This window comes from Lycium ferocissimum, chromosome 11, assembly GCF_029784015.1.
Source record: "Lycium ferocissimum isolate CSIRO_LF1 chromosome 11, AGI_CSIRO_Lferr_CH_V1, whole genome shotgun sequence".
NCBI lineage: Eukaryota > Viridiplantae > Streptophyta > Magnoliopsida > Solanales > Solanaceae > Lycium > Lycium ferocissimum.
The window spans coordinates 55,015,506-55,087,594 of record NC_081352.1 but is presented as its reverse complement, the minus strand read 5'-3'; the positions used below and the strand labels follow the sequence as shown (position 1 = coordinate 55,087,594).

Sequence of the window (72,089 nt, the reverse complement as noted above, 5' to 3'; positions counted from 1 at the left end):
TCATAAGACATCACTCTCCCCTACCCCTCGTAGTCGGGCTCGGACGGGGGTCGGCACCCGTCCGTGGGGCCCGCGGCCTTTCTATGCTACCTTTATGGATTTTTCGGAAAATTTAATATTTTCTTCACTATGATTATTTATTTATCTGTCGAGTTGGAAATAAGGGTTTTATGCCCATGATTTTGATACGTAACCACGGTTTTACGAAGTTCGGTTTGAAATGTCCCGAGCGAGATTCGGGAGAAAACTTGATTTGACTATGATTTTGGATTTTCAAAAAAAAAGGGTTCGTTTTGATCATTCGGTTGAGTCCGTGATGGTGTACGATATGTGTGTGGTTACTTACGATGCGCTCGTGCGTTCGTGTTACCTCTTTCACCGGATCCGGGCCGGTATATGATCGTGCGCACTATGATATACTCTGGTGTTATCTTGTGTTACGGTTCCCGAGACCTCGCCATAGGGCCGGGTTCCGTTTATGGAGTTATCTTTGTGATATGGCCTATGATGTGTTGTGATGATGTGTTGTGTTCGGGGATTCGGAGATTTGAAACTTCTGGTGTTATGCTGTGTTGTGGCGCCAGATAGAGGGTGGCGACCACGTTCTGTCCGCCGGGTCCTATGGACCGCATTTGATATGTGATGATGTATGATGAGTTTGTTCTCCGATGATGAGTTTGATCACCGATGATGAGGCAGATCCCACATCGGTTATTGTCATTCCATATGACAGATTACGATGCGTTCGGTATGAGTATGCATGATTTGTGTGTCGGATGTAAGTACTTAGATAGTTGGGTTATTACGACTTCACTTTTCGTACTTCCTACTTTAGTTATGACCTCGTTTGATGTATGCTATGCTTTACATGCTCGGTACATATTTAAATCGACCCCTTTCTTCGGGGCTGCGTTTCATGCCACGCGGTACCCACGGATGAGTAGGTGAGGTTAGCGAGAGATGCTCGGCTGGATTGGCGAGCTCCATTTCCTCCGAGTCTTTGCCGAGTCGAGTGCTTTGTATGGTGTTCGAAGTTATGATAGAGACTTTGCGAACGGTGTCGAGTGTATGATATGTCTGTCCTGTTTGTAAGCGGCTATGTAAGCCGGTGTGTTTGTATGCATTATGCTACCGATGTGTTTGGCAAGTGGCTACATAAGCCGAAGTTCGTTATGCCTTATATTACGGTTTTCATACGATTGCGATTTTATTTGGTTTGAAAAAAAAAACGAAAGGCATGTTTGTTTTTCGAAAAATTTTCATTACGTGTGTATGTTATGTTTTGTGGACCCGGTGTGGTCATGAGTGTTACGTTAGTCGGCGGGTTCGCTCGGCCCTAGGTAAGGGTCGGGTGCCCATCATACCCTATCGGAAATTGGGGTGTGACAAAGTGGTATCAGAGCGGTTCGTCCTAGGGGTTGTCTGCAAAGTCGTGTCCAGTAGAGTCTTGTTTATGGTGTGTTGCGCGCCACATTTATAAACGAGGCTACGGGGCATTTAGGATGGTTACTCTTCTTTCACATCTGAGATCGTGCCGTAGAGCCAAGTCATAGGAGATGGGACTCCTTACCCTGATTTGTGATTGCGGTGAAGAATGGCACTGATAGAAGAAAACGATTGGTGATGTTGGAAGTCACAAAGTACGCAGGTAAGTAAAGGTATGAAAGATGTATGTTGGCAAGGATATGGGACTCACGATTGAAATACGAGTTGGAGCCTAAAGGGGGAAAGCAAATAAGAAAGTGTATCAGGTACCGTTTGAGTTGGACACACGAGGTAAGTTTATCATTTTCGTACTGTTGTTGATGTTGGGAGCCCTGTGAGGCTGTGATATGATATGATATGTATATATGTATGTTGGCCCTGTGAGGCATTGTTGGTATTTCCTGCGTGCAGGTTTTGAGGTAGTAAGAAATATAGAGGAAACTCGCCGAAATTTTTCCGTAAATGGAAAGAGAATAAGATGTGTGTTTGTAATACGACTTGAAAGGTCGTGCCGATAGTAAGAGTGAGATTAAGACAAGAGTAAGAAGGAAAAGTTTAACCTGAGATCCTTATGATGTTTTATGAGACTAGTTGAACATTCGAGGACGAATGTTCTAAAGGGGGAAAGGATGTTACACCCCGTACTTCGTACGTCAGAATATTCTAAGTTGGTTGCGACGAGTTATGGACAAGACTTTTAATTTCCGGTTTTGTTGATTTTGTCTCAATGCATAAGTTGCATATTCATCTTTTGTGGATATGAAGTGTTAGGGGTAAGATTGGAATAAGGAAAAAATTAGAGAATGAAAGTTGGAAAAATTTGGGACCAAAAAATGAATTAAGGAAAGTTGGCCATTATTTGAAAAATTGGCCAAAATTCATGAAATTTCCTAGCCATGTGGCCGGCCATGTGGGGAGTGGGCCATGGCCACATGGTTGGCTATTATATGAAAAGAGAAAGATGATCAAGTCATCTTCATCATTCACTTCATCTCCTAGAAAGTTCAAGAGAATGAGAGAAAAAAAGGAGGAGGAGACGGCTAAGATAGGGGCTGGCCGAACCAGCCCCATAAAAATTTGCCATGAAAAATTGTTTTCTCTAAGCTTTCATGCTAATTGGAAGGTCCTTGTTATCGTGGAGTAGTTGATGGAACAAGAGAACCACTCGTTTTGCAAAGAACAAGCCTAGCCGAGAGTTGGAAGCAAGTGGAAGAGGTGAGGTTCTATCCTTTCTTGCATGTTTTATGGGTGATGTGTGCATGTTGTGGTACGTAGAAAAGGATGGAATTCATGAATATATGGATGTTAGTGTGTTGTGTGTGTTGTATGGAGATAGTGAACTAATTGTATATAGCTTGTTTGTATGTTGTTGTGATGTGTAGAAAATGATTGAAACTCATAAGGTGTTGGAGTTGAGGTTGGGCCGTGTATGTGTGGTGTGGGAAGAAAGTGAAGAACAAGTTTTATTTAGTGTGTTTTGGTTGTTGTCGTCATGAATGCAATGATGTAAATGAGAGCTTAATGTGCCAAGTTGGTGTTGTAATTGTTGATGGGCTGATTTAGAACCTTAAGAAATTTTAATGTAGTTTCATGAATTTGTGGAAGATAATGTTGTCAATGTGTGAATTGTTAGTATGGTTTATGAGTTTGGAAGAAAAGAAATGCGTTGTTGATATTTCCTTGGACTTGGAAGGTTTCGGGTTGCCTTATGTTTAGGTTGGGTTGTTTGGAATAATTTTGTGGATTGTTGGAAATGTTTTTGAATTTGTGTTTGAAAGGTTTGAATTGTTATTTGAATATGCGATCGTTGATATTCGTTTGGAAATATGTAGTTAAGTTGGATATAATTGAAATGTTGTCAAAGTATGTGGAAATGACTTGTTAGTGTTAGAATGCGTTTGAAATTACTTACTGATGTTGTAGGAATGGTTGTTGGTATTGTTGTTGAAGATTTGGCCGAGTTAAATTCTCGGGGGCGTCCAAGTTATAGGGGAAGTGCTGCCCAAAATTCTGTAGAAAAAGTAGTAGTTTGGAATTGAATTCTTCGACGCTTATGACTAATGTTCGATGCCTATCGATGTTATTGTAGATTTTGAGCAGCCGAGGTTTGAGTTTGGATTAGCCTAGGAAGCGAAGTAAGGTATGTGAAGCTTACCCTTCCTTTCTTTTTGGCATGTCTTAGACGGAACTAAGGTATGACATGATTTGTGCCTCGGGGAAATTCCATTCGTAAATTTCGAGTATGTTCGTGATTCGTGTTTGCTTTGATGTTGTTGGCATCCTTAGTATGGTTAGGTCATGGTCCGTATGTCTTTGATATGGTTGAGTTTGAAATATTGTGTAAGCGATTCGTATAAGTTCCTTGATGTTCGTATCTTTAACGCGGTTGAGTTATGACCCTTATGTCTTTGGTAGGATTAAACTTTTAAAGAGTTATATTTTCAAAAGAATTTTGTTTTCAAAAGAGACTTGTTCCTAAACGACTTCGAAACTACGAACGTCCGTAACTTTTGCATACGACCTCGAAACGCCCCAAAACATAATATGTAAGTTCATAAGACATCACTCTCCCCTACCCTCGTAGTCGGGCTCGGACGGGGGTCGGCACCCGTCCGTGGGGCCGCGGCCTTTCTATGCTACCTTTATGGATTTTTCGGAAAATTTAATATTTTCTTCACTATGATTATTTATTTATCTGTCGAGTTGGAAATAAGGGTTTTATGCCCATGATTTTGATACGTAACCACGGTTTTCTGAAGTTCGGTTTGAAATGTCCCGAGCGAGATTCGGGAGAAAACTTGATTTGACTATGATTTTGGATTTTCAAAAAAAAAAAGGGTTCGTTTTGATCATTCGGTTGAGTCCGTGATGGTGTACGATATGTGTGTGGTTACTTACGATGTCTGCTCGTGCGTTCGTGTTACCTCTTTCGCCGGATCCGGGTATATGATCGTGCGCACTATGATATACTACGGTGTTATCTTTGTGTTACGGTTCCCGAGACCTCGCCATAGGGCCGGGTTCCGTTTATGGAGTTATCTTTGTGATATGGCCTATGATGTGTTGTGATGATGTGTTGTGTTCGGGGATTCGGAGATTTGAAACCGGTGTTATGCTTGTGTTGTGGCGCGGATAGGGTGGCGACCACGTTACGTCCGCCGGGTCTATGGACCGCATTTGATATGTGATGATGTATGATGAGTTTGTTCTCCGATGATGAGTTTGATCACCGATGATGAGGCGGATCCACATCGGTTATTGTCATTCCATATGACGGATTACGATGCGTTCGGTATGAGTATGCATGATTTGTGTGTCGGATGTAAGTACTTAGATAGTTGGGTTATTACGACTTCACTTTTCGTACTTCCTACTTTAGTTATGACCTCGTTTGATGTATGCTATGCTTTACATGCTCGGTACATATTTCGTGCGACCCCCTTTCTTCGGGGCTGCGTTTTAATGCCACGCGGTACCCACGGATGAGTCGGTGAGGTTAGCGGGGAGATGCTCCCATTGGATTGGTGAGCTCCATTCCCTCGGTCTTGCCGAGTCGAGAGTGCTTTGTATGGTGTTCGAAGTTATGATAGAGACTTTGCGGACGAGTGTCGAGTGTATGATATGTCGGGTACTGTTTGTAAGCGGCTATGTAAGCCGGTGTGTTTGTATGCACTATGCTACGATGTGTTTGCAAGCGGCTATATAAGCCGAAGTTCTGTTATGCCTTACATTATAGTTTTTCATACGATTGCGTATTTTATTTGGTTTGAAAAAAAAAAAAAACGAAAGGCATGTTTGTTTTACGAAAAATTTTCATGTCGTGTGTATGTTATGTTTTGTGGGCCCAGTGTGGTCATGAGTGTTACGTTAGTCAGCGGGTTCGCTCGGCCCTAGGTAAGGGTCGGGTGCCCATCATACCCTATCGGAAATTGGGGTGTGACAATATTGATATTGAACTTGGAATTAAAAAAATAGTAACCAAATTATCACAAATACTGTGTCGTGGCAAGCCACTGCCTTGAAAGCTATTTTTGGCTCGACACCGGTACAAATCGTTCACAGCCGGTTGCTCCTTAAGGTTTCACAGTTCTTCCAAAAACGTGTACTCGTGGCTGGAAGTTGGAGTATTTTGCACAAAATACAATTGCCCAGAAACTAACTTGAGAAGAAGAGAGAGAATCGTATTTTTTTATTGGTTTTGTGTATTTTATGTTCACCAATGTCTCTTCTTATACAGGAGATTTCCAAGAGTTTTACGTATTTAAAGGATAGTTTACAGAAGAGAAGATGAATGAAATTACTAGAATTAATTGACCATTACATCAAATGGTACATAATTCATTTGGATGAATTTATTTCAAGTCCTTGTAACGTGTTTGTAGAGAATTCATGCATTTGGAATGAATAGGTTAATCTCCTTGTAATGTATCTGTATCTTTTGCATTACACAAAATCACAAACGTTAGGAATGATTTCAACAGTCCCCCACTAATGCAAAGATAAAGAGTAAGAACAAATTTTGGGCGAAAGGAAGGAACATGTACTTAAGTGTCAATATCTTTCGATTTGAATTAACACATAGTGCAATGAGGCAACAACTAATATCAACAAAGTGAAGTACTCTTGAACTGAACGGACATAAGTTGAGACCCCCATAACACATACGATATCCTTAATTTTATGCAACCTCCGCGATACTAACAAAGTGCTTTTATGGTCATGCACACACCTTGGGTCTCATGAGTGCTATAGAAAGACGGCTCAAGTCTTTCATAAAAAGTGACCACACCTTTGCATTCACATAGGTGATTCCATCAAGTCTATCTCAACATAGACCACCTTAAGGCTATGGAATCATTAAGAGCAAAATAAGCTCAACCTTATAAACACTACCACATACCACGGGGATAGGAAATATAGTGTCTATTGACGGCCTATATGGGTTTGTTTGACCACAAACGGGTATCCACCATATTACCTCAATCAATGGGCTTTAGTCCCATCCCCCTCAACGTATCAAGGATCATTTTCCTTGCTAAACCTTTGGTTAAAGGATCCGCCAAATTTCTTTTAGACCTTACATATTCCAAGGAAATAATACCATATTTCAGCAAATGTTTAACTGCACCATGTCTGAGGCGAATATGTCTTCTTTTTCCATTGTAAACACTATTCTTGGCAATCCCAATTGCCTCATGTGAGTCACAGTGTAAAGAGACTGGTGTAGCTTGTCTTCCCCACAATGAAACATCTGGCAAAAGGTTTCTCAACTACTCAGCTTCTTGCCCTGCCAACTCGAGAGCAATGAATTCAGATTCCATGGTAGAACGTGCTATACAAGCCTGTTTGGAAGACTTCCATGAAGTAGCACCTGCACCCAAAGTAAACACATAGCCACTTGTAGAGCTAACTTCATCATTGTCAATTACCCAGTTTGCATTACAAAAACCTTCTAAAATAGCAGGAAATTTATTAAGATGCAAACATCAATCCATAGTACCTCTCAAATACCATAGCGAACGATGAAGAGCATTCCAGTGTTCACTACTGGGGTTATGAGTGTATCTAATGAATCTGCTAACAGCATAAGCTATATCGGGCCAAGTATAGTTCATTAGAAACATTACACTCCCAATTATTTTAGCATATTTAGTTTGAGAAATACTAGATTCTTTATTCTTTCTCAAGTGTATGCTAGGATCATAAGGAGTTCTCATTGGCACAACATCAAAACAATCAAACTTTTTCAACAACTTTTCAATATAATGAGACTGACACAAATAAAAGCCATTAATAGTTCTTTTGATTTTAATCCCTAAAATCACATCTGCTTCTCCAAGGTCTTTCATTTCAAACTTAGAAGATAAAAAGTTCTTAGTCTCGTTAACAACATTCACATTAGGGCCAAAGATTAACATGTCATCCACATATTGTCACGCCCCGAAACCCACCCAAGACGTGACCAACATCCGACGTCATGAACAACATCGGAAGAACCTAAGATATGCAATAATAACACTTGAACCCGCCAGGTTCAATATTCACCTTCAACAGTTGATAGAATAAATTCAAACGAAAGCATGATATATGAATTAAGTCAGCGGAAGTCTTTAATAACATCAAACTTAATCAAGCGTGTCACATGCCCAAGAGTTAAACAAAACTTAACATCTACCCACAAGAATGTATACTATGGAGCTTCTAAGATAAAAAGTAACTATCTGACACATCGGGACGCAGTCTGCTAAAACTAGAATAATAAATGAATATGCTAAGGGGTGTCCCACGAACGAACATGTGGGCTCACCAAGTCAGCAGCAACAGCGAGTCCCTCTTAAGCGCCTAAAGTATCAAGAACCTGCTGTTCTCCGTTTCCTAACATACCATCAAAAACAACAATGGTATGCTTAAGTAGTTCATACTCAGTGAGTGCCTCGGGGATAACAAGTAATATGAAAATCAAGTACAATCATGCTTAAAGAAATCAGTTCTGAAAACCATGTGAAATCAATGTAAAAGCAGTTATTCAACTTGTGTATCTCAATAAGAATTATCAAAACTGATTATAAAGCCTCTTGTTAAGTTACAACTTTCAAATATGCATTTCAATTTGATCATGATTGTCAACAACAGTTCCAAGAAAGAATAAGGAATATCACACTTGCCAATACAGGCCCAAGAATCAATCACATCGAAGGGATGACCGTAGAGGTTCCCTAATCACAGCGCACCACACCGGAATATGTGATTCCCGGTGGCTATCCTTCCTCCCGAATAGCTAGGCATTAACCGCACTCCGGGTGGCGAACCCGGCAGTGGCCACTCTTCCTCCCGAATGGCTAGGCATTACCACACTAGGATCCATAGTGACTACCCTTCCTCCCGAGTAGCTACGCCAACACAACAATAAAGTTCATAGCATAGAAGTCGATTCACAATTTATCTCAAGGTAGTCACATCATCAATTAGCATTAAAGCTCATTATGCCATATCGTAAAGATAAATCATTTCAAAGAATGTCTTGAAAACGTTTACACTACCAAGATTTCAATGTCATAATTCAACATAAAAATATTATTATCAATCCATAGCCATCATTATTGATCATCTCTTATAGAGAAAAACATGTATAAACTTGTATATGTACTTAGAACATGATACAAACTAGGTTTAATGTGGGCTTGTCCCCTCACGCACATTAACCTTAATTAAAGCAAGAAGTAAAGTTTCAATTCATGAAAAGTTCACCCTATTCAATAAAGAGCTTTTTAAAAAAAGATATTCATCCAAAACAAGTTTTCAAAAGAGAGACATACCTTAATTACGTTATACGCAGTTCAACAAATTACTTTCCTAGATGAGAATCCCCCAAACCCTAGCTTGAACTCCCTTGAAATAGGAGGTTTTGAGAAGTAATTTTTGTACTTAGGGTTTTTGAACAACTGAAAAGTGATAAAATTAACTGAATCCTTGTTTTTAAAGTTTCTGATGGACGTGGGAGAAATATGACTAAGAAGGACGGGACGTACTTCTAAGTACGGGCCATTCTTTCAGGCCGTACTTCCCCAGAAATTTCCAGAGAGTCAATGTGAAGAGGCGGGAAAAGGACGGGCAGAAAGGACGTCCCGTCCTTTGAAGTACGGGCCGTACTTCTAGGCCGTACCTTCCCTAAAATTCCAGAGAGTTCAAATTTGAAAAATCCAAAGAACGTCAGCAAAGAACGGGCCGTACTTTTGTCGTAAAATCTCCCAGTTACCGTTGAAATGGGATTTTCATCCCAAAACTCCTCGTTTTGGTTTCTAGGTCCCGAATTGTGAACACAACCTAACTTATAAGGTTCAAAACGACTCGTATAATGCTTTCATATTCCATACGGATTTACGGGATGTTACATTATCCCCCCTTAAGATCATTCGTCCTTGAATGAGAATCATAGCCTAGAAAGTATTCACTAAACCACAAGTTGTTTCAAACAAACACAACGATTCATCTTAGAATAATTAAAACGCTAGCTTATACCTGCCATAGAGAACAAATGGGGATATATTTTCTTCATGTCCTCCTCCGCTTCCCATGTAGCTTCCTCAGTATTATGGTTTCACCATAACACGTTAGCCAATGCCAGTCTTTCGTCCTCAACCTTCTAACTTGATGATCTAGAATCTGAACCGATTTTTCTTCGTAAGATAACCCTTCACTAATTTCAATTTCTTCATGGTTTAATACATGGGAAGGATCAGGTTTGTACAATCTTAACATCGAAATGTGAAACACAGGATGCACTATGGCCATATCAGATGGTAACTTCAACCCATAAGCCATCATCCCAACTTTCCTAACAATCTCATAAGGGCCAATGAAACGAGGACTAAGCTTCCCTTTTTTACCAAACTGCATTACTCCTTTCATAGGCAATACTTTCAAGAACACCTTGTCGCTAACAGAAAGCTCTAGCTCACGTCGCCTTATATCCGTATAAGACTTCTGTCTACTCTGAGCTGTCTTAAGTCGTTGTACAATGAGATTAACCTTCTCTATTGCTTCATGAACTGAGTCAGGAGCTAATAATTCTACTTTAGTTGGTTCAAACCAACCAATCAATGACCGACAACGCCTCCCATAAAGAGCCTCATAAGGAGCCATTTGGATACTTGCTTGGTAGCTGTTGTTGTATCGAATTCCACAAGAGGTAAATGTTCATCCTAATTTCCTCCGAAATCTATAGCACAAGCTCGCAGCATATCTTCTAAAGTCTGAATAGTTCTCTCTGCCTGCCTGTTAGTTTGAGGATGGAAAGCAGTGCTCAATTTCACTCTAGTCCCAAAACCTTCCTGAAAGGATGTCAAAAATGAGCAGTGAATTGCGTACCTGTGTCAGATATGATGGATGTCGAAATCCCATGCAATCTAACTATTTCCTTTAGATAGCTTGGCGTACTTCGCCACGGTATATGACGTCTTCACAGGGAGAAAATGGGCAGACTTTGTGAGTCTATCCACTATTACCCAAATCGAATCAAACTTGGCCTTTGTGTGGGGTAAACCCACAAGGAAATCCATATTGATCTCCTCCCACTTCCACTGCGGAATCTCGATATTCTGAGCCAGGCCTCCAGGCCTTTGATGTTCAGCCTTAACCTGTTGACAGTTCAAACACTTAGCCACAAAGTTAGAAATATCAACCTTCATGCTCTTCCACCAATAGTGTTGTTTCAAATCCTTATACATCTTGGTGGATCTCGGATGAACCGAATACTTGGAACTATGAGCTTCCATCATTAATTCTTGTCGAAGACCATCAACATCGAGAACACACAGTCGTCCTTGCAACCACAGAACACTATTGCCAGTCCCAGTAGTAAATGAAGTGTACTCGCCCTTTTCCACTCCAGCTCTCAGCCTTGCCAAAAGTTCATCATCATATTGCTTGGATTTAATCCTTTCCACAATGTCAGACTGTGATGGCGTGATTCCTACTAACTCTACATCTTCAGTTTCATCAAATCTGACCCCAGGACTAGCAAGTCTTCGAATTTCCTTCCCCATGGGCATGTCATGAATGCATAAATAAGCCAACGTGCCCATAGATTTTCTACTCAAAGCTTCAGCAACCACATTAGCCTTACCAGGATGACACAAAATACTCCAACCACCTCCTCTATCTGAGATTCAACTCTCGCTGCTTAAAGATGTATTGCAAGCTTTAATGGTTAGTAAAAACATCGCAATGCTCACCATACAACTAATGACTCCAAATTTTCAAGGCAAATACCACGGCAGCCAACTCTAAGTCATGTGTCGGATAATTCTTCTCATGCTTCTTTAACTGTCACGAAGCATAAGCAATCACCTTACCGTTCTGCATCAGTACACAACCTAAACCAATTCTGGAAGCATCACAATACACTACATATCCATCAGACCCAGAAGGTAAAGTCAAAATAGGAGCCGAAGTCAACCTTGTCTTAAGCTCTTAGAAACTCTTTTCACAAGCTTAGGACCACTGAAACTTAGCAGTCTTCTGTATCAATTTAGTCAATAGAGAGGCTATAGACGAAAAACCTTCCACAAACTTCGTGTAATAATTTGCCAAACCCAAGAAGCTACGAATTTTCGTAGCACTACTTGGTCTAGGCCAATCCTTAATTTTATATCCCGTAATTTGTACGTTGGGATGTTCCGAGTTAATCGTGATAAGTTAAGGACAAGACTATTGTGGAATACGAGGTACCTCCGATTTTGTTTTAAAATACAAGTTGCTTATAATTTTATTGGTATGAAATATTAAGGAAAATTAGGGGCTAGAAGTTGGAAATAAATATTTCATGAAAATGGCCAAATGGCCAAGTGGCCGTGTGGGGGTGGGCTCCCACCCATGGTTTGGCCAATTGCCTCAAGCCATGAGGTGGGGCATGTGTCCACCTAGTATTTGTAGGGGCCACATATATATATATATATATATATATATACAAGTGATGACAAGCAAGACTAATTCATCATTTTACAACTCTAGAAATTTGGAGAAACATGGAGAAAAAAAAGAGAAGCATATTCGGCCATGGCTGGCCGAATTGATGCTCATGAAAATGGATCAAAAAAATATTTTCTTCAAGTATTTCAACTCCTTAGAAGGTGTATAACAACATGGAGTAGTCGTTGGAGCAAGCAAAGTATTCGTTCTTGCAAGGCTCAACCCTAGCCAAGTTGAAGAACTAAGTGGAAAAGGTAAGGATTAATCTTCTTTTTCATATGTTATGGATGGTTTGTGTATGTTGTATTATGTGGAAATGAATAAAAATTCATGAAATCATGTATGTTGAAGTTGGGCCGTGTAGGGGCTGTTTTTGGTAGAACATGGTGAATTGGTTTTACTTGATATTTTGGTTGTTGTGTTGTGGATTCTATGATGCAAATAAAGGTTTAATGATTCAAGTTGAAGTTAAAATCGTTTGTGGGCTGTTTTAGAAGCCAATGTGATCCTAAGGTAGTTTCTTGAATTTATGAGAATGATATTGTGAACGTGTGGATTGTTGGTGTAATTCATGAATTTGGGAGAGAGGAATGTATTATTGTTGTTGTTCTCGGGTTTGGGGAGGTTTCGGGTGAAGTAGTATATTGGTTGAGTTGTTTTGAATATTGTGCGGATTGTTTGAAGTGTTCTTGAATCTTGTTTGAATGGTTTCAGATTGGTACTTGAACGTGTGAGCGTTGATGTTGGCTTGAATGTATGTAGTTGGATTGAATGTAAATGGAATGTCGTCGAATTATGTAGAAAAGAGTTACTAACGCTAGAATACGTTTTGAATTGATTGTTGATGTTGCTAATATGATTGTTGGTATTGTTGTTGATGATTTGGCCGAGTTGAATTCTCGGGATTGTTGAATTTACAGGAGAAATGCTGCCCAAATTTTTGTAGATAAAGTGTTAGTTTGGGGTGGAATCCCTAAGTATCTATAGCTAATGTTTGGTGCCTACTGACGTTGTTGTAGATCTTGAGAAGCCGAGACTTAAGTTCGGATTAGCTTAGGAAGCGGACGAGGTATGTGAAGCTTGCCCTTTCTTTCTTTGGCATGTCTTAGTTGTAAGTAAGCTATGATACGAGCCTCGGGGTAACTCTACTCATAAGATCCGAGCATGTCTACGATTCTTATTCACTTCTTGATGTTAGCGTTCCTAATATAGTCGAGTTATGATCCTTGTGTCTTTTGTATGATTAGAAGTAAATGTTGCATAAAGAGTTTTATTCCTAAAGTTTTCTATAATGTATAATGTCCCTAACTTTCATACATGGGCTCGGATTGCTTTGATATGTTCGTAAAATATTCTATAGCGAATAATGCCCGTAACTTTCATGGGCGGGCTCGGATTGGCTTGAAACACGTCTACGATCTCTAAGACTTTCTTTAACGTAGTCCTAATGGCATTTAGAACGAATTTGACATGGTTGTCGTTTGATACTCGAGCGCTGATTTGTCTACTTATCTATTGAGTCTTAAAAGTTGATTTCTATGCATATGGTTTCTCACTACTCTGCTCGTACCAGCCTCAATATGTCTTTCACTGAGTCCCGGGCCAGGACATGTACTCGTGCACATTTCACTGCATTGTTCACCGAGTCCCTCACTAGAGGGCCGGGACACGCTATATATATATATATATATATATATATATATATATGATATGATGATATGGGGATGGCGGCCAGGATGGCATATGATGACTTTATTCACCGAGTCCCTCACTAGAGGGCCGGGACACGCTATATGTACATGTATATGATGATTTTACTTACCGAGTCCCTCACTAGAGGGCCGGGACACGTTATACATGCATATATACATGATGATTATTTATTTATGTTTTAGAGGCAAGCCTTATGATTTTCCGTACTCCTTATTTCAGCATGATCCTGTTTACTGTATTTCATGCTTTACATACTCAGTACATATTCCGTACTGACCCCCTTTCTTCGGGGGCTGCGTTTCATGCCACGCAGGTGTATACAGACGAGTAGAGGATGCTAGTAGAAGATGTTCCAGCTGGATTGGCGAGCTCCATTTCCTTCCGGAGTGCTGCCGAGTCAGAGTTTCTATGTTATGGCATCTTAATTTATGTTAGAGACTTTGCAGACAGAGTCACGTATAGAACATGTCAGTCTTGTAAGCGGCTCCGTAAGCCGATGTGTCATTATGCATTGTGTTACAAGTTTCATATGTATACAGATTTTCCTTGATTTGAGAAAGACGAAAAACATGTTTTTTTGAAAAGCTTACATTATGCACTCATTTCATGATTTAAGGGCCCAGTATGATTATGAGTATCACGAGAATCAGCGGGTTCGCTCGGCCCTAAGTAAGGGTCGGGTGCCCATCATGCCCTATCGAAAGTGGGGTGTGACACTTAACCGCTGAAAGTTTCTTAGGATCTACTTTAATGCCGTCACCAGTCACCACATGACCTAAGAAAGCCACAGACTCAAGCCAGAATTCACACTTTGAGAATTTCGTATGAAGCTCGTTCTCCTCAAGTGTTGTCAAAGTTATTCTCAAATGATTAGTATGATCCTCACGACTTTTAGAGTACACCAAAATATCATCAATAAACACAATAATGAAACGGTCTCGATACAGCTTAAACACACTATTCATCAAATCCATGAATGCAGCAGGCGCATTCGTCAACCCAAAAGACATGACTAGAAACTCAAAGTGCCCCTAACGAGTACGGAAAGTAGTTTTCAGAATATCCTTCTCCTTTATCTTCAATTGGCGATACCCAGACCTCAGGTTAATCTTTGAAAAGAACTTAGCACCCTGAAATTGGTCAAATAGATCATCTATCCTAGGCAAGGGATACTTATTCTTAATGGTCACCTTATTAAGCTGACGGTAATCCACACACATCTTAAGGAAACCATCTTTCTTTCTAACAAACAAGACTAGAGCACCCCAAGGTGAGGAACTTGGTCTGATGAAACCTTTATCCAACAAGTCCTTTAACTGATCCTTTAATTCTCTTAGCTCTGCTGGAGCTATACAGTAAGGTGGACTAGAAATAGGTTGGGTGTCGGGAATAACATCAATCCCAAAATCAGTAACTCTATCAGGAGGAATACCAGGAAGATCTTCGGGAAATACTTTGGGATAATCACTAACTATGGGAACAAATGCAAATCGGGTACTACGACTTTCGTATCATTAGCAGCAACCAAATGGTAAATGGACGCCTTAGTGATCATCTTATGAGCCTTAAGATGGGAAATAATCTACCAAGCGGCTTAGCACCCCACCCCCCCCCCCCCCCCCCACACACACACACACAATAACAGGCTCATCGGGAAAGGCAAACCGAACTAACTTATGTCGACAATCCACATTAGCATAACATGTGGACAACCAGTCCATCCCCATAATTACATCAAAATCCACTATCTCAAGTTCATACAAACCAGCCACGGTCTCACAACCTTTGATCACAACAACACAATTTCTATACACTATAGAAGCAATAACAGGAACACCAGAAGGCGTATCAACAATAAAGGGTTCCAACAAAGGTTCGGGTTTCATTCCCATATCAAGAGCAAAAGAAGGAGTCACATAGGACAAATTTGAACCTGGATCAATCAATGAGTAAGCATCATGAGAACAGATAGTAAGGATACCTATAACCACAGCGTCAGAAGCCTCAGCTGCCTCCCTATGAGTCAGCCCTTAAAGCCGAGCTGTCCCTCCACCAGAAGTGTTAGCAACTTCCTTTCCTTTGCCATTATTACGAGCATTCTGATTATTATTATTAGCATTATCAGCAGGCGGATTTTTAGCAGATGCAGGAACATGCGAATCGTTCCTTTGGTTAGACATAGCAGCCATCTCGCGTAGCCGCTTTCTGCACTCCCGCTTAAGGTGGCCCCTAATACCACAATGATGACATATATGATCTTCCCATACAGCAGACCGACTACTACCTTGGGAGAATCTACTTGCGTTATTATTCTTTTGACCTTGCCTACTAGAAGGCATACTGGCGTTCGAATATGCGCCAGACTGAGCAGGTGCAAAATACCCTTTACTTTGCCCTCCCTTGTAATTATTATTGCTGAAACCACCCGCCGATCGGGCCTTCTTGTCCTGGTCTCGATCCATCCTCTCCTCATTTTTCCAACTCTCTTGCTGTTCAGCAAATCCAACCAGAGATGAGAAAGTGCAAGTAGGAGACATAGCAACTGCAGCATAAGCAGACTTGATACGTGGTACCAAGCCTTTCACAAAATGAGTGAACTTATGCTTTTCAGTCGGAATCATATATAAAACATATTTTGACAGACGGGTGAACTCCAAACTATACTCACGAACCGACTTGTTACCCTGTTCCAGCTTCTCAAATTTCGTAGCCATAGCAAATCTCTCCTCATCAGACAAAAACCTTTCCATGAACGCCTCTTCGAATTCATCCCACGTAGGAGCTAAAGCAGCCTCACCCCTGTCAGACTCCCACATCTCTAACCATGCGTAAGCAACATCCTTCAACTGATAAGAAGCAAGCCTCACAGCTTTGGAATCATGGGCATCCATTGCCCTCAATGCCTTGAAAGTCTCATCTAGAAAGTGCTGGGGGTCATCCACCTCTCGTGACCCGAAGAACTCTGGTGACTTTAAGTCTAGGAATTGCTTCAGTCTGCCTCTACCATGAGGTTCCACTCCTCCACATTGTTCTTTGAGCCATAACCAACACAGTCAACATTTGAATAGCAGTTTGCATCGTACCAATCTCAGGCACACCCACAACAGGAACAACAGGAGCAGGCGGTGCTTGATTTCCAACATTATTTTCGTTACCACTATTCGCGCCCCCGAGATTTTGGTTAGCTCTCACAGGTTGTCCTCGGTTACTATTTTTGGATAGCGTCAGAGCCATTTCTGCAAGGCACGAATTAACGAGCGAATTAGAATGATCCTAAAAGGACTTCAAGCTCTACAGCACAATCCAGAATCAAGAAGAGTAGGGAACACCTATAAATGTCCTGGGAGTTTCTCGGTCATGCAGGTGATCAGGCTGCACAAGGAAAACTCCACTAGACACATCTTTACAGACATCGCCATTAATCCTAGGACGTCTTAAACCTAGGCTCTGATACCAAGCTTGTCACTCCCCGAAACCCACCCTAGACGTGACCGGGAACCGACGTCATGAACAACATCGGAAGAATCTAAGATCTGCAATGATAACACTTGAACCCGGCAGGTTCAATATTCACCTCCAACATTGATAGAATAAATTCAAACGAAAGCATGATATATGAATTAAGTCAGCGGAAGTCTTTAATAGCATAAACCTTAATCAAGCGTGTCACATGCCCAAGAGTTAAACAAAACTCAACATCTACCCATAAGAATGTATACTATAGAGCTTCTAAGATAAAGAGTAACTATCTGACACATCGGGACGCAGTCTGCTAAAACTAGAATAACAAATGAATATGCTAAGGGGTGTCCCACGAACAAACATGTGGTCTCACCAAGTCAGCAGCAACAACAAGTCCTTCTTAAGCACCTAAAGTATCAAGAACCTGCTTTTCTCTGTTTCCTAACATACCATAAAAAACAACAATGGTATGCCTGAGTAGTTCGTACTCAGTGAGTGCTTCGGGGACAACAAGTAATATAAAAATCAAGTACAATAATGCTTAAAGAAATCAGTTCTGAAAACCATGTGAAATCAATGTAAAAGCAATTATCCAACTTGTGTATCTCAATAAGAATTATCAAAACTGATTATAAAGCCTCTTGTTAAGTTACAACGTTCAAATATGCATTTCAATTTGATCATGATTGTCAAGAATGGTTCCAAGAAAGAATAAGAAATATCACACTTGCCAATACAGGCCCAAAAATCAATCACATCGAAGGGATGACCGTAGAGGTTCCCTAATCACAGCGCACCACACTGGAATATGTGATTCCCGGTGGCTATCCTTCCTCCCGAATAGCTAGGCATTAATCGCACTCCGGGTGGCGAACCAGGCAGTGGCCACTCTTCCTCCCGAATGACTAGGCATTACCACACTAGGATCCATAGTGACTACCCTTCCTCCCGAGTAGCTAGGCCAACACAACAATAAAGTTCATAGCATAGAAGTCGATTCAAAATTTATCTCAAGGTAGTCACATCATCAATTAGCATTAAAGCTCATTATGCCATATCGTAAAGATAAATTATTTCAAAAAATGTCTTGAAAACGTTTACACTTCTTTAACCAAGATTTCAATGTCATAATTCAACATGAAAATATTATTATCAATCCATAGCCATCATTATTGATCATCTCTTATACAGGAAAACGTGTATAAACTTGTATGTGTACTTAGAACATGATACAAACTAGTTTTAATGTGGGCTTGTTCCCTTACGTACATTAACCTTAATTAAAGCAAGAAGTAAAGTTTCAATTCATGAAAAGTTCACCCTTTTATTCAATAAAGAGATTTAAAAAAAAAAGACATTCATCCAAAACCAGTTTTCAAAAGAGAGACATACCTTAATTACGTTATACGCAGTTCAACAAATTACTTTCCTAGAGGAGAATCCCCCAAACCCTAGCTTGAACACCCTTGAAATAGATTATCTTGCTACTCCCTTGAAATAGGAGGTTTTGAGAAGTAATTTTCATACTTAGGGTTTTTGAACAACTGAAAAGTGATAAAATTAACTGAACCCTTGTTTTAAAAGTTTCTGATGGACACGGGAGAAGTACGTCCAAGAAGGACGGGACATACTTCTAAGTACGGGCCATTCTTTCAAGCTGTACTTCCCGTAAATTTTCAGAGAGTCAATGTGAAGAGGCGGGAAAAGGGCGGGCAGAAAGGACATCCCGTCCTTTGAAGTACGGGTCGTACTTCTAGGCCGTACCTTCCTTGAAATTCTAGAGAGTTCAAATTTGAAAAGACCAAAGAACGTCCGCAAAGTATGGGCCGTACTTTGAATTACGAGCCGTACTTTTGTCGTAAAATCTCCCAGTTATGGTTGAAATGGGATTTTCATCCCAATACTCCCCGTTTTGGTTTCTAGGTCCCGAATTGTGAACACAACCTAACTTATAAGGTTCAAAACGACTCGTTTAGCGCTTTCATATTCCATACGGATTTATGAGATGTTACACATATAAACATATAATTACACAATCTGATCCTATCATTTTGGAATAAACACAGGTATCAATTGCATTAATAACAAATACATTATCCATTAATGTGACATTAAACTTTTCATACCACTGTTTAGGTGCCTGCTTTAGCCCATACAAAGACTTCCTCAATTTACATACTTTTTTTTCCTCTCCTGGGACCACTTCCTCTAAATCACCATTTAGAAATGCCGTTTTGACATCCATTTAGTGTACCACTAAACTATGAATAGCGGCTAAAGCAATAAGAGTCCTAATGGTCGCTATTTTAGTTACAGGAGAATAAGTATCAAAGTAATCAACACCTTTCTTTTGGTTAAAACCCCTAACCACAAGTCTAGCCTTATATTTATCAATTGTACCATCAGGTCTCAATTTCTTCTTAAATATCCACTTGCTACTTATAGGTTTACAACCTTTAGGCAAATCATACACGTCCCAAGTGTGATTAGATACTATAGAGTCTAATTCACTTTTAATGGCCTCTTTCCAAAACATAGCATCTATTGACTTCATTGCTTCATCATAAGTCTTAGGGTCTTCTTCTATTAGGTAGATAGACACTAATTCATCATTTACAACATCAATATCAAAATTTTCGGTCAAAATAGCCGTAATAAAATCTGGACCAAAGCTAGTCTCAATCTGCGTCTTTTACTCCTCCTAAGTTCAATTTCATGCTCATTATCAACGATATTAGAAGAAGGAACACCATGAGAATTAACAGACATAGATGTAGAAACATTATTTTTCACATCACTAAGCATATCATTTTAAAAGGAAAAATATGCTCAAAAAATTCTGCATGTCTAGATTCACAAATAGAATAATCATTTAAAGACATAAACCTATACGCAATGCTATTTTGAGAATAACCAATAAAGACAGTGCCAATAGTCTTAGAACCTATATTTACACATTTAAAATCAGGCAGACAAACTTTAGCCAAACACCCCCACACTTTCAGAAATTTCAAGTTAGGGGCGAACCATTTCCACAACTCATAGGGAGTCTTGTCCAACTTCTTATAAGGAACTCTATTAACAATATAACATGCAGACAACACAGCTTCGCCCCATGTTGTCAGATAGACCCGAGCTCAAAAGCATAGAGTTCATCATTTCCTTAAGAGTTCGATTTTTCCGTTCGGCTACACCATTTTGTTGGGGAGTATAAGGAGCACTAATTTTTCTCACAAAAATGCTGTAGAGTATTAGTACTATATTCACGACCCCTATCAGATCTTAATCTCTTGATTTTTCTGTCTAATTGATTCTTGATTTTTCTGTCTAATTGATTTTCTACTTCTGCTTTGAATTTCAAAAACATGCTTTCAGCCTCATCTTTGGACTTAAGAAGATATAACTTATTGTACCTAGAAAAATCATCAACAAAAGTAATGTAATACTTCTTTCCACCTTTACTAATTGTATTCTTGAAATCGGCTAAATCCGAATGTACTAATTCAAGCAATTCTGTTTTTCTACTAGTAAAAGGTTTAAATGGTTTCTTGGCATGTTTTGCTTCTACACACACAGGACATCTAGAAAAATCATCATTTTTTATCACAGGGATTAACTCCATTTTTCTAAGTCTTTTAATAGAAGCAATATTAGCATGACCGAGTCTACCATGCCACACATTAATAGACTCAGCAATATAAGCAGAATTAGAAACACTTGCATTATTGACAATCTCTTGAACAATGTTCAGTACAAATAAACCCCCACTGAGATATCCCTTCCCAACAAAATCTCCTCTATGAGAAACAATTATTTTATCAGCTTTAAAAATAAGTTTAAGGCTTGCTTTGTTGAGAAGTGCTCCGTAAAACTAAGTTTCTACGGAGGGAGGGAACGTACAGAACATTGTTCAAGGCTAATGTTTTTCCAGACGTTAACTTAAGAAGGATTTTTCCTTTACCCATAACTTTAGCAATAGTGGAGTTACCCATGTAGACACATTCACCATCAATGGACTCCTCAAAGTCATGGCACAGTTCCTTGTTGGCACAGAAATGCCTTGAAGCGCTTGTGTCCAGCACCGAGTCAGTCTTGTTAGCCACCAGATTAGCCTCGACGACTACATTATCAATCACTACATTACCCTCAGCAAGATGAGCTTGGATATCACCTTGTCCTCCTTGCTTCGAGTTTTGCCCTTGTCTTAGATGGCATTGGGCAGCTCTATGACCAAGTTTCCCACGGACAAAACAAGGTCCTTTTGATTTTTGGATTTGGCTCTCCGGCTTGTTGAAGTGGTTCTTCTTCTTCACATGTTCCCTTTTCAAGACTTTCTTATGTTTGCCTTTGAACCTGTCTTTCACAATAGTACCAGAAGATTCCACAAGATTAGCTTTAGAAGAATTAAGAGAAAGAGCTTCCATCTTATCTTTCGGACGATTTGCCTCCTCAGTCCTCATGTGACTGATCAGTTCCTGGAGAGTTAATTTTTTTTTCTTATGCTTTAATTGGTTTCTATAATCACTCCATGACGGTGAAAATTTTTCAAGTAGAACGTTGGCCTGAAAAATCTCACACATTTTCATGCCTTCGTTGAGAACATCAGCAATCAAGTTCTCATACTCGTGAACCTGTTCCATGATTGGCTTATTGTCAACCATCTGAAATTTAATCCACTGCCCAACACCATACTTTTTCTTCCCTGCATCGTCAACACCATGCTTCTTTTCCAAACTGTCCCATATTTCCTTGGCAGATTTATAAGTAACAAATAAATCAAATAAAGGATTAGTCATATGGTTCGGCAAATGCCCTCTAACAGTTTTGTTATCTTTTTCAAACTTCTTTTTAGTTGCATCATCAACAACCATAGCAGTGCTAGAACCAGTAGTAGTGTTAGCAACATCAACAACAGTGTTAGAACCAAAAGTAGGAGGTTCGTTAAACAAAACATAATCAACTTCTAATTGTTCAAAGAAAATGAGAAGTTTCTGTGACCAACATTTAAAATTATTTCCGTCCAGACTCTAGCTTTGACAGATCAGGAAGAGTTTTGTTCAAGGAAATAGCCATTTGTTCAATATTCTATGGCGAATTCGCTTTCAAATTGTTAGGAAAAATAGCACAATATTGATATTGAACTTGGAATTAGAAAAATAGTGACCAAATTATCACAAACACTGTGTCATGGCAAGCCACTGCCTTGAAAGCGATTTTCGGCCTAACACCGGTACAAATCGTTCACAGTCGGTCACTCCCCTAGGTTTCACAGTTCTTCCAGAAACGTGTAGTCGTGGCTGGAAGTTGGAGTATTTTGCACAAAATACAATTGCCCGTAAAACTAACTTGAGAGGAAGAGAGGGAAGAGTATTTTTTTTTTATTGGTTTTGTGTATTTTATGTTCACCAATGTCTCTTCTTATACAGGAGATTTCCAAGATTTTTACATTTTCAAATAGGAGAATTTACAGAAGAGAAGATGAATGAAATTAATGGAATTAATTGACCATTACATCAAATGGTACATAATTCATTTGGATGAATTTGTTTCAAGTCCTTGTAACGTGTTTGTAGAGAATTCATGCATTTGGAATGAATAGGTTAATCTCCTTGTAATGTATCTGTATCTTTTGCATTACACAAAATCACAAACGTTAGGAATGATTTCAACACTTCTTTGTTCGTTGGTTGGTTAATTCAAAATACACATGGTCAGAAATAGTTTCGGCAATCATAGAGAACAAACTTGGGTGCTTGAGAAACTGTGTCAATGCCACTCCGTAAATATGATACCAAATATTTTCCTTTCTTTTCTTGTCTTTATATATGTTCACTTACATGCAAAGAGCTGAAGTTACAGTCTAATTTTAGTTCTTTTTCTTAACTTTCTTAACTTTGAGCTTATGGATGTACAAGCGATGTTGTCGTTATGCACCCTGATGAGTACTTGAAAATCACGTCAAATGATGCACTTATAATTAAGCAGTGTTTGAGTAGTGTAGAAAAAGAGTCGGTGTTCTAAGATGAGTTATGTGTGAGATTTTGTATGCATTTGTTAAGCTCTAAGATGACATAAAGATAAAACAAGGCCAGGTGAGAAGGATATTTAATTTGTATTGCAAAATTGTCACATTATTTGATGCCAAATTGTGGTTTTCAAAGTAAAGCTTCCCAAAACTTCATTTTCGAAGACTCAGAAAATTGTGCTGGGATTAAACAAAATAATGCAGTTTGTTCTTCCAGAATGCGGACAAACCAAATGAAAAGAAGAATACAATGCATTTTCCTTTATTATGCCTTTTATATATATATGTACTAGGTAATTTACCAGCCCTTCGCACAGTGGTGAACGACCTCATTAAGCTTACATATGCTTATTCCCTAAGATCCGTTAATACAGATAACTTAAAGGTCGAAATTTGTTGTTAACACTTTAGATATTTTAGAACGATATTTTCGAACAAAACTTAGGAGATTTGCCATTGTCACATATCTCAAGAAGCTCTAATGAATGCTTGCAAATGGGTAAACAATATGTCGATAGTTCACATGATTAGTTTGTTCCCTACTCGTAATTGTATGGCATCATGGAGGAACTGTGATTTTTAACAGAGCCTTGAAATTTGGAAGTGTATTTACAAAAGTTGGATCTCCATAATATATTTAGTATGGTGAAACAACTTCACGGATGAATAGTTTGATAAAGAAAGGTCAACCAAACTAAAGTAACTAAACTGTATCTACAACTATAGCCTCATCCATGATATCTTTGGAATAGTGTGAATTTAACCAGGATTCAGAGTAAATCATGGATGAAAAACCTACAAATCAGAGCCTCAAAAGGAAATTAAGGAGCAATTGGCATCTGCTTGTTGCTCCGACATCTTTTTTTCACCCTTAAACTTCTTGTGTACATCAATCAGATCTTCCCTCTCTAGCTCGGATCTATAGTTCGCTTCAAATTGTCCAATATCAACCTCTGTAATCTACAGAAACCATGTAACAATTCCTCAAATTAATGTTAAAGTGTATTTAAGACTCAATTTACAATATAGATTAGGGCAACCATTTTACCGTTACCTTTTGACGATGCATAATTCGGAAAATGATCCTTCAAGTTTCCAATTACATCTCTTATTTAAGCCTGATAATCAACATATTATTGAAAACTTTTAGATAAGTGTAACCGTGTGAGAGATAAAGTAAATTTGATTTATCCTAAGAGTTTTAGTAACGGAAAAAATCACATTATTGTATCATTATGATATTATGATGTAACTAGAAAAACATCCATTGAATAATTATGATGTATTAAGTGATATTGAAGAGTGAGATCAAGAGTGGATAAGAAAGATACAAAAGAAAATGCCAAGAATAAAAAGAAGGGACTTATACATATTCGAGGCTGCTGGTGATGATTACAGAAACAAAAATCACCCAACAAATCAGCAGTAATTGCCGATGCACCATAATTTGCCTTTGCTTCCAGCCTTAGTTCGAGGCATGCGATGAAAGCGCTGTCTTAAGAGTTGATATTCACTCTAATGTGCAATCAAAATAAAAGTTGTAGGAAAATCTTAAATCTCTCACTACTTTGTACAAGTTAGAATGAATGAAAGAGTGGAGATGAATAGCCAAAAGTTGAAGATTCCCAAGTGGAGAAATTATGTTAGAGCTGAAACTTTTCAAATACTGAAATGTTTATGTGTGGGATCTTTTAGTGCAGGAATTCTTTGCAAGTGCAGAAATTATACAGAAGAAATAGTACTTAGAGGGAGTGGAAGATCAACTACCACGCCTTATCAAAGAATAGATGCATCCCATAAAAATGGATAATCCTTTCTCATTTAAATTTTTGAATTACTCTAACAAAACTAATAACATTCTCATTTAAATTCAGCTTCTTCTTCCTCAAATATGTTACAGAATGCGTGTTTTTCAATCTAGTACTAAATCCCGTTGTCTCTCTCGATCTCGATCTCTATCACTATACTTCTTTATTATTCACTTAGCTCTAAATTCAAAGAAAAAGCAAAAGAGGCATAACCTCAAAAAGTTAACATGTTTATCCGAGTTACTATTATGATTTTTTTTTTTTATATAAAAAAATAAAATTCACGTTGCGAAAGCATAAGCAAAATCCAATTGGAGTCCTTAGTTAAACACATTATACAAAGAACACAACAACAACACAAGAACGTAACATAGCAAATTTCCAATCACATTAAATGTGTAACAATGTCTAAAGAAAATCACATCAACGGTAAAAATCATGACTTTAATAACACAAAATGGACATCAAACCACAATTGATATGTCTAAACGATAACAGGAAGCCAAAAAGCTGCAACACTACTCTAGTGCACTATGGGAAGCCACAATATCAGTTTCTCAGGAAATGGGGATTCGGAACATGTAAATGAAATATATGTGAATTTATGGGAAAAGAAGAAGATAGGGGGGATGAAAAGGTTTGTAATGAATACGATAGCTTTGATTTAATATTGTTTTATGCATTTCTATAGGCAAACATCAATGGAGTCACTATCTCTGAACTGATATTATAATTTAAAAAATCAACTGATTAATATAAGTGCCAAAATAGAAACAACTACTACTTCCCATTGCTATCTTAGGCGAGATTTTTAACTTTTACATCTGTTTAGAGACAAAATGAAAAAGAATATAACTAAAAGAAAAGGTGAACCTAAAATCAAGACTCAGTGAGTTCAGAGTGAGTGTGATCTCATAACGTTGTTTTTTTTTTTTTTTTTGGTGTGATTTTATTATATAAAAATATAAGATTGTTTTCATATATACAAATAGTTTGTCCCTAAGATAACGGGTTCAGCTGAAACCATAGAGCCACACTAAGTCGGCTTCTGTTAATATATATTGCTCTATGTCTACTTTGTCGTTAACACAGGAATGAACTCTATAGAGTACTGTTTGGAAGGTGGTATTTCAACTGATACAACCAATAAAAGGAAAACAAAAAATAAAAATGCATGAAGATCAAATATGGTCCAAAAACAAATCCTGAATACTCAATAGAGAATTAATACACTCAGAGCCTGATGTGAAGTTAAAAAAAAATGACTGTAACATCCATCATATCACCAAATTCTGAGTAAACCGAGAAAAAATAAATCTTTCTTTTCTATTTCAAAATCACTATAACAGAAAATAAATATCCATAACCAAACAACTGAAAAACATGAGAGTCAAACTAAAAAAAAAAAAAAAAAAAAAAAAAGAGAAACAGAGAGAAGAGAGGGCACAAAGAGACCTTACAAGGATGGTTTTTTATTACGATATAACCATTATTGCAAACAGTACCAGCTTGTTGAGGATATGTCTGTGAAGCTCCGGGATTAGCCTTGGGTTTGAAGTGGTGCTCTTCGTCGTCGACATGGGAGTCTTTGATAGTCATGGTAGCTTTTCTTCTTTGTGATTCGTTTTTTCCTCGTTCCTTTTTTTTAATCTTGTCAATTATTCTTATCCCTGGTAAGAATAAAATGACTATTGAAGTCCTACATCATTATTGTATGTGCTATCGTTCCTCGATACATGATTTTTGGATCAAAGCAACAAAGTAAAATTCTCAAATTTGACCTCCTTAAAATTTTCTTAAAATTACAAAACAGTACCAAGCTGTAAAAAGATAAAGCTGGCTAAACAACATTAGAAACCTAAGCACTAAAGCATGTCAAGTATGTTTTGTAGATTCAACACAATATTTTTATCTCCCCAATAGTATTAATAATGTAAGCAGCTATATTTCAAAAACTCCTCAAAATTTGACCTCTAATTGATAGATAAATCCCCTATAAACCAGAGATACTGACTGGTTAGTAATCTCCTATTCTAAAATCCTATTTAATGCAAATTTATTGAATCAATATCCACAAAGTGCGAAAGAGTAAAAAGGAAAATCAAGCAGTGTAGTAAAACCGTACAATAGAAGTTTTTAAGCAATATTTATGTCAATAAACCTACCGAAACTTTGAAATCAACAAGTCAATCTTACCCCCAAGATATATGATTTGGCAATGTCAACATAACCTTCTGGGTTAAACGCAGCAGGCTAATTCCTTGCACTTAGATTTTACCAGCCTGAATAAGAAGATTAATAGATACATGATTGAGAGAGGGGTCAGTAAGGAGTTCAACTTATTCCGAAACAGAACACATTTATGAAGAATTCGCTATGGATCTAAAATAACTTAATACACTAATCTCTGAGCAAAGGTAGAAGGGATTGCTTAAATAAGTAATGTCTAAATAAAACCCCTCGCAAAAATATGGGTAAATTGATTAAATGACCCTCTATAAAATATAACAAATCGCCTCTGTGTAATGTCAGAATCGTCCATGTATACATAGGGTCTATTCATTTTTGTAATGACCCTTTTTAACTAATTTCCTCAAAAAAGACTAAGGAAAAACATGGATAACTTTTCAGATCGCCGCAGTTTTCAAGATGATTTATGACGGCAGCTTTACGATAGGCATTGTCGAAAGCCATTATTCCAATCTGTCGGCTTCGTTCGATTATTCTACTTTAAGTAATAATGACTTCAGTAATAGCAGCGCTAGATGTGGGTTGTGAAGAAAGTTATTTGTTGGGAGAACGAGAGAATTTGACCAAAATTATCCCTCTTGTTTCACCCTAACTTTCACTACATCCTTATAATATTTCACTTAACCCAAAACATCCTTTAAGTTTCCCAAAGTTGACCAAAAACATCCTTCTGTTAAGTTTTCATCCATATTTAACAGATTCAAATATTCTCATATGACTTTTCTTTTTTCCAGAATGGAGATCCTTCAAAACTTCAGTGAGCTCTTCATTCTTAACAAAAGTATTTTGCATGTTTTTTCGCCTTTAGTTTTTTCCAACCTCTTTCTCGCAAAATCAATTATAAATTGTTATTTCTCTAATTTACTACTTCTATATCCTTTTCCTGTTTTAGATTTCCGATTACTTATCAATCAAAACTTCTCATTTCTTTTCCTACAGTTTTTTTCTTTTGCAGAGTGTGAATCCTTTAAATTGATTTCAGCGCCTTTATTCCTATATTTGGGTCGGAGACTCATATGCAGAAACTGAAACATATGCAGATTTTGGTCTGTGGAAGCTTAATTATGTGTGGTTTTGGTGTGCAGAAATTAATAAAAGTGCAGATTTTGGTGTGCAGAAACTGAAATTTAAGTAGAGAATCAAGAAAAATATAGTGCAGAAAATTAAAAATGCTTGTAGAAACTGAAATTTAAGTGCAGAATCGAGCAAAATATAGTGCAGGAATTGAAAAATATGAACAGAAACTTAAAAATATGCACAATGCGAGAAAAAAAGTGCGTATTGCAATGCAACGAAAATAAGTGCAGAAACCGAAAAATGTAGTGAATCGGAAAATATAGTGCGTAAAACCGAAAATTAAGTGCAAAATGCGTAAAGCTAATTACGTAAATACCAAATGCCAAAAGTTGAACCATGTAAATAATAAAGTCTAAAAACTTCATAATAGAGTCATACAAAATGAACTTAATTCGCTTAGAAGTCATCACATTACAAAATGAACTTGAGTCATTACAAAATAAATCTTGTCATTACAAAGTGAACAAAATGGGAACGACTGTCACATCTTCAACGCTATGCAACTTGATGCGCATTCATGCTACTAACCTCTTCTAACCTGAAAAGGAAATAAGAAGACCTTAAGTTAGATGAATTTAATTACAATGAAGTAAGTCAAACATTATTGATATATGCATCTCACCGGAAGTTCGTCATGAAAAGAGGCAGATTCTTGTGTCCAACTTGATATGTTCTCAACCATTACAGAGTCAAAAAATGAAGCATAATTTGTTGGTTCTAGTTCAACAACATTATATAAAGAGCAAGTTTTTTTTTGTTGTGACCAGGTCTACCACACTTGCTACAATCAACTGATTTTTGTTTCCTTTTTATCCTAGTCCTCGAGGCTCCAGGCTCATCCACTTATTTCTTTCTTAATTTCTATTTCGTTCCTTTCTTCTTTTTCAAATAAGAAGGTGGCAATGGTTGAGAGTTAGATGATACAGGCCATAAATCTTGCCCATTCATAGGCAGTATGGCTGTATATGCTTTCCTGTATTTCTCAACCTTGTAGCAGTCATGAATATAGTCTATAATCTCATCTCTTTGCATCCATATAGCACAAATAGCATGTTTTCAAGGTATCCCTGATAATTCCCATTTTCTACAACTACATATCTTTTATACAAGTCCACAGCCCAAGTGTCAATATCAGTAGACCCTATGATTTCATAATTCCATGAGTCAGCCTTTCGAGGAATATAACCAGAAGCTCCCTTCATGTTTGTATGCAATTTATTCTTTATAATTGGACAAACGTCACCCGAAGTCCACTTTTCAGCTTTATCCCTATTAAATGCAATCCTAGCCATGAGTATATGTCTTATGGTCTCCAAAAGTTTGATAATGGGTTTATCTCTAGCATCAAGAATCAAACTGTTGAACACCTCACACATATTGTTTAATAGCATGTCACACTTTGAAAGTGGTGAGAAGTGAGATCTGGACCATTCACTAGGAAACTTAGTAGAAAGCCATTCGTACGCTTCTTTATCCAATTCAAATATCTCCGACATACATGTATTAAATGCTTCAACAGTTGTTGCTCTAGCCGTTTTCCAAAATGCATCTTTTAACACATGACCAGGGAACCCGGCCTTTTTGAAATTATTGTGCAAGTGCCGTGCACAAAACCTATGAGAAACATTTGGTAACACTTCCTCAAAACCTTCAAGTAGGCCTTTTTGCTTATCTGACATGAATGTCCAGAGATATTGCTCTTCTATTTCAATATCAATCGTCAAATAGTTCAAAAACCATTTCCATGTATCCTTGCACTCCTTTTCCACAATGGCATAGGCTATAGGAAATATATTGTTATTGCCATCCATACCTACAGCACCAAGCAACTGTGCTCCATACATAGAATCTTTCAACCAACAACCATCAACACCAACGATCTTCCTACAACCTGCCTTAAAACCCTCTTTACACGCCGCAAAACAAATGTATAATCTTTGGAATCTAGACGGATTGTTAGGCATCTCATTTGGTGTTAACTTCATGTAAATTGATGTTCCAGGATTGGATCGCAGGATCTCATTAATATAACTCCACAACATGCTAAAATGGTCATTCAAGTTACCATCAATCATAGAAATAGCCTTCTTTTTAGCTTTTCTTGCTTGACATAAAGATGGTCTACTCCCAGCTCTCTACTGACTTCATCTCTGAATTTTGATGTCTTCTAATATCTGTTTGATTTGATTCTGTTGACATATTTCTTTGCAATCCAACTGGAAGTAGCATTCTTATTCTTGACATTCCAACAAAAACATGTATGCTCGGACTTGTAAGTCTTTATCTGAAAGTTTGTATCCCTGTGCATTTTTGAAGCTAGAATTACCCACTTACAATAAGGACGATGCTTATATAATCCCCTTGCTCTTTCTGAATCATCCTTAATCCACTCGACTGTCCTTTCTCTTTTAACCTCATGAGTAGTTACGACTTCCTGAACCTCCTTTTTGTTTCGAAATACTTGTCCTAATGCTAACTTAGGATTATAGCCATCAGTCTTCGGGTTATGCTTTGGAAAGTTAAAATCTTCATTAGACGCATCGCTATCACTATTCAAGCTTTTTGTATCACTGGAAACAACACAATCTGAGTCGCCATCATCGTTTTGCCTCTTCTTTTGCAACTGTTTGCTAATAAACTCTCCACTATCATCATTTGTTCTCGTATTTCCATTGACATTGACAGAAAAGGTTTCAACAGAAGGATCAACATTTCTGTCCAAAAAAATGTCATCTTCATAATCTGAATCTTCAAACTCTCCATAGTCGGATTCATTATCAGAATCACTATATGCTGCTTGACTCTTGAACATTGAATCTGCCAATAAAGTAATTTATATTATATAATAATGAATGAAGCTATTTTTTAATGTGAAACATCGGGTTCATTCTTTTAAGTGGTCCCTTGCTGTTTTAGCATGATTTTTTTTTTATGCCTTTACCTTTACATTCATTTGTCCACAACCTACTGTATATTATAATAAGGTATCATGCCTTTGCCTTCACCTTTACACTCATTTTAGAGGAAGAATATAGGAATTGACGTCTATAACTAAAACAAATCAAGAAAAACGAAAATGAAGTGAGACTTACTGTTTGAAATTGGGGTTAGGTGTGTATCACAGATTCAACAGCGAGGTTGTCAAATTTACAATGAAAAGTAGAAGCTTCACCCAAGAAGAAGTTGTTCAACCATTAGAAACCTTACCTCAAGCTTCCCAAAAGTGCCTTTTTGTTCTGTCAAAAGGAGGAAGGAGGGAAAATTTTGTGAGAAAAGGGGGGAAAAGGAGAAGTCAGGTGATAATACAAAAGATCCGTCAATATTAACGGAAGGATGTTTTTGATCAACTTTGAGAAACTTAAAGGATGTTTTGGGTTAAGTGAAATATTATAAGGATGTAGTGGAAGTTGGGGATAAATAAGAGGGATGATTTTGGTCAAATTCTCGGAGAACGAAGAGGAAGAAACCTAGGGAAATTAAGACGCTACTTGTCTTGTAAAGAGACGTGAGAGTGGTTAGAATCTGGGTTAATTAAGAGGTGTCTTTTGGATTTTCTTGAGCAGATAAAAATCGAAAAAATTGAGTAAAAAGGCCAAAAAAAAAAAAAAAAAAAAAGGGGGGGGGGGGGGGGGGTTGGGTCAAAAGATAAATAGGATTGCTGATGTTTTAGGCCTGCCACGAAAGCAGGGCTTTGTCTCTGCTTTATATATATATATATACATATAGACACACACACACACACATATACTAGTAAATATATATATATATATATATACCAGTTAATTTGACCGTGCTTTGCGCGGTAATTGAATAATTATTTTGTAATAGAGTATGACAATCATTTTAGAAAATAATATGTTCATTCCTTTTGAAAGTTTCTCCTATAAATCTAACATACAAATTCATAAAAAGAGTGACATAAGATAAATATCCATAAAAGCTTAGATCGAAAGTTCAAGCTTCGTCTTCTGAGAAACAAAGTTCTACAAAAGGAGAAAACGGGAAAAATAAGTTTTGCAGGAGCTACATTGTGAACAATGTGTTATTCTAAGTCCATAGAATTTTTTAAAAAGTCTATACAAGGTGTATTGTTACTATCGAATTCAAGTTGCTTAATTTCGTATCAATTTTTCCTTTCATGTTTCTTCCTCCTCTTCGCTGTCTTCATCACCATTTACTTCCTCGTTTTCTTCCAGTCACCAACCTAAATAAATTATCACATCGTAATAACTAAAGAAAAAAGATAATAATTAGTAATAGTTACGTTATGAAAAAAAGACAACAAAAAAGGAAAAGCATTTAAAAATGGAAAAAATAAGAAAAGGAAAATAGCTAAGTGAGAAAGAGAGGGAGGATAATCAAAGGTGCAAAGAAAAATTACAATAGTAGTACCAATGCCCAACTCATGTTGTCTTGTTTGGGTTATATATACAAAAATTAAAGAATGCATTTGAGATTTCAAATGAATACTCCCTCCGTCCAATAGATTTAAAACTCATTTTTGAGCATCAATTAGTATTTAATGCGCTTTTAAAAAGTGTTTATGTATTTTCTCAAAAGTGCTTTTGGAGAAAAACTACTTCTTTTAGTTTATGGAAAACAACTTCTGCTACTCCAAGAAACACTTATTTTCTTTCAAAAGCTTGGCCAAGCAACTCATCTTTTTATAAAAAGAATTTTTTTTAACAAAAAAGTGCTTTGGGCCTCCCAAAAGTGACTTTTGAAATTGCTAAGGTAATACGATTAATAACTAGAGTAATTACACAAATGATAAACATTATTAACAACAAGCAGGAAGAAAGAAACCAATTTATTTAAAGTTGTGGGGGGAAAGCAAAAGAAGGAGGAAAAGGATGGTATAAAATTAATCACACCGGGTGTTTACACAAATTAATCACACCGGGTGTTTACACTAACCAAATTAATATATGACACATGCCTTCACTTGAAAATTGAAAAATTGACCTGCCTTTTAAAAGTGTTGAAGAATAAAGTAAATCGCCAGTTCTGTCGTTGTTAGATTACCGCAGGAAATGGAGAATGACAATATAATGTTAATAACAAAATTTGTCAAAATTTGGGGGGAAAATAGAACGAAAATAGAGTATGTCTTGTATGTTTAGAGAAAAAAGAGAACGAAAAACAGAGTGTTCCTTTATGTAAATAATTGAAAGGTGTTTCCATACTGGTTTCATGGCTGGAGTATTTCCTTTGTGGCTCTCAAGTTCTGAGTCGTCGTGTTTGCATCCTTGCACTCGGAAATAACCGTCAAGCAGTTATAAATACATATGAAGACCAAAATAGAATAAAATTGTCTAAGTATGTACCTGCATTAACAAAAAAATAGATATCTTGAATGTGGTGAAGAGGCTAGCATCAAATAAATTTATTGCAGAGTAAATTTAAAGAATACCTCCAGGAAAAAAAAAAGTTAAAGAACACCAATTATAATCTATTTTCATAATCAAAAGCATTACTAGAAATGATTTTTTTAAGTGAAGTGACCACTGATAAGGATGCCTTTGTCAATATCCTTTAATCTCCCCTTAAGATATACTCCCTCTGTTTCAATTATATGAATCTATTACTATTTGGAGTCTTCGAGATAGATCTTTGACCACATTTTTCTTACATTTTTGCTAAAATATTTGAATTAAAAATTATCATAACTTATAGTACTTTTTATGTAGTTTCTAAATATATAATTTTTTTTTTTTCAAACTTGAAAAATACGTGCCAAAATTTAAAGTTTCAAAGTTATAAAAGTTTGACAATGACGGAAAAGTTCATATAAATTGAAAATGAGAGAGTATAATAATAACTCAAAAAGTCATACAACCAAGTTTGATTATGTAGTATACTCAGAGACGTAACTATCTTGAAATTAAAGAAAGTACAAAATGGAAAAGGAATTTTTTCCACCAAAAGGGCTAATTACAGACACCGGCAAAATCACTGAGCATGTAACAAAAGGAGATCTTATTCCACCTTATGAAAACCACTCGCGTCGAGCATAAAGCTTTGGCTGCTTCAACTTAGGGGTTAGCCTAAAATTGTCGAACAAATCACAGAAATACAACTCAATCAAATGGTAATTACCAATACAGTTTAAAAAACCTAATTATAGATTGCAAATGAATATGCAGAAACTTAAAATGGAAAAACAATTGCCCTTCTTTTCATGGCAAAATCTTTCGCGTTAGAGTAAGCAATAAGACTCACGCCTTTGTGGATTGATTACATGAAGAAGAAGACAGGACCAAGAAGAAGAAACAAATGGAGATTTCAGGGATAGGTGAAGAAAAGGAGTGTAACTTTGTGGAACAAAACGATAGATGCTTTGCTTTTTGATAGAAACTTGGACTCTTTAGTAACCATTGTGGACTTAGATTCTGCAGTAACTGTTATGGCTTTTGGTAATAGCTTTTGGACTCTCTAATGGGTGTTAGTGGGTAACGTTTCTATTTTTTTTTTTTAATTAAAAATATATGTATAATGAGTTGAAAAATCCAAAAATCTAAGAAAAAAAGAAAAATAAGAATGATGGTCGTAGAAAGTCTGCGCGTAAGTAGCGCATTGTTCCCGCTTTATATATATATATATATATATATATATATATATATATATATATATAGATAGATAGATTTGTAACTTTTTTGAAAAAGTGAATTTATAGCTTTTACGCTTAGTATAATATTAATTTTACTTCTTATGCATTGATATTATAAATTTCATTTCTTTGGTACAAACAAATAATTTAAGTTAAAGTGGTTTTTCTTATAAACAATTTTTTTTTACCAGTACATTAAATTTTTATGCTTGTAAGAGAAAATTTCCAACACGATTTTTCTTTTCTCTTCTTTTTTTTTTTTTAAACTTTTTCATCTTATTTCCGTGTTAAAGAAGCAACATAGTACAGAGGAAACAGTCCAGTGCATCAAAATTGAGTCATAAATGGCTAAGTTTAAACATTGAACAATTATAAGCATTTGTCAAGGGTTAATCATTAATAGAAGTTAGTCCAGAATCAAAGAGGTGGTTTAGTATGTTAATCTTGTTGCTAACCAAGGGACTTATGAACCAGTTCAACATGCATTTAGATTAGGGAAGTTAGGTCCAATATTCACATAGAAGCAACTATCACAATCAATCAACAATACCATTAGGCCCATATCAGTCATGCTTAGCAGATTTATACATCAAACCAAGTTCAGTTTTCACCAATGACACAACAACAGGTCACACAGACTCACATTCAGACAATAGGCAAAGACAGGATGATCTTTAGTGCCCAGATTTTGGAGGCATATAGGCATATCATTAATCTAATAGTGGACACTTTGTTCCACAGAGATTCCAGTTATGCAAAACATGAGGCAGAAAAAGACCAAACACTTAGGGTAAAGAATATGATCCAAAACAAGCTAGCATTTGACCATTAAGATGTTTAAAACCTATTGGTGTCATTTTCCTTCTTAATATATCTAATATGGACTAAACAAGGCTATAACAAGACTGCACTATGTATTAAAGGGACAAACAAACAGGGATCAGATCATTATGTACTTCACAACATGTTTTAAAACTAAGCATTATTACATAAGGATTAATCTGATCAAGCTTGGTCAAGATAATGTACAGACATGCTTTGTTGAAACAAACTAACAAATATAAGAACATGCTTTAGTATAGGCTAAGTTAATCTAAATTAACATATGAGGCATATTAAAACAAACTAGGCTAAAGCTAAATAAAAACTAAACCAGCTAAACCAATATTGACATACAAACACATACTCTACTGCCTAAACTAAACTAACATGGCACAAGAACATATTTAGCTAAAAATTAAACTAAAACCAGCACATAAACACAATACAAACAACTAAGAAACTGAATTAAAATGCAGAAAAATAAAGGGGAAGGAGGATTACCTCTTTGATGCGCAACCTTGAAGAGATTTGGACTTGAAAGATTTGTCATTCCCCCCAAATGCTCAAAAATCACAAAAAAGACCACACAAATACATAATTAAGCCTTTAAAATTTAAATTTAACCGAAAGTTAAAGGTCTTAAGTAAATAATGCTACCAACCCTAAATATTCGGTTTTGCAAGTGAAATATCAAGTGCAAGGTGTCTTGAATAATGAAAATTGGGGCCTTATTTATAGAATCCCCAAATCCTTAAAACCCTAATGTAGCTGATGTGGGACAAATCCCAAATTTGGGATTTCTTCCTCACAATTCATCATTGTAGGGCTAAGAATTCATCAAATAATATATCAATAGTCGAATTTTAACCACAGAGGTCAAATCTCAAAAGTTCATCAAGAAACAATTAGGATGCGATATTTAAAATCAAGAACAAACAAGAACCATTAAAGATTCACAGTGTTGACCATTTGATTTTGCAGGAAAGTAAGAAACAAATAATACTAATACCTCGTTTGGGGTTGCGTTTGGTGAAAAGTGGAGCAAAAATTAAATACGTTGCCTTTTTTGGCCACACAGACCTGGCAATCGCTTTTTGGGATTGAAATATTTCCATAACCGTCAAAGGTGATGAGGAGAGAGAGAGAGATAAAGAGAGAGAGAGAGAGAGAGAGAGAGAGAGAGAGAGAGAGAGAGAGAGAGAAATCAAAGCGGCGCTAGGGTTTGCGTTTTAGGTGAGAGAAAAGATGGAGGGTCTGCTTGGATGAGGGAATGAGGGAGGGAGTAAGGGGTATTACCCCTTTAAGTCTATGCTGGCATGGGCCGGGTCAAGTAACATAGGATTGGGCCTGGTCCGTTTAGAAAGAGAGGGGAGATGGGCTGGTGCGTCTATATACATATATACATGGGTTATTCATGTATAGTACATGTATATAAGCATATATATGTGTATACACGTCGGTTTTTGGCACTTATTTTAATAAATAACCAAAATTAGGAAAAAAACTTAATTAATTTAGACTCTCAATCACGATTAAATGGAAGCTAATTAAGCAAACAAATGCTAATTTTGCAAATATGTCCTTTAACTGATTTGGTCTGAAGACCAGGCTATTTTAATTATAGCCTCATTTGGTCCAATTAGCCATTTTAAAGCAACTTTTTGCGAGAATGACCTTAATTAGTCAGACCAATGAGTTTGGCCTTTCATGTGAGGTCACAATTAGACTAAATAACAATTAACACGGCTAATGTTTCAATAATAACCTCAATTCATGGAATTGACTTTCAATTGGGTCATAATTTGGACTATTAATTGATCATTTCAATTATAGCCATTCAATGGGCAATTTTCAGAATTTATCACAATTAAATACTCAATTAATTATGGTAAATTTCTAATAAATTGATTAAACAAGAATTGAGGGGTAAAATGATTAATTTATTTAATTAACCAATTTCCTTGCATTAAACAAAATAAAATACTTGCAAAGTGATATTTCAGCAATTTAGACAATTAAGTAAATAATTGTGGTAAATTTATGAAATGTGTAAATTAATTTATAAATGATTTATAATATTTATAGAAATTATCTTACCAATTAAGAATGGTAAAATATTGTCTGAACAATTTTATAAAATCATTTTGGCTTCTAAAAATACATATTTCACTCTGTTTGATATCCAAGGACTCTGAGTGACTAAAATAAATTATGGTAGGTAAAAAATTAGGTGTCAACAACTTCCCCTTCGGTGTTCGGGGGTGGCTTTGCCATCCCTGAGCAATAAAATTTTGACTAACCCGACTCATTCTTCCTCTCATTTTATGCAGTAAATTTATGACCGGACCCTGATTTCTGGGTTTCCTACATATCTCAGGTTTTATAAGAATTCAGGCCACTTGTAGTTCGACTCAATTACGACTTCTAAATGCAAATTTAAGAAAATTCTCGGATTTCCTGGCTATCAAACTGGGAAGTCCGGTGTGATTGGTAGGATCATGGCTGACTCTATAGTATTGGGTCTGCCTACATATCTCTATTTTTGGGAATCAAGTCACTTGTAGTTTGACTCGATCGGAGGAAAAGGGTATCCCTTATGCGGGAGTGCCTTTGTGCCTGCCGGTGTGTGTCCGACCGGTAGCGGAATAATAGAAACAAATAATCACATAAGCAGATAATTGTTCTTGTGTGTCTTTGAGTGGGGGAGCGATCTTCCAAGTCCTGGCCGGAGAGCTTGACTCTCACGGGCACCTTATCTGGACCGCCTGCGTAAGAAAAAGTTCCACGTTTGCTCTGCATCTGTCTGGATTTGATTTGATCAACCTGCTCTATCTGGTGGCTACAAATCTGCTTACATCTACTGAGTAACGTTAGTTTGGTGATAAATACTGCGGTCTTCTGACCGAATTTACATAGCCTCGGTTTTATGAGCGAATACTGCGGTCCCCTAACCGGTTTTACATTGCTTTGTTCTTAGAGTGAATACTACGGTCCCCTGACCAGATTTACATCACTTGTCTCTTTGAGCGAATACTGCGGTCCCCTGACCGGATTTACATCGCTTGTCTCTTTGAGCGAATACTGCGGTCTCTTGATCGGTTTTACATCATTTTGTTATCTTGATTATATCTGATAACTTGTATGAATGAACTGACCCTCTCGGCATGTTTGTATGAATGAATGGCCCTCTCGGCATGTTTGAATGAGTAAATGGCCCTCTTGGCATGTTTGAATGAATGAATGGCCCTCTCGCCATGTTTGAATGAATGAATGGCCCTCTCGGCAATAAGAAAATATGATGGACCTCTCGGCAGCAGGAAAGTAAACGTGCAATGGCTCTCACAGCAGCAAGAAAGTAGACATGCAATGGCCCTCACGGCAGCAGAAAATTAAACGTGCAATGTCCTTCACGGTAGTAGGAAAATATACGTGCAATGGCTCTCACGGCAGCAGGAAAGTAGACGTGCAATGGCCCTTACAGCAGCAGGAAAGTAGACATGCAATGGCCTTCACGGCAGCAGAAAAGTAGACGTGGGATGGCCCTCATGGCAGTAGGAAAGTAGATGTCCAATGGCCTTCACGGTAGTAGGAAACTAAACATGCAATGGCCCTCACGGCAGCACGAAAGTAGACGTGCAATGGCCCTCACGGCAGCAGGAAAGTAGACGTGCAATGGCCCTCATGGCAGCAGGAAAGTAGACGTGCAATGGCCCTCACGGCAGCAGGAAAGTTGACGTGCAATGGCCCTCACGGAAGCAGGAAAGTAGACGTGCAATGACCCTCACGATAGCAGGAAAGTAGATGTTCAATAGCCTTCACGGCAACAGAAAAGTAGACGTGCAATGGCCCTCTCGGCTAATAAGAAAATATGATGGCAATGACAGATATGGCCCCTTTGGCTAAATCGTCTTTCTTTCGTCCTTTATATCGGTTGTGACCCTCGTGGTCAGATGTGCCGTTTGTTCTGTGGCGACCCTTTTGGCCAAATGTTTGCCCTTGTGGTAATCTTAGTCATTTTGTAGCCCTCATGGCTAGATATTTTCCCTTGTGGCATTTCTTCTTTTTGTAGCCCATGTGGCTAGATATGTGCCTTAGGGGCGTTTTAAATCTTTTATAGCCCTCATGGCTAGATATTTTCCCTTATGGCATTTTCGTCCTTGCATAGCCCTCGTGGCCAGATATGCGCCCTTATGGCGTTTTTGTCCTTTTATAGCCCTTGTGGCTTGATATCTGTCTCGAAATCTGATTTATACAGCTATTTGGGCCTTCTTTTGGCTAACCATTCCCTGTACATGAAACAAAATTAGAAAAAGGGACCGTCCTCCCGACGCCCTATAGACCTGCATCAGAAATAGGTTAGTTTTTCCTATTCTAAGTTGATACGTGTTGCTGGCTCCTTTGTATCTTCGATTTCTGGATCTAGGACCCTTTGGCTCTCTTATCAAAAGATGAATTTGTTATGCAGAAAATAATTTTGTGAAAAATGTATAGATGCATGTTTGTGAGGAAACAAATGCATTATTTTAGAATTATAAAGGTTAATGTCATGACATGTGCTTTCGAACGAGGGGAATCCCCTTTTCGGAGACCGGGGTCTTTGCTTTCTTCCGCGAAATTTTTGAGATCTTTTCTCAAAAGTTTTGGCCTAGTTTGAACCTTGACCGACGAACTCTCGCCGAATCTTCTTTATCAAGGAAATTTTGAGGTCCCCTCAAAATTTTCGCCCCAGTTTACAGTGCGGTGATATGTGAGAAATTTTGAGATCTTTCTCAAAATTTCTGCCCCGGTTTGAAACTCTGGGTTGGCTGACTCCTCGTAGCGCACCGATGGCATGAAATTTTGAGATCTTCTCAAAAATTCTGCCCCAGTTGGGCATAGCAATCTTGATATTCTTTGTGGCATCTCAATCTTTGAGGCTTCCTAGGAGTTTCTTGGGTTTTTCTTTTGGTGCGATCGAGCTCAAAGAGTGCCTACGTATCCTGTCGCAGCAGGAATCAGGTCAAACGTAGTTCGGAATAAAAGTAAATAAGTTTTTGGTTTTTACTAATAATGCGACCGGGTCCCAAATGGACTATCTACGTATCCCACTGGGGAACTCAGGTCATTGCGTAGTTCATATTATAAAAGTTGTTTTGTTTTTTCCTATCTATTACAAAACGATCACAAGCAAAAATAAATAACTAATACAAGGAAATAGAATAACGATTACAAGCAAAGAGTACTATTACAAATTGAGAAACTTCGTCTTCATGCATAGTAGCACTTGATTGCATCTGAGTTGATCGGCTTTGGCCAACTTGTCCATCTATTTCCGCTAGTACTACTGCTCCTCCGGAGAGTACTTTGCGGACACATAAGGACCTTGCTAGGTGGGAGCGAATCTTCCTTTGTATTCATCTTGATATGGGAAAATCCTCTTGAGCACCATTTGCCTGATCTAGAAAAGTCGAGCCCTGACTCATTTGTTGAAAGCTCTTGCCATCCTTTCGCGGTATAGTTGACTGTGGTGTACGGCAACTATCCTTTTCTTGTCGATTAAGGCCAACTGCTCGTATCGAGCTCAGACCCATTTAGCATTATCCAGCTCAGCATCTTGAATGATTCTCAAAGAAGGTATCTCAACTTCGGCCGGTATAACTGCTTCAGTACCGTAGACTAGCAGGTATGGAGTTGCTCCTGTTGAAGTTCTAGCCATAGTACGGTATCCCAGTAAAGTATAAGGTAACTGCTCGTGACAACCTTTATTATTATCGGTCATTTTCCTCAATATCCTCTTGTTAGCTGCTTCTATGGCTCCATTCATTTATGGACGATAAGCTGTCGAGTTTCAATGAGTGATCTTGAATTGCTCACAAATATCCTTCATTAGATGGCTATTCAGATTTGCTCCATTATCAGTTATGATGGACTGGGGTATACCGAACTGGCATATAATGTTATTTCGCACGAATTCAGCTACCACTTTCTTTGTCACTGACCTGTAAGATGTCGCTTCCACCTATTTGGTGAAGTAATCAATAGCGACTAAAATGAATCGGTGGCCATTTGAGGCTGCGGGTTCAATGGGTCCAATGACATCTATGTCCCAAGCAACGAAGGGCTATGGTGAGCTCATAGCATTAAGCTCACTTGGTGGTACTCTGATTAAATCACCGTGGATCTGGCATTGATGGCATTTTTGCACATATTTGCAACAGTCACTCTCTATAGTCATCCAATAATACCCAGCTCTGAGAATCTTCTTGGCCAATACGAATCCGTTCATGTGGGGTCCACAAGTCCCTGCGTGTACTTCTTCCAGCAATCTGGTGGCTTCGCGGGCGTCTACACATCGTAGCAATCCCAAATCCGGCATCAGTTCATCTAATAGTTCCTTGTTCAGAAAGAGACCATTTTCCATTCTTCTTATGATCTTCTTTTGTCCACTTGTAATGCCTTCGGGATACTCCCATCTTTCCAAGTACATCTTGATGTCGTTGTACCATGGCTTGCCATCTGACTCAGCCTCTACGTGGCAATAGTGGACATGCTCTTCTTCCAAGCTTATCCTTAGCAGGTCAATGTGACTGCTTTGAGGATGTTGGATCATTGAGACTATTGTGGCCAAAGCATCGGTAAATTCATTTTGAGCTTGCGGCGTATGTCAGAATTCAATCTCTCTGAACTTCTTGCACAATCGTTATGCCAAGTTCACATATAGCAAGATCTTTTCATTCTTGGTGGCCCATTCGCCCTATACTTAATGAATAACCTGGTCAGAGTCTCCGATGACCAGTAACTCATCGATGTTCATGTCAAGTGTCATTCTGAGGCCTAGGATGCAGGACTCGTATTCTGCCATATTGGTGGTACAATGAAATTTAGCTTTGCGACCAGGGGTAGTGTTGCCCATTTTCTGATATCAGAACCACTCCGATTCCGGAACTTTTTTTAATTCATCGCTCTATCGAAGAACAGCCTCCAGCCAGTGTAAGATTATGTTGCTTCTTCTTCTATGGCCAACACCCCTTCGTCTGGGAAATGAGTGCGAAATGGTTCGAGTTCTTCATCCACCGGACTTGCAGCGAGTAGGTCAGCCAAAGCTTTTCCTTTAGCAGCCTTCTGAGCTATGTATACGATGTGGAATTCACTTAACAACATTTTCCATTTTGCCAGCTTTCCGATAGGCATAGGCTGGCGGAATATGTACCTTAGTGGATCCATCTTAGATATGAGGTGGGTGGCATACGAGGACAAATAATTCCTCAATTTCTAGGACACCTAGGTTAAGGCATAACAGATTTTCTCTACCAATGTATATTTTGCCTCATAGGCTGTGAATTTCTTGCTTAGGTAGTAAATGGCGTGCTCTGATGTGCCGAGAAATTGAGGCACAATTGATACCTTTTTACGAGAAGTTTTACTTGTTTTTAGGCAAGTGGGTGTGTTTTTGTCATGTTTCAGGTGAATCATAGAGTTCGGGTTCAAGAAGCAGAAGTTACAGAAAAGTTGCACTGAAGCTTGATTTTCACGGTCCGTAGAAAGTTGCACGGACCGTAGTTCTGGTCGTGCAAAAGGTGGCAAAGTAACAGAATGTCACAGTGGATAGATGCTGAACCACGGACACTTATATGGACCGTACAATATTGTACGGGCCGTATAAGTAGATGTGACGATGTTGGAAGATGTTTCACGGGCAGGATTGTACGAGCCGTATAAAGTTATACAAACCGTGGAAGGCCAGTTCGTATCATTCTCGGCAAACACATGGATGAAGGCCGTATAAGTCTTATACGGTCCGTGAAAAGTTGTACAGACCTTATAAGTGCCGCCTGGGACTTAAGTACAAATTCTGTAATTTTACGTTTTGAAACCTATAAATAGTCCATTGTAGGGTTTTAATTGTGATCAGTTATTATATTTTGACTTTGTCTTAGAACATTAAATACTCTCTAGTTTTTGAAGGTTCAAACATCAATTCAAGTATTATCAATTCCTCTTTTCTTCCAAAGTAAGCAATTATGAATTCTTCAATTTCTTATTTCTTGTTCTTTGTCATGAGTAGCTAAATTTCGTTACTAGGGTTGTGAACCCAATGATGGGTGTTTTGTGGTTGGGTTTGTGATTGATATACATATAATGGACTATTAGGGTTTATTTATTCTTCATTCTTCATTCATAATTAATGGTTGCAAACATTGATTAAAGCCATAAACCTTAATTTATTTGGGAAAATAATTAGGGTTGGTAAGAATAAATAACAAGGACTCAAAGCTTTAAACTTTTTTTAATAAATTCACTTAGGAATAAGAAGAATTTACTTGGCATGATTAATCGTTCTTCATAGTTACTTTCTTATATTTGGGAAAATCATAGAAAGAGATAATCTTTATTTATTGGGAAATAGTAGAGATTCATATAGAGATTAAGTGCATTTATATAATGATCCATTAGAAGTATATCAAGATCAATACCCATGATCATACACTCTATCTAACGGGGACACAACCTTAGTTTCTTTTACCATAAATTTCCACCAAAGCAAGTAGATAGCAATTAGTCATAGAAAAACCAACTATTACCAAAATCATCTGATTAAGACATTAGACCTAAACTTAGCATCCTACGACTTTAGTAATCTTTTCACACCATATTCCCTGTGGGATTCGACCCCAACCTTGTTGGGTTACTATATTTGACAACGTCCGCGTTATACCATTAATAGATGTAATTTGAGCGTATCATGCTCCTTCTTCCCTGCTTCATCATGTTATCCTAACACGCACCCAAAGACATTATCTTCAACAGATAAGAATAGCAACAACGGGCTCCCAGGCCTTGGAGGTACCAGTACTGGTGGATTGGATAAATATCCCTTGATGGTATCAAATTCCCCTTGGCACTCCTCTATCCATTTGGTGGGAGCGTCTTTTTTCAGAAACTTGAGTATGGGCTCCACAATGATGGTGGATTGAGTTATTAATCGTCCAGTGTAATTTAACCTTACTAGGAGACTCATGACTTCCTTCTTGGTTTTGGTAGGAGGTAATTCTTGGATTGCCTTGATCTTTGTTGGGTCTAGTTCTATGCCTCTCCGGCTGACTATAAATCCCAATAGTTTTCAAGCCGGTACTCCAAATGCACATTTAGCCGGGTTCAGCTTCAGATTAAACCTTCAGAGCCTATCAAAGAACTTCCTTAGATGTGTGGTATGCTCCGAACTATCGCTTGACTTGATAATGACATTGCCCACGTAGACTTCAATTTCTCTATGGATCATGTTGTGCAAAATGGTAGTCATCGCTCTCATGTGTGTTGTGCCAGCATTCTTGAGGCTAAAGGGAATTACCCTGTAATGGTACACTCCTCATGGAGTGATGAAGGTTGTTTTCTCGGCGTCCTTTCTATCCATTAAGATCTGGTGGTAGCCGGCGAAACAATCCACAAATGATTGCAGCTCATGCTTGGCACAGTTATCTATGAGTATGTGGATGTTCAGGAGTGGAAAATTATCCTTTGGGCTAGCTTTGTTAAGATCTCGGTAATCCACATAGATTCTTATCTTGTCGTCCTTTTTGGGTACCAGAACTATATTGGCTAGCCATGTGGGGTATGAAGTCACTTCCACTGCTCTCGATTTAATCTGTTTTTCCACCTCATCTTTGATTCGGATACTAAGATCTGGTTTGAATTGTCGAGTTTTCTATTTTATTGGAACGAAACCCATGTTGATAGGTAACTTGTGGGATAATACGTTGGTACTTAGCCCTGGCATGTCAACAAAGGACCAAGTGAAGATATCCACGTACTTCTTCAGCAGATTTATCAATTCTTCTTTTAAAGGCATCTCTAGGTGTGCACTTATCCTTGTCTCTTTGACATTCTCTTCGTCACCTAGATTTATGGCCTCTATTTTGTCCATGTTTGGTTTTTGCTCACTTTCTAACTGCTCTACCTCTTCCGCGAGACCCTCGAGTAACATTGTGGTCACATCGTATTCCTCATACTCTTCTTCCTCTACGCTGCTCGACTCATTCGTTTTGCAACATGTCATGACATTTAGGGTCGTTTTATCATTTTTGTTACTGAAACGATTCAAAGAAAAGTATGTTAGTGTAAAACATGCATGCGCAATATCAAATTGTTTTGATTAAACCGAGGCATTTGTCACACCCCACCCTTAGTGAGGCGTGATTGGCACTCAACAACTTTCGGGAACCGAGCGAACCAACTTATAACTCGCATCTTCTGTGTCTCAAACGGAAAAATAAGGCCAACTATGAATATAAAATCATGCATACGTATATATGTAATGGGCCTGCGACATCCACATATCCACTAACAAGACATAGCTGAGCTGTACACAGGAATCTATCTGCAAAGCCTCTATGAACGTGACTGAAGTACACAAGTCGGGACAGGGCCCCCTGACATACCTTCTTGTCATAAAAAAACATATACAACTCAGACTCGGCAATGCTCCAGGAAGAGATGGAGCCCACCAATAAAAACTGGTACCTGAAAGCAGCCTACTGCGGAAGATCCTCATCTCGTCTACTTGCACCTGTGGGCATGAACGCAGCGTCCACAAGAAGGGACGTCAATACGAATAATGTACTGAGTATGTAAGGCATGAATAGTAGTATGATGATATCAGAATGAAGATAACATAAGATAAAGTAAGTAGTTATACCTCGTACTCTTCTTAAGATCTCTGTCATGTAAACTACTCGTCTACAGGAAAAACATTTCATACACGTTCATACACAACATACATACATATGCATTCACATACACTTACCATACATACATTTGTCATATCCGTACCCGGTCCTTTCGGGACTTGGTGTCATCCGTCCCCGGCCCTTTCGAGACTCGGTGTTATTCGTACCCGGCCCTCTCGGGACATGGTGTCATCCGGACCCGGCCCTTTCGGGACTCGATGTCATCTGTACCCGGCCCATTCGAGACTCGGTGTCATCCGTACTCGGCCCTTTCGGGACACAGTGTCATCCGTACCCGACCCTTTTGAGACTTGGTGTTATCCCAAATGATCAGTGGGAGTGCAATGCATACATACATACATATACATAAATGAAATCAACATCATCATTAGCATTATCATTATCACTATCACTATATCCTTCCTTAGAAGATCAACTATCTTAAGGTGAAGTCGACGATGTCATGGGAGTCTCAAGAATCACGAACTTAGATAGCATTGAAAATAGAATCATTATCTTCGCTATATCTCACCTCAAAGGAACGAGTAACATAAGGTGAGACCATCAACAATAAGTAATATCAAAGGATTCATGAAATGGCTCAGTAATTTCATAATGCTCTCAAATCATAGCTTCGGAATTTCTAGAATAGAATCATCATCGTCACAGTCATTATAGAACATTTTTCATTTAACATCATAAGAGCTTTGGAAATCTTGAATTCTTACTTTTGGGAATAAGAACGGCATAGAAATATAGACGGAATCCTAGCTTAAGAATCATGCCTTTGAAAGAAAGGGACTAGCCTTAACATACCTTTCGGTCGCCTTAGTCATTCAACGTTTATTCTTCCATGCTCGCAACTCTACAAGTAAAACATCCATATTATCATTAAGCTCAATATCATACACTTGTCTCAAGCATTCAAATGAAATCTTTTTAGAATCCGCCGAAATTCGGGCAGCATCTCCCCTATTTATATGCCTAGCCCGAAATCACAATCCAGCAACCAACAACAACAACAACAATACCAACCTCAACCACAATACTATCAACACCAATATATTCCATAAAATTTTCCACACGACATTTGTCCAATTTTTCAACCAACCATAACAACATCCATAATACCATAATCAAAGAATTATATTCAATTTAATCTCAAATTAATCCAAAATTCTCTTTCAAACTCACCTCATGGCCATCAACTTCAATTCAACTCTTTATGATTTTTCTCCTATGATTCTTTCCTCTCTGAGAATTTCTAAACCTTTATATCATCTCAATTATGTAAATAATAATAGGAAAAACATACCTTATAGTAGAAGAACTTCACTTTATTCACCCCTTTCCAAGATCAAGTTCATTGCCACCTTGAACAGAAACAAGAACAATTACCTTCCATGAATTTTCTTTGAGGTTTTTGATGTTGATATTCTCTCTTAATAATATGGAAAGGTTTGAAAGATTATGGAAGTATTATGGAAAATGACGGAGAGTTATGGAATGTTATGGAAGATGATGGAAAGTGATGGAAAATTATAGAACTCTCAAGAAGTGTGGTAGATGAGAAAATGGTGAGAATTGATGAAAATTAATGGGTTAGATGGGTATTTATAGGTGTGTGTTGGGTCAGGTTACTGTAGTACCCGGGTACTATAGCAGCGTTTTTCTGCTCCGTCCGCCTAACTTGTAACGTCCATAATTCACTACTCTGATGTCATATCGACGAGCGATTTATTACGTTGGAAACTAGATTTGACGAACTTCATTTTAGGCTTTTGAAATGCCTTAAAAATCCTAATATACTAGGAGATATACCCCTCCAAAGTTGACTAAAAATCTGCCCAAAATTCTGCCAACTTTTTTCCAAATTTTTGATAAATTTATTTTCTTCTATTTGCTTGGTCCCGAAGTCTCCCATAGCTTATTATATGAACTTAAACCCTCGTAACCATAAGGTTGGCGCATATAATCTCATATATCCTTGAAGGTAACTCCAATAATCATACTTAAAATAACCATCAATACTTATAAATTTCAACGTACGAAACTATGGGGTGTAACATTCCCCCCCCCCCCCCCCTTCGAAAACATTCGTCCTCGAATGTTAAAGTAGAGTTTGTTCAGAGGGAAATGTCGATATTCTTACCTGCATTTACTGGTATTTACTTTACTCACTTGCAATCTTACTTGCTCATTTAAAAACTGCACTTATGTGAATTGCGCAGTTTATCATTCGTCTTATCATTTAGAAATTCTTGTTCTCTCCGATCTCTGCGTATCCTTCTTACGCTTCACAGATATTCCCGACCTTTGTCTTAGTCACCAGCTTGTTCCCATCCATCGCGAATCTTTAATTATTTCCTTTGAGCTCTCCTTTTGCTCTTAACCTTTACCCGACTCTCACCTGATAAGTCTTTTCCCATAGTCTAGCGCACTTATCTGTTGTTTTGATTCATTAATTAAGCGGGTCTCTTGATTCCGTAAATGTTCATCTTCTTTATTTATATCCATGAATCTTTTTCTTGCGATCTTATCTCCGTCTAGTTACATAACTTCTCCTTGCATTTCCTTAGCTCATCTTGCTTCTTAGCTCTCTATTACTTTTCGATTTCCTTATTGTTGGGTGTCATAATTCCTCCACTACCTTATCTAGTCAATCCTTGTCTTCGTCATGAAATACCTACAAAGTTCATCTTGTCATTCATTTCTTACTTCCCTTCTTAATGCCATATCTTGCTCATATGCTCATGTATGTCTACTCCTCGTATATTCGTCCTGCTTTCCTTATAGCCATATCTCTAGTCCAAGCCCATTATCTTATACTATCAATATCTACCTTTAACGTAGGCTTCATTTTACCCCAGTATAATCGAAAATATAAGAATATATATATATATATATATATATATATATATATATATATATATATATATATGACAAAATAGAATCTGAATCGATCACTACATATATATCATGGGAAGACATTGATGATATACCTGTAACAACATTAGGGAAAGGCTCATGATCCTATTGCTCAGCTAATGTATAATCACGATTCTGAGGGCTGCTTGAACTAGACTCTCTTCCTCTGGTTCTACCACGACCTGCTAGTACCTGCGACCCCTGTCCTGGAGGGTGTACCAATAATGACGAACCCATTACTGATCCTGTAGGCCGAGCCGTATCCCTACTACCTCGGGACGGACACTCACGCATAATATGGCCTGATCGGCGGCAAGCATAACAAACATCTAAACCTAATCGGCATGGTCCCCAATGTAATCCACCGCACTGAGTACATCGTGGTGCAGGTGGCCTCATCCGGCCCGAGTCACCCTTATACTGTATACGCAAAATTTTGGAACTCTGGCCCATTTCGGAATAGATAGGGAGATCAAATCTCTTACTTACAAATCGGGAAGTCGCACTAGCCGCTGACTGGCCTAGCTGCCTGGAATACTGCAGCTCCTGTCCTCTTCTAAACTCACTAATAACTCCTGAAGATCTGGCCCTCTTACTGTCACCTCTATCATAATCGCACTCACCCTCTTGCGGCTTCCATTGCTCTTCCAAATTCTGAGCATGTGCCTGAATTTGAGAAATGTCCATCCCCTCCTGAAGTTAGGCCGTCAAACATTCCTTAAGCAAATGTGGCCCCAAACCGCTCACAAATCGATGTACGCGGTCTCCTATATCTGCTACTATGGTTGGAGCATACCTAGCCAGAGAATTAAAGTGGAGACTATATTCGCGGCACTCATATTCCCTTGTCTGAGATTCAAAAACTGATCGGCTCTGGCCCGTCGAACCTCTGGGGGCAAATAATGTCGGAGGAAAGTGTCTACAAACTCTTTTCATACTAGGGGAGGTGTATTAACTCTTCCAGAGGACATCCAGATCGTATACCAATGGACCGCCATATCCCATAATCTATAAGAAGCCAATTCTACTGACTCAGTATCAGAAGCATGCATCAATCGTAACGTTCTCGACATCTCATCTATAAAGCTTTGCGGGTCCTCATTCACTTTCGACCCAAAGAACTCTGGAGGGTCTAAACTAATAAAATCTTGGGCTCTTGCACTGACCGCTCTGTCACCTTAGCCCGCACCCTACCCTTGGCCTGAGCGGCAACTATCTGAGTTAATAACTGAATGGCCTCTCTCATCTGCTGGCCCGAAGCATCTGGTGGAGGAACTGGGGGTGCTGGAGCTAGAGTTGAGGCTCCTTTATACCCCTCTGAAATGGATGGAGCGTAAGAGCTCCGAGACGGAACCTCATTCTGAGACTCACCCTTCTCTATATCAGCAAGCGAATCTCGTTCCATTCTCCATTCTACTACTGACTTTTCCTTCTGGGCGGTTGTGGCTTTTCTCTTCATATGCATTACTGAAATCATAACGCATAATTAGGAAAAAGGGAATCCTGATGACATAGCTCTATCGCACGATCTAAGATGAGGAAATAAGGTCAGTCATTCCTAAATGTCCCGCAGCCTCCTGTTTATAAGTGTGGTGCATTGCACATCATAAACAAGACTCTTCTAGACACGGCTTGCAGACAACCCTAGAACAGAACTGCTTTGATACCAATTTGTCACACCCCACCCTTGGTGAGGCGTGATTGGCACTCGGCACCTTTCGGGAACTGAGCAAACCAACTTATAACTCGCATCCTTTGTGTCTCAAACGGCAAAATAAGGCCAACTATGAATATAAAATCATGCATACGTATATATGTAATGGGCCTACGACATCCACATATCCATTAACAAGACATAACTGAGCTGTACACAGGAATCTATCTGCAAAGCCTCTATGAACATGACTGAAGTACACAAGTCGAGACAGGGCCTCCGACATACCTTCTTGTCACAAAAAAACATATACAACTCAGACTCGGCAATGCTCCAGGAAGAGATGGAGCCCACCAATCAAAACTGGTACCTGAAAGCAGCCTACTGCGGAAGATCCTCGTCTCGTCTACTTGCACTTGTGGGTATGAACGCAGCGTCCATAAGAAGGGACGTCAGTACGAACAATATACTGAGTATGTAAGGCATGAATAGTAGTATGATATCAGAATGAAGATAACATAAGATAAAGTAAGTAGTTATACCTCGTACTCTTCTTAAGATCTCTGTTATAAAAACTACTCGTCTACAGGAAAAACATTTCATACATATCCATACACAACATACATACATATACATTCACATACACTTACTATACATACATTTGTCATATCCGTACCCGGCCCTGTCGAGACTCGGTGTCATCCGTACCCGGCCCTTTTGGGACTCGGTGTCATCCGTACCCGGCCCTTTCGGGACTCGGTGTCATCCGTACCCGGCTCTTTCGGGACTCGGTGTTATCCCCAACTGATCAGTGGGAGTGCAATGCATACATACATACATATACATAAAAATACATAAATGAAATCAACATCATCATTAGCATTATCACTATCACTATATCCTTCCTTAGAAGATCAACTATCTTAAGGTGAAGTCGACGATGTCATGGGAGTCTCGAGAATCACGAACTTAGATAGCATTGAAAATAGAATCATTATCTTCACTATATCTTACCTCGAAGGAATGATTAACATGAGGTGAGACCATCAACAATAAGTAAGATCAAGGGATTCATGGAATGGCTCAATAATTTTATAATGCTCTCAAATCATAGCTTCGGAATTTATAGAATAGAATCATCATCATCATCACAATCATTATAGAACATTTTTCATTTAACATCATAAGAGCTTTGGAAATCTTGAATTCTTACTTTTGGGAATAAGAACTAAGATAGAAATATAGACGGAATCCTAGCTTAAGAATCATGCCTTTGAAAGAAAGGGACTAGCCTTAACATACCTTTCGGTCGCCTTAGTCATTCAACGTTTATTCTTCCATGCTCGCAACTCTACACATAAACCATCCATATTATCATTAGGCTCAATATCATACACTTGTCTCAAGCATTCAAATGAAATCTTTTTAGAATCTGCCGAAATTCGGGCAGCATCTCCCCTATTTATATGCCTAGCCCGAAATCACAATCCAGCAACCAACAACAACAACAACAATACCAACATCAACCACAATACTATCAACACCAATATATTCCATAAAATGTCCCACGCAACATTTGTCCAATTTTTCAACCAACCATAACAACATCCATAATACCATAATCAAAGAATTATATTCAATTTAATCTCAAATTAATCCAAAATTCTCTTTCAAACTCACCTCATGGCCATCAACTTCAATTCAACTCTTTATGATTTTTCTCCTATGATTCTTTCCTCTGTAAGAATTTTTAAACCTTTATATCATCTCAATCATGTAAATAATAATAGGAAAAACATACCTTATATTAGAAGAACTTCACTTTATTCACCCCTTTCCAAGATCAAGTTCATTGCCACCTTGAAGAGAAACAAGAACAATTACCTTCCATTGATTTTCTTTGAGGTTTTTGATGTTGATATTCTCTCTTAATAATATGGAAAGGTTATAGAAGATTATGGAAGGATTATGGAAAATTATGGAGAGTTATGGAATGTTATGGAAGATGATGGAAAGTGATGGAAAATTATAGAACTCTCAAGAAGTGTGGAGGATGAGAAAATGGTGAGAATTAATGAAAATTAATGAGTTAGAGGGGTATTTATAGGTGTGTGTTGGGTCGGGTTATTGTAGCACCCGGGTACTGTAGCAACCGGTTACTGTAGTAGCGTTTTTCTGCTCCGTCCGCCTAACTTGCAACGTGCATAATTCACTACTCCGATGCTATATCGCCGAGCTGTTTATTGCGTTGGAAACTAGATTCGACGAACTTCATTTTAGGCTTTTAAAATGCCTTTAAACTCCTAATATACTAGGATATATACCCCTCCAAAATTGACTAAAAATCTTTCCAAAATTCTGCCAACTTTTTTTCAAATTTTTGACAAATTTATTTTCTTCGATTTACTTGGTCCCGGAGTGTCTCATAGCTTATTATATAAACCTAAACCGTCGTAACCATAAGGTTGGCACATATAGTGTCATATATCCTTGAAGGTAACTCTAGTAATCATACTTAAAACAACCATCAATACTTATAAATTTCAACGTACGAAACTATGGAGTATAATAGCTTTCTTTGATTTTGATTAATAAAAGTACAAACTGTGGTCCTGGCTTGGATCAAGTCATTTCCATTTTTGAAAACATTACGAGGTACATAGAATGATAAAAAGTGAGTAATCCGGCCTCGACGGATTCTCCCTATTTTCAAAATAAATTCATCTTTCTCTACCGAAGAGCCATAACGGGGTAGAGCTCTAATTGGACATCTGCTCGCCCGGATCTGCGTCTCTGATTATGGGCGTTTCTGTATACTCTTCTAAGATGACTGAACAATCTTCTTCTTGGAATAGCATCCCAGCCCTTTCTTCAATGTCAGCATCGTTTGGCACTGACACTCGGCTAGAAAATGACTGGTACAGGTTGGGAATGGGTTTGCGGAGATCTGTGACCTCTTGCCTCTTTTTGGTAGGTATCTCATCTTCAGTTGGGACATATCCCAGTCACAAACGATAATTATCTTGGGGAAGGGAAAATGGCTTAGTGATGCCATGCAAATTCTTTCGCAGACCTTTCCCAGGCTCGAACCGGTTCAAAAGCATAGTTGAAGCAATCCTCTTATATACTGCCGACATGAGGGTCTCGGGGTGTTCTATTTTGTGGGCATTCCCTACGAGTTCCATTACATGGAAATCCCTCTCTTTGGGTGCCGCTTTGATGACGGGCATGGAATTGTCTGGATAATTATGCATGCTCGCCTCTCCATGCATTATTACTTCCTGTTCTCCCCAGATAAATTTCAAAGACCAATGAAGTGAATATGGTACTACTCCTGCCATATGGATTCATAGCCTCCCTAAGAGTAGATTGTAGTTGTTAGGTATTTCCATAACTTAAAATTCAGTAGTGAACTCTGCTAGACCTATATGAACGTCTAGGTCCACTGCTCCAGTGGCATCACATCGACCTCCGTCAAATGCTCTTATATTAGTGTGGCTCTGACGAACCTTTCCAAGGACATATCCCAAGTGAGTCAGTGTAGACTCGGGATAAATGTTGAGTCCCGCTCCGTTGTCGATCAGCACGCGAGTCACTACTTTATTGCAGTACATGACGGTGACGTGCAGTGCTTTGTTTTGATTGGTGTATTCCTTGGGCAACTCTTTTTTCGTGAAGGTAATTTGGTGTTCCTCCATAACATGGGTGACCATTTCATCCAAATTTTCGCTACTCGTCCCAGCTGGGACGTGGGCTTCCTCTAACACCTTCATTAGAGCCAAGCGATGCTGGGGTGAACTTTGTAAAAGTGCCAACACCGAAATTTGGGCCGGTGTTTTCTTTAGGTGCTCCACAATGGAGTATTCTTTGGGCTGCATCCGGCGCCAGAAATCATCAGCTTCACCATTAATGATCGCCCTTTTCTGATCTCCCTCTCTTTGAGGTGCCCCTTGGGCTAGATCTTCGGGAGTATAGCACCTTCCCGATCTTGTAATTCCGTGGGCAGCAGCGACTTGGACCACAAATTCTTTTCGAGGCGGTGCAGGGGTTACTTGGGCTACATGCGCAACAACTGGCGCAGGAATTAATACTTTGAATTGCGGGCACTCTCGTAGAAAAAGCGACGCCACTGTGCACTCAAGTTCTTTCTCAGGTTCTTGGATTGTAGGCCTTCCTGCGACCCAAACCTCTTCTCTTTTGATCATAAATCACTTTGCTGCCATGGTTTGGCAAGGGGATAGGTGTTCACATTTGGAGGAACTATTTGGAGTACAATCTCCTTCCGGTCGATTATGTCTTGTATCTTGTGCATGAGATTGATGTAGTCCTCAGTATTGTGTCCTATGCCATTAGAATAGTAGGCACATGTTTGGTCAGCTCGGTAAAACCGGTTCTTTGGGTCAACGACCTTTGGGGGAAGCATTTGGATCATCCCGACCGCGCTCAATCTTTTGAACAAATCAGTCTGTGATTCCATTAGCAGAGTGAACACGCGGGGTGCTTCTTTTTGAAGTTCTGACATGGCGCATTACAAGCATTTGGTGGCGGCAGGTTGGTTATTTTGTGGAGAAAGGTAAGCGGGTGGGGGAGTCTGATAATTTGGCTGTGGAGTTTGGTAATTCGGGGGAGATGATAGGAAGGTATTTTGTGAGGTTTGGTAATTTCGGGGTGGTGATTGGAAGGTCGGCTGCGCATAATATACAGGCACTGCATTATCAGGAGTAGGTATGTAAGTGTTTGGGGGAGGTGAAACATATGCTTTCATCTGGAATTCTTCCCTTCTTTTGGGTTTTGGGCTAGGAGTGTGGGATATGCTTTCCACGTCTTCCTTCTTCTTCCTTATAAACCCGGTTGAGCTTGACCCAGTGGACTTTCTGGTCATACTTATGGTTCGGCCTGTTTTGAGACCATCTTCTATGGCTTCTCCCATTTTGACTAGTTCGGAAAATGGTCTTCCGGCCATTGAAAGCATCCTGTCATAGAAATTCATTTCTTGTGAACGGATGAAGATCGATACCAGTTCTTTCTCGTCCATTGGCGGTTGTACCCGGGCAGCTTCTGTTCTCCACCTACTTGCATACTCGCGAAAGTTCTCGGCGGATTTCTATTTGACTTTTTCCAAATAATACCTGTCTTGTACCGTTTCTATGTTAAAGCGAAATCTTTCCATGAAGGCCGCAGCCATGTCTTCCCATGTAATCCAACGGCGTATATCTTGTCCCGTGAGCCATTCTGAGGCTTCTCCAGTCAAACTTCAGCTGAATAGCCCTATGATGAGCGCTTGGTTGTCTTGGACACTGACCAATTGGTCACAGTAGGCCCGTAGATCCTATTTCGGATTACCTATTACCTACCCCCCCCCCCCCCCCCCAATTAAATAGCTCAAAATGCGACACTTTGAAGCCTTCGGGTAAATCCAAATTTTGATGCATACACAAGTCATCATAAGTTAGGCCCATGCTCGTGTGAGCGGTTTTCATGGTTTGCTCTAGCATTGTGGTTATCTTCATCTCGAGCCTCTCTTTTAGTTTTTTCTGCTCGGTCTTCCATGCTTTTTTCATCTCCTCGTAGTGATCAACTTCTTGATCGAGTGAAAAGATGCCTGGGATGACAGGCGTGTGGAAGGAAACATCAAGGCCAGTTCGGTGTGTAGAGGTAGTTTTGACGGTTGGTAGTGAGATGATGCTTGGCAGTATGGTGATGCCGATATGGGTGTTTTATGGTGCTGGGTAAGAGGGGATAGAGTGAATGGTTTCGGGAATTGGGTAGTGTTAAGTGGTCTTTGGGGTATGGTAAGAAATACCAATGTGACCTTCGTGAATTAGGGTTAATGGTTTGGTAGTCACAGTGGACTGGGTCGGAAAGTGATCAGGTAACGATGGAGGCCTTCTTTCTTCAGTAGGGGCCTCTCGGCCAGCATTAGCAGCTTTGTTTCGTGCCACTTCTTCTTAAAGATGGACGATTTTCTCAAACATCATTTGCATGACGTCTTCAGTAGGTGATGACCTAAGCAGTTGCGCAGAGGCTATTCTCTGAGAGCAATGTCAGTAGGGGTAGTTTCATTCTCTGATGTACCAGTCATCGTTTCTTTACCTTCATCTTCTCGGGATAGGGATGCTATTGCAGCTTTGGATCTTATGAAATATGCCAGTGTGAACACGAATGAACCTCTCTTTCTATAAGAAAAGAATAACTCAAAGGTAAATAGAGTCAGTTTCGTTATGTATTAGAAAGACAATCAAGATATCACACGTAGATGGCAGTTAAAAACACTTAGCATATAAATACATATGTTTCATTTAAATGCTGAATTGATCTCTTGTATCGGGTCTTGGGTACTTGGACTTTGTTAAGTGAGGAAAATATAATATTTACAATATATAGGGACCTAGTCTTATGTAGACTGCCTACGTATCCCTCCGCGAGAAATCAGGCCCTTTCATAGTTCGGTTTACATAAGATAAGACTCCCTAGATTAAAACCTACCCGTGACTAGGCCCGATAAGGGCTTCCTGTGTATCCCTCCTCAGGCTAGGTCGGCGCAGTTACATTTACACAAAATTGGGGGGGGGGGGGGGGGAATCCGTATTAAGTACACAAAATGGGATCCCCTAAAACTACCCAAAAGGTGACCTTTCTTTTGAGGTCAAAACAGATTGTTTATCCGTTCAACCCTTTTTCGGCCCTAAATTCTAATACTGAGGCGGGAGCATTAACCAAATGGCGCCTTTGTGGACCAAGTTCTGCACTTCAAACTTGAAAGCGTTGCACTCTTCTATGTCGTGTCCCAAAGCTCCAGAATGGTACAGACACATTTTGCGGTGATAATTTCCTTCAGTTTGAGCCCTTCTGGTTCTGATGGAGCTAATCTTCCCGATACTGACCAACTTCTAGAAGATCTTTGGCGTAAGAGTCCTTAAATACCGTAAAGTCATAATACCAAATATGAGTGTTCAGCGTAATCCCTTTGGTTGGGGAGATGTTGTCGTGGAAAAAAAGTGATTGTGGGCCCTATATGTTAGTGCTGCTTTTCTTATCTATCAGCTCCATGAACCTTCTCTTGAAGGCTAACCATTCGTTGATAACGTGCCCTGCCTGATCCTAGTGATAAGGGCACCTTTTGTGCGTGAAGATCGGAGCACACGGTGGCAACTTGTCAAAGCTGATACTGAATATCCCTTTGCTTCGAAACTTGATCATGTGCTTAGGCGAGACACAGTAGGGACAATCCAGTGCCTTAAGCGCAATGGCCCACCATTCGAGCGAGGCTCGTCGGACATACTCTATTCATTCCTGGGGCTCTCCTCTGGGACTTGATGGCGTAGCAGAAGTTCCTTCTCTTTTCGTGCTAAGTGGTGGAGCGGAGGCAACTTCCCTTGATGGCCAAGTAGGCTCCTGCTAGTCCGATTCCATTTCTTCCTCCATTATCGGGATGTATTGGGGAAGGATCCCTTTTCCCTTGTCCTGGATGTTCTCTCCTTGAGCTTCAATTGGTTCCTTGGGTGGACTTTCCATCGAATCCATTAACTCATCAGCCTCTTTGATCTTGGCCTTGACTGCTCGGATTTGCTTTTCGAGATCCTGAATTTTTTGGCGAAGTGAGACCTCATTCTTTCTCATAACTTCCAGCTCTGGTGCGTTCTTGGTGTTCATCTTCAGATTCTGAGAAGGTTGCTAGACTTAGTACGTGTATTTTTTGTTCATTGTTTTTTTTTTGGGTGAGTGGGTGGTACTTGAGATCTATTAAGCATTTAAGAGAAATATATGAAAGCAAGTAAGTCACACAAAGCAGTTTATAAAATTACACTACTCGCGTTCCTAAACATGCTAATCGTTTGAAACATAAATGTGCAATTTGAATCAAACCATTGTCCCTTAATTATTAATAATAATAATATTCTTCCCCGAAGGGGTACAAAAGATAAAGTAAAGACAGTGCATAAAGTAAATCAACAAAAGTGTCCTCTGGTGGTGGATGATGACGCCCGATCTCAATCAATCTTGGCCTTTTTTGCCTTTTGGAGGGTAGTATGGATATGAAGATGGGCCGATGTCAAAGTGGCCTCCATCAGAAATCCCTTCTGTGTGAAAGTCAGTGAAGCGACATCATCTAAAGTCTTCTTCATCCGATCATCGAGCTCAACCAAATAGTCATTAGTAAGCTATAATTCATGTCTCACCCTCTCTATAACGGCTTTGTCATGCTCAATCTTTTCTAAATAATTGGCATCTCTTTCGTTAGCTCTCCTCTGAGCCAAACGGGCTCGAATCTCGGCTTGCGAATCCTTATCTTGCACACAACTGTAGAGAATAGGCCTAGGAAGAAGTGTGCCTTGTAAGTCGGCCCTTAACTAATCTTTATACTCCACAACACAACCCAGACAAAACGTATCTTCAGCTAAGGTATCGAGAGCCCAAATCATGCGACCCTTCCATTCTCGTATGCAATCCAAAGCCCTCGGCGGTCTATCGATGTCATAGTCAATGATAAAATCTCCCATGCCTCCAATCTAGCGCGTGACTTGAATCCTCCTAAATTATCTCAAGACCCAGTAGGCGTGTTGACACCTTATCTCAAGACCCAGCAGGCGTGTAGACACATAATTTTTTTACCTTCCATAATTTGTTTTAATTATCCAGAGTCCCTGAAATATTAAACAGAGGGAAATATGTTTTTAGAAAGTCAGAATAATTTTCTAAAAAAAATCTATTGAGGCTATATTTTTCCAATTTTATTTGATAAGATAATTTCAACAATATTATAAATTAAATTAAGTATTTTTCAAAATTAATATACTTTTGTTAAATTAACCAACAAGAGAGTGATAATTTTCCATGATTGTTCACTTAATTATCTAGATTGTAAAATAGCAATTTGCAAAGTATTTTACTCTGTTTAATTCAAGGAAAATTGATTAATTAAGTAAATTGACCATTTTTACCCCTCATTTCTTATTTAATCAAATTTGACTTTTTATCATAATTAATTAAGTTGTGGTTGTGATTGATTTTTGAAAATTGCCATTAAGAGGCTGTAATTAAAACAATTAATTATTAGCCAATTATGGAAACTAGCCAAATTTAATTAAACTCTTTTGATAAAAAACATAGTTATTTTTTATTAGTATTATCTCTTTTAAAATTTGACCAATTAGCTTTAAATGGGGTCTTATTTTTTTTTCTTAAATATTCATCAATGGACATCTTTTTAAAATTGGGCTATTTGTTAAATCTTGCATACTCACCCTTCTATATATATATATATATATATGTATATATATATCATGTATATAGGTATAAGTAGGCGGGCCTTTTATTTTTCTCTTAAATTTGGCCGAGCCCAGCCCAACGAAGGGCCAGACCCGGCCCACGATGCCCAAGTATTTATGGGCATATCCTCATCCAAACAGACCCCTTAAGGGGTCATTTGTTTTTCTTCAAGGGTTTCGAATGAAGCCCTAGCGCCACCATCGTGTCCCTTCTCTCTCCCGTGTCATCCTCACCATATTTGGCAAAGTAGCAGGTGTACAACACCTTTTTCAGGCCTTGCATGGCTGGATCGCGCAAGCGTTTAATGCTTCGTCTCCAAATTCACCAAATGCGACTTTAGAAAGGTATAGTCCTTCCTTTTCTTCACTTTTCTGCATTTTTCAACGTATAGAATTGAAAGGCTTTAATTGGTTTTATTTATTTGCGATTTGAATTTGGGAATTTCTATTGGCTCATAAGGAACCAAGGAGATGGACCCATTCTAGGTCAAATCTGACCCTCCATGCGTTTACATTCTTGAATCTTGACCTTTGATTATGATTTAGAAGGCAATCCCTTGAAGATTTGCAAATTCCCACATCGAGTTTGAGGTTGGGGTTTTTCTGATCTGGGGTTCTATATAAGACATTTCATTTTCACATTATTAGGGGACTTGGAGATTTTAAAAAGGCATTTGAAAAAAAATATATATATCACTTGCATATTAAGATCGAAATAACTAGGGTTTTGGCAATTTGCTTTGAAACCTTTAATTTTTCGATCTAGTTAAAATTTTGGATACTTGTTCTTTGTGTGTGGCTGAGGGTGGAAGGAAACTTTCCTAAAGGTTCATTCTTGGCTAGGCTGCGCATCAAAGAGGTGACCTTTCTTTTCCCTTAGTTATTTTTAGTTTATTTTCAGTCATTTATATATACTAATGCTTGTATGGCTTGATGTTTGGGTTATTTGTGATGTCTTTAGTCTTATAAATGCTAGTTTTGCTTTAGCTTAATCTTGTTTTACTCGGTTCTGTAGTTGTTTAGCCTTATGTGCACTTGGAAGATTAGTTATGTAGATTTTAAGAACTCATTTGTATATCCTTTGATTAAGTTATAAATTAGTTCCTGTTAGTCATATGAATATGTGTTTTATTCTTCATGATCAGTGTCTTGAGTTTTCTTGTTGAGCTATGCTTTTTCTAGTTATGATAACTTGAAGTCTAACTTATGTAATCAAGGATTAATTAGTTATGAGTCCTTCTAATCTGGAAATTAGTTTAGTTATATTAGTTTAACCTTGATTAGTCATATGTGATAGAGCTTAGGGTCTATTTGACCATGTTTGCGTTTACCTTGGTTCCTGTCCACACATTGTTATAAGTTCATTAGGTATAAGTGTTTGGATAACGGCATGCTAATCTGAATCTAAGAAGATCCAAGGGGTATCATTAGTCCTTTTCAGTCTATACATATTGTTTCCTTTTGTGATTGAGTAGCATGATGGAAGTTTTGTGACTTTGGGGTGTATTTGATTACAAATCACTGATTTAAAAGAAGGAGTTTAATACTTTCACATAATATTTTACTTTCACATAATATTTGAATGAGAATAAGCTTTAGTACTTAACTAAATGATTAGGAAAAGGCAATAGGTAATTTTAAATATATGATAGTTTTAAAATTGTTTGGTCACAATATGCTTGTAAAGTTCATCGTCCTTACTTGATTTTGTTTTCAAATGAGCCTCAGTTAATGTTTTGGAGTCTTCTATCATGCTTAAAAACCAGTTCTGTTTGATGTTTGATTCAACTTGGCTCATGAATAGCCACAATTTTCCCTGTTTGAGTCCAACTTTGTGCTTTTACATGATCCACTCAGAAATTTGAAGCTAAATGAATATGCAATCCTTCCTGCTTTTTTCTGGTTGAATTATGTTTTCAAAAAGTTTTTCAAAGATAACCATGCTCAAAACCAAGTCTATTTTACTCTTCCTTTTATTTTGGACACTATTTGAGAGTGAAACACTCAGGCTCAACCTACTTGGCTAGTTTTGTTTGGATCTTGTGCCTGGTTGCATTTTCCTTGTTAAAAGAGTTAAACACTTTTTGCCTGAAAGGATGATCTGTCTGGATTTTGAATTTGCTTTGGGATTCCTAGTGGTTCTCTTGTGTTAGGGATCTTTGTTTTGGCAAAAAATGCTCGATTTGTAATTGGTCTATGAGACTTTAAAACTGGAACATTTTGAGTTGTTGGAGAACTGTCAAACTTTTTTTTTTTGTTTGGGTAAAATTTATCTGCTGTGTTGATTTCAAATTGGGAGAAACCCCTTTTTATAAGGGGACTTTTTGCCAAATTTTTCCTTGAAATTATGACATGATATAAAATAAGACCTTTTGCGGAAAACTAAACATTTGTAAACAAATAAGTACATTAATCACACATTGAATCTCATAGGTCAACCGTATTCTACGAATTTTTAATACTAAGGTGCGTAAAACCTTCCCTAGGGGATCACTAGAACCCTTATCTCGAACTTTGGTGGAAAAATCTTTAAACCCGGTTTTCCTAGTTTTTCATAATAAATTAGGTGGTGACTCTAAAAATATTAAAATCCAATTAGAGCACCAAAAATCTCGTAGTAACTTTTATGCCTTACCCAAGTAAAACCGAACCGTAACAGATGGCGACTCTGCTAGGGATTTTCTAGGTTCTAACCATAAAGGTTTCAATATGATGTGATTTTTAACTGTACTTATTTGCTTATGTGTTTAAATTCCACAATTATAACTGTCATTCATTTCATATTATAAACTCCGCTATTGCTGGTAAAAAGTATGGTTTCAAAGGGGACACGCGGGATTGCTGTCTAGCCTTCACTAAAAAACCCGAAACACCCTTCTTTGGAACACGTTGAACGTTAAGTTGGTGTGCGGCCACCCAACAGCCGATTGTAGCGGTTCGATATTTTTTCCAATTTGCATTTGCACTTGCCTCATTTAAAAAGGAAAGTGTCCCGGGGAAGTACGGCTATCAATCGTACCGGGAAAAAGAAAAAATATACCTCTATGTATTGGTACTCTAAATGGATAATGTTTTAGAGTCGCTATCTAATTTTTAGGAAATTAGGAAAACCAATTTGAAAAGGGTTCATTTAAAACAGTTAAATTTTAAAAGAAACCTAATCTAACCAAAGTATGGGTAAGGGTTCTAGTGATCCCTCGTGGAGGTGTTAGGCACCCCGGTATTAAGGATCCGTAAAATACGGTTGACCTACGGGTTCTAATAGTATGCCTTCGTAGATTTAAATTGCTTGTGATAAAAACAGTTTTTGTTTCATATTTCCGCAAATAGAAATTAGTCATTCATGCCAAAAACACTCCTTTTCAAGAAACGAAAAATGGTAGAGTTTTGCTTAAAATTGGGCCTTTTTTGGAATTCGGACTAGAACACCTAGGTTAAAACCCGAAGGCGTTAACCCAAGTAGAACACTACGTAAGCCCACCAGAGTTTAGAAAAAGGTTTTTTAGAAAAAATAATTTTTTTAGGCATACTAATATACTCCATAGGTTAGCTATATTTTTAGAACTTTTATCCAATTCTTGGTTTTAATCTTTACAAAAAGTCTCAAAGTTAACTCATTAGCCTTTTTAATAGTCAAAACAAGCTTCTCACCCAAAATGATAATCCAAGTTTACAAAACATCTTTTCCAACTCAAGTTTCAAATCAATCATAGTAGCCCTAAAGTTTGCCTATAAGTTTAAAATCATATCAAAGGTATCCAAAATCCTCAAAATCATCCGCAATACTAAATTTGCCTAAACGGTTTTTAAAAAAAAAAAATTGAAAATATATTTTTTGCAACTCTTAAGCGTGATAATCTCATTCAGGGTTCCAAATACAAGCATAAATATATATAATCAAGTAAATAATATAAATAGAGTAGGTAATTGGGCCGACCAAGCCCAATAGAAAAATGCATAAATAAATATTTCCTCTCCAAATTATGCTCCAATGCCCTCAGTCCTTCCATGATAGGGGCTGATTCGATCTTGAAATGTTAGTGGGCCTCGAAAGATCAACTAACAAATTGGGGAGGTCACAAAAGATAGGTGTACAAAACATCAGTAATAAGCCGAAGTCAATTATTTAATTTACAAAGCCAAAAAAATGAATTACAATATTTTTAAACCAAGTCCATAATTATCATACTTATAAATAAAAGGACAATTTATGCAACAGGCCTAATAATTGTTATGAATTAGTAACAACTCACAAGAACTAAGGTTTTTTTTTTTTTTTTTTTTTTTTTTAATCAAAAGCTAACAAGAATGAATAAATCATACTAAACCTATCAACACAATGTCAAAATTCTAACTTAAGCTACTATTTTTCTTATTTTTATCAATTTTAATGAACCTAAAATCACTTAACATTGTCAAAAATAGTAATAAATCCATAGGATACTCACTTAATCATGCAAACAAAGTTAGGATAGCACATAGTCCTTTCAACTACACAAGCATCATAAATAACATATAATCATAACTTAACATGAAATAAGGGATGAAATTTTTCCTTATTTTTTTTTATCAATTTAACTAACCGAAAATCACTTAACATTGTCTAAATCAAACTTCTAATTTATTTTCATTTTTTCAAATGGTATCAAATTCACATAATATCTACTTAATCATCAAGCAAGACTAAGCTAGCAAAGAATTATTTTTAACTAGCACAAGTATCATAATAAATATATAATCATAACTTAGAAATGAAATAAAGGATATCAATTGGACTAACCTAAAATCACTTAACATTATCTAAATCAAACTTTTAATTTATTTTTATTTTTTCAAATGGTACCAAATTCACATAATATCCACTTAGTCATCAAACAAGACAGCAAAGAATTATTTTTAACTAACACAATTATTATAATAAATATATAATCATAACTAGAAATGAAATAAAGGATAGAATGAGAGGTTACCTTTTGATGGGGCAACCTAAAGATCAAAATAAGGATTGGTTCAACCTACTTCAAGCACCAAACACTTCACAAATCTTTAAACCCCTTTTTCTTTTTTCTTTTTTTCTATATGTATATCTTATATTTGTATCTTTTGTTGCTAAGCTTTGAATATATAAATCCAACTTTAGCTTTTAGGATGCCAAATTTGAATCCTCTTTTTTTTTTTTTTTTTTTTTTCATTTTTCTCTCTTTTTTTTTTTCATTTTTTTCGCTCTTTTTCCCAAAAATAGAAAAAGAAGACCCCCCCCCCCTTTATTTTTTCTCTCAAAAACGTCCCCACACCCCCCCTCTCCCTTTAAAAAAAAAAAGAATCCCACACTAATGTCCATCCCTTCTATTTGTAGGCAAGCCAATTTAGAATTTTATGGACAAAAATAGGTCATGTGGCCATAGCTTTTCCTCCCAAAATCCTTATTCAAATTTTTCAAAAATCATCCAACTAAGCAATTAGAATTCTATGGACAAAAATAGGCCGCTTAGCCGTACTTTTTCCCCCCAAAATCCTTATTCAAATTTTCAAAATCATCCAACTAAGCATTTAGAATTCTATGGATAAAAATAGGCCACTTGGCCATACTTTTCCCCTCAAAATCCTTATTCAAATTTTCAAAATCATTCAACCGAAAGCATTTAATTCTACAAAAAAAATAGGCCACTTGGCCGTACTCCCCCCCCCCCCCCCCCCCACAACAAAAAAAACAACTTATCCAAATAGTATCAACAAAGGTACAAATGGATAAAATCACCTTCTTATTTTTTATAAAAATTTAGCATAGTTTTTATATAGTTTTAGGTTAATTAGTCTAATACGCTCTTCGTAAAATAATATTTTGACGAAATAAAAATTATAATATTTCTTTTTAAAATAGGAGCTTCAAAACGAGCCCAGTATTGATATACTTCCGAGCAATATTTAAAAATGTGAAAAAATTGCGGTCGAAATGAGCCGTAATTCATACGTCATTTTTAATTAATAAATTTTTTGAGTTAGACAGAGCGGGATATGTATCTTCTTTTCAAATCACGTTTGTGGAAGTAAATAACTCGTAATTTCTTGTAATTGTTAATTTTTATGAAAATAATAATTAAACATCAATTTTTGCAATTTTCTTGGGATTTTTAATTTTTTAATCTTTTAAGGGCATCCTTACTTCGTCTTGGACTTGAAAAGTTTGAAAATTAAAATACGCGTTTTATGAGGTGAAAATTAGGTGTCAACAGCTGTCCCTTCGGAGTTCGAGGATGGAAAGGCCATCCTTGAGCTGCAAATTTAACAAACCTAATTTCACCAAATAAAAGAAGTTACAACCTTCTTTTGCGCAAAATTTTGAAAGTATGGCTGGACCCCGATTTCTGGGCTTCCTACATATCTCAGGCCACATGTGAATTCAGGTCGTTTGTAGTTCTGACTCTATGAGGACTATGAAAAATAAGAGTTTCTTTAAACTACATCGAGGTGTCTTGAGATAATTATAGGAATATGACCGATCCTCCAAATTTGAGTAGCCTACATATCCCTAGCTTTGGGAATCAGGCCAATTGTAGTTCGACTCGATAGCCCGAAAAGGAATATCCCTTTATGTGGGAATACCTTTGGCTACTTCCGGTTGAAATTCTGAACCGGAGGCGATTTTTGGAAAGGATTTATTAGTGTTGATGCTTGAAGTGATCTCCAATCCCCGGTGTGGAAAGCTTGACTCTCGTACACGATTTTTGACCGGCTGCCCAAGAAAAGTTCCACATATGCTCTACATGTTTTGAATCCGGCTTTTTCTTCCTATCTTGGTAGCTTTTAGCCATCTCCAAATGATGAGTCCTGCGTGTTAGTTTTTTTGAAAATTTTAATTTTAATGTAGTCATACCTGAATGGCATTTTGCCATTTTGTTGACATTGAAGTAATCCTCTAATATTATGTCCGCCTCTTTGTAAATGCTTGTCTGTCTTTTTTCTTTTCTCCTGTAAGTGTGTGTTTTCCGTGTATTTTTTGAAAAAAAATGATCTACTCTGGATAATAATCACGATACTTTGACCGGCTCTTTTTCCGTCATTTTCAGATGTTTTTATTGTTCAATGATAACTTCTGTTGGGATCTAGGTTGGGCTATACCGCATTTTTGCCATCTAGGTTTCTTATGACATCCACCACCCCTGAAAATTTGGACTCACATCATTTTCACATACTGCGGTGACTGTCGTAAATCTGGTGTCGACTGCATCGTTATCCTCATACGAAGCCTACGGTATACCAATTCGGGACCACATCACTTATAGTAAAAAATACCCAAATGTAGACTGCACGTCAGAGTGCAGGACCATATTCCTTTCATGATGACTACTAACCTCTGTGTCCAGAATTACAATATTTAGTCAGAATATTCAAGTTAACTATTGCATATTCAAGTGCGGAGCCTTTTCTCATGACTACTACTATCCCTGAACTATGATTACGTTAACTTGAAATAAACTGCAGTAGCGATCACAAATCTTGATGTAGGAATCACATTTGTATTTCAACGATTGTGGACATCAACCTCAAAATTATGCTACCTATTTTGGCTATATATATGGATGACGACTCATCCCCTTCAACATGTAGTCGTTTAATCCATATCATCATCTTGAGGAATGAAGCTTACCTCGGTGGCAAGACTGATACCTTCCTTTTTCGACTCTAGGTAAGAATACCTGCCCGTCGAGAGGGTTCACATTTTCTAAAAGGACTAGACTCGATTGTGAATATGACATTTCAATACCAATATCAACGTGTCATCTTTAAAATTTAGATTTTTATGACGTCTAATCAGTCAATGTATCAAGGCAAGTCTAATCAGTCAATGTATCAAGGCAAGCCATGCGACGCCTAGGCCGGGGTCTCAATACCTTGACACAATACTCTTTAGTGGAGACCAAGCTTTCGGTAAACCGTGATTATATCTTTCAGTAGTCTTAAAATTTTCTTTTTGTAAAAATCTTTGTGCTCTACAAAATGAACAAACTTGTTAGTGTAAAACAAACTTTACTTAGGGAGGATTTCGTTACCCTTTCTCGGATGCTTTTGCTTATCACATCTCTTCAAGTTTTTGTCTTCGTTTTGCTTCGTTATCATTATTCCCTTTTGGGATGCTTCTCGCTTTTATTGCTTTGTCTTTGAATTTTTCGTCTTTGCTTTTGCTTTTGTTGTTTCACCTTTGGTTTTATGTTTTGTTTTGTTTAGCTAGTGCCATTTCCTGTCTTAATCACCTTTCCGGGTGTTCTTTCGTTGAATTGCAGCTTCTGTTGTTCTTCCTTTGAATTTTGTCTTAAATGCAAGGTCCTCTCGGCATTTTTTTTTGAATGAATGGCCTTCTTAGAAATTTGAATGAATGGCCCTCTTGGCTGTATGTGTCATCTCCTTAGCATGTTTAAACTGCAAAACCTTAGAAACCTTATCAGCAGATAATGCGGTATAAACGTTCACCTAAGGTTGATAAATAAGTATGTCCCTTTCTAAGGTGGATAAATTATATGTCCCTTTCTGAGGTGGACAAACAGTTATACGTCCCTTTCTAAGATGGACGATAGAGTATCGTCCCTTTCAAAAGACAAGCAAATATTGTCCCTTTCTAAGGTGGACAAGAAAATATTGTCTTGGTAAAAATAAATTGAGATACCGAGAACTATGTGTTTGACATGATTTATGTCTCATTGTCGATGTGGGTGGAAAAAATTCTCTCCTTTTCTTTCTTTGAAGCCTTTGTTATGTGGCGATCATGTTGATGCATTTCTGAATTTTGAATTGTATTGCCAAAGTCCGTTCTGATGGTCCTGCCTCCTGTACTTAAAGCAAATGATTAGTAGATACGTTGTCGCTTTGCTAGCGACCGTAGTTAAAATAATTCTTAAGAAAGAAACTTGGGGAATGGGCTAATGGTATATGCAAACCACCTAGCATCTTTTGCTCGTTGTAGAGGTAGGCCGCCCTTTACATGCTTTTTCTTCGTGGTGGTCCTTGACGCACTTTGTAGGAACTCTGCTTTCCCAGAAGAATTTGGTATTCCTTTTCAACAAATTGCTCCTATTTGCGGTCAAGGGAAGTCGTTAATGATTTGATGGTGACTTTCTGCAAAATTTGAAGCAAAAAGGCATTAAACTAGTCAAAAGAAACGATAATGTATTCATAAAGGAGAAGAAGAGAGTTCAAAGTGTAGCTGTTCGGCTTTCGCCATTTGAGAAACTTTATTTGATTTTTCTTGTCGTTGTTGCAGATTTGATGTGCACTTTCGTCCGCCATTTTTAGGCATGCCCTCAATGTTTGGCAGCGTTACCTGCAAAACCCTTATACTAAAGTTAGTAAGGTATGACAGATAAAGTTGGATATGAAACCGTTTGACGTGGCGACTCTTGTCTGGTTGATTCCTTTGATAATATCATGTCGCTTGGCAATGACATTATTCTAAGTCTGAAAAATGGTTTCTGCCCCAGTGTAGAAATGTATTTGCTAATTCTTAAACTTTCCATACCGAAAGAATTTTTGAGATCCTCTAAAAAATTCTGCCTAATTAAAGCTGTGTCGGCAACCTATCGTGTCGAGTTTTGAGATCTCCCAAAAAGATCTCAAAATTTCTCGCCCAGCTTATTCAGTGGATATCTACGATTTTCGTTTGGTGCGACCAAACTCGAAAAACGCCTATGTAATCCCGCTTTGGGAATTATGTCATAAACATAACTGGTGGTAATGTTTTTATAACGTCATCTCGACTTCGAGACCGTTGTATCGTCCTACGACTATCCACTTTAGAGATAGGCAATGTCTACTTAAGAGGTAAGTGTCACGTTTTTAGGGCGGACGACCCTATTTGTCTCATTTTTAGGGCGGACGATCCTGCTTGTCACATTTTTAGGGCGAACGATCCTGCTTGTCACATTTTTAGGGCAGACAACCCTACTTTGTCACAAAGATAAGTTTGTTTCTATTCTACCATTCTCACGTAGTTATAACCCCTCGATTTTGATTTATAGTTATAACCTTCTTGGTATCGCTTGAGAGCGGCATTCTCGGCATTCTTTGTAGCCTTCTTGACATTTTTGTTGTCATCTCAACCCCCGAGGACTGTGGTTCTCTAGGTTAGATGGTTGTTTTTCCCTTTTTGTCTCTTTTATGCCATCTTTATGACACTATATCTATCTTATAGCCCTTCTTGATGGCATCGCCCTTGTGGCGCTTCATCCATTTGTAGTTTCTTTTGCTTGATTTTGTTTATAGCTCTTTCAGGTCAATTGTGTCGCCCTTGTGGCGTTTTGTCCTTTTCTAGCCCCTTTGGCTCAATTGACTCATTTCGTTTGACATAGAGGACGATCATTACTTTGATGCCTCTTAATCTTATTGTCACACCCCGAACCATGGCCTGGGCGAAACACGGCACTCGGTGCCATATTGCGTGTGACCGAGCGAACCACATGGCTTGCTGAATCATCATGAGGCATACATGAGCGGAAATATAGCATGAACGTGACGAGCTTTTATAAAACACGAGATGTCATAATAATTTAATGAAATACTTGTTTAAATCATGATCATGAATAACATAAGTTGAGCCAAAGATGGCTAAACACCTTGCATGTCTAACATAACTAAACCGACTAGTCTATGAAACCTCTAATCGTGAAACCGACCGCAAAACATACTTGCCGGGACAAGGCCCCTCAAAAGCATACCTTTAGTTGCAAAACTAATTAAAGAATGACAATGTCTAAACCCCGAACGAGACGGGGGCTCACCAATAAGCCGGTACGTGCGCATCCTACCGAGCGCAGGGCGTCCTCCGAATCCGCACCGCATCGTGAAAACGCAGTGCCCCCGGCGATAAAAGGGGGACGCGCACATCGAATGTACCGGTATGTAAAGCAACCGAAAGAAATAATACGGGACATGATGATAACATACCGTAGACCGAGCCGAAACATGATCCCGAGCATGAGTACATATACATATATAACATGTGTAAAGTATCGTGAGTAGGGAGAGCAAGAATATAACCGACAACATGGTCCGGTACTTGCGTCCTACCAGCAGAACACTCATACCTTGCCGTGGGACATGAGATTTAATAATATTATGAAAGGATCCCATTATGAGAGATCGTCCTAAGCATGGGTGGAACAATCCTCATCCTACGGTGGCTACGTAGTTTCAGCCGTTTGAAGCCTTTCGTAATTAATGCAACTCCCAAAAACATGAACATGTAAAATAAGTGGCACTTGCTGCCCATGATTTTCATGAATATAACTTGCTTGTACATGGATATCATGAAATAACTTGTAAACGTGGTTTCATGAAATAACTTGTATTTAGCATTTGTGTATTTTGTAGCATAGCATGAAAGTAATTATATAATACAATGCATGACGAAAACTTGTAGACATGTAGGATATTCATGAAATAATCATTTTAGCTAAAACATGCACGCAAGAACCCATGGAATACAAGATATGGGTTTCATGAATTACGGACTGATTCTCAATAATCATAAAGAAATATTAAGAACTCAATGATGGAATTACAACAATTCATACGTAATATAATCGTGATACGGACCTAGGGTTATCATGTGAGTACGTATAGAAACCCTAGTTTTGTATTGAAACCCTAGTTTAGTAGAGAAATCATAATTTTATGGATTTGAGGCGTGGGAAGAACAATGATGTTCCCACACGTAGATAGTAACTCTACATACCTTAGTCACTCCAAAACTTGGATTAAAGACTCGAGCTTTGGAAGAAGATTTCAAAATCTTGAATTCTTGAACCTTGAGATGGGTTTTC

The 72,089-nt window shown here is 38.0% G+C and overlaps 1 protein-coding gene across 5 annotated transcripts; it reads right to left on the bottom strand.

Moving 5' to 3' along the window:
- Positions 1-28,659: 28,659 nt before the first annotated feature.
- LOC132037402 (uncharacterized) lies at positions 28,660-33,615 on the bottom strand. 5 transcript variants are annotated; one of them, XM_059427912.1, is made up of 3 exons: positions 33,477-33,615; positions 28,913-31,107; positions 28,660-28,828 (listed from the first exon to the last, which is right to left on the bottom strand). In XM_059427912.1, the coding sequence occupies exon 2, from the start codon at positions 30,363-30,365 to the stop codon at positions 29,301-29,303; it is 1,065 nt and encodes a 354-aa protein (XP_059283895.1). In that variant the 5' UTR covers positions 30,366-31,107; positions 33,477-33,615; the 3' UTR covers positions 28,660-28,828; positions 28,913-29,300. The 5 variants fall into 5 exon arrangements, 4 of the variants coding, with proteins under 4 accessions (XP_059283895.1, XP_059283894.1, XP_059283897.1 ...); XM_059427911.1 differs by lacking the exon at positions 33,477-33,615 and adding an exon at positions 31,383-31,862; XM_059427914.1 differs by lacking the exon at positions 33,477-33,615 and adding an exon at positions 31,383-31,862 and having other exon boundaries at positions 28,913-31,004.
- Between the last annotated feature and the right edge of the window lie 38,474 nt (positions 33,616-72,089).

What these genes read in the sequence shown, in the direction of transcription:
- LOC132037402 (XM_059427912.1), bottom strand. Translation starts at nt 30,365, where the DNA reads ATGATTGATGGTAACTTGAATGACCATTTTAGCATGTTGTGGAGTTAT.